The sequence below is a fragment of the Cynocephalus volans genome, chromosome X (genome assembly GCF_027409185.1).
Source record: "Cynocephalus volans isolate mCynVol1 chromosome X, mCynVol1.pri, whole genome shotgun sequence".
NCBI classification, from domain to species: domain Eukaryota; kingdom Metazoa; phylum Chordata; class Mammalia; order Dermoptera; family Cynocephalidae; genus Cynocephalus; species Cynocephalus volans.
In genome coordinates this window covers 32,079,195-32,151,283 of record NC_084478.1, presented here as the reverse complement: position 1 = coordinate 32,151,283, position 72,089 = coordinate 32,079,195, and positions in this window count along the sequence as shown.

Sequence of the window (72,089 nt, the reverse complement as noted above, 5' to 3'; positions counted from 1 at the left end):
ATAAAAGATTTAATTGGTACTTTTTCACATGTCTCTTAACTTCTAAAAAGGTTGTTTTAACCTAACTGCTTGCCATGTTGTGCTTGGAAAGGTAACTCCAAGGGTAGATTTGTGTTCACTTCATGGATTCCATTGTTATCATTTTCCAGTATGGGTCATTATTATGATACATTATTTTTTGAAGACACTCATTTAAAAATATCCTAGGAAAACATTTCATACTACTCTTGAAAACAATTCTTCATCTGTTTTCTCTCTCTCTTTCTCTCTCCCTCTCTCTTCTTCCCTTTCTTTCTCCCTCTCTCTCCAGCCTTAACAAATGAGCAAATCACCAGTTAAGAATGGATGATTATAGCAATGACAAAATGGCAAAGAGTGGTGGCAAACACTCTGAATCAGTGGTTTTTCACACTTTCTGCACATTAGAATCTTTTGGGTCACATTTTAGACCACTCACATCAGTAGCTCTGTGGGTGGGATGCACACATCAGTACTTTTTCAAATACCCACGTGATTCTAATAAGCAGGCAAAGTTGAGAACTGCCTCCCTAAGTACTCCATAATACAAAGGTACTTCAAATGTTCATGGAAAAATAGAATTGAAAGATAATACAAATCTTTCCATGAACTTTTTAAGTATCCTCGTATGTGCTAACCATTAGAAAAAGTATAGCTGTTTTAAGGACATGGTTGTGAAAGGGGTGTCTGTGTGTGTGTGTGTGTGTGTGTGTGTGTGTGTCTTATGTCTTTGGAATATTTGACAGTAATAAAATTAGGAGTTTTGAGGAAAAAAAATGCATGATGGATAAAAGAGGTTCAGTTGACACTTTCCACATCAAAATGAGTTAAACCAAGAAAATAAATTTATTATTTGTCAAATGTATTTTACCTAGAAAGAAAGCTTGGAAAACCCCAATAAAATATTGAAAGAATTAAAGCCAGCCCCTAAAAACCACAAGAACATTCTGCTGTGCTTACCTTGCTTCCTTTCAGTATTATTTCTAGACATGGGTGGGTATTCATTAGCATAGCTATATTCAAGTTTACTTGCTTTCAGTTTCTTGGTGATGAACTGTAGAGGAGACTGAGGAATACCTTCTATTTCCATAGTGCAGTAGGATGACGGTGGCCCCATTTCACATATTTCTATAGTCATACCTTTTGGTAGTACCTACCCACACTGACTTTGGGCTTGGCATATGACTAAGTTTGTTTAATGGGACAGTGACGAACTTGCCAGCTGACCAAAGACACATGAACAAGCCCAACCAAGATCAGCTGAACCTGGATCTGATCAGCACAACTACGCAGCCAAACCATAGACTCCTCACAAACAATAAACGGTTTTTGTTTAAAGTGATTGCATTGTTTTTATCTATTTATTTAGTTTTTGTTATATATATTTAAGGTGTACAACATGATGTTTCGATATACAAATGAGTTTCGAGATGGTTTGTTATCAGCATTAGTGTGGCAATAGATAACTGATACAAAAGGTTATGCCTATAAGTGTGTGTAGGTTTAAGATGCAATTATGATTGAGTGATCCAATGCCTTTAATATCCTAAAAGATTACTTAGATTTGGGTGGCAAAGGGAAAGAATTTTCTCATACCTCTTACAATAAGCTTATAGTTGTAACTTCCATGACAGTGTCCGTCCTATGTACCTACCTGTCCCCAAACCAACTATTTGTGGGCTTGCTGGAGTAACACAGTGATCAATATGTTCTCATGATGCTACCTTTATTTGTCACTTGTGAACATCAGTGAAGGGGCTGCACAATTTCTTACAAGCCGTGTAAAGACATAAAAGTCCCTCAGTCCCTTCTATTTTAAGCATTCCTAATAGTTTTTTTGTAATTTTCCTCCAATCCACCCTTAATACGTATTGGAAGAGCTTGCTCAATATCCATTACCTCGAAGAGACAGGGAAAAGTTGCCTAAGATATCAGCAGTGTGGGGTGTATACACATATTTTAGGGGTTCCCTTCTTTCTAAAAATTTCAAATAATTTATAGTTGTCTTCTTAGTACAGGAGTTCGATATCAGTTTGGAAATAATCATGTTCCCCAATCCTTCCTAAAGTTCCCTCTTCTCTAGTAGCCATAAATTTAAACTGAAAGCATTTAAAGTAAATATTTTTTCTCTGCTGCAGTTCCTCTATCTCCTTTACACTTTTTATTAACTTTTTATAACCTCATAGTCCTACGGTGAGGTCTACCAGGGTTCCTATACCAAAACATCCCTATATCTGATGGGTTTGTTTTGATAATCACTTAGGCAGCTGTGCTTAAGTCTTCAGTTTTTTTTTTTTTTTTTTTTAATGGAGAACATGGATGTTTTAGTCTTTGAGTCCTGTTTTCTATTGCCATCACACATTCATTCATTATTTTACTCATTCATTCAGTAAATATTTATTGAGTTTTGGCTGAGTACCAGACATTGTCTTTAGGTACAGCAGAAAAGTATGAGCCCAGCCTAAGTTTTACTTTATTGTAGTTAATCTGTGCTATCTAAGATGGATACTAATAAACTTCCCCCCACACACACACTATTTTTTGTCAGTATGTATCTAAAATTAAGGCTCTTTTAATCATTTTTGCCTGGTGAGTCCTTTCAATCAGCTTTGTGATTTTTTTTCTCTTAATGATTTTTTCTTTTTTAAAAAATAAATTAAAATTTTATTTATTTATTATTATTATTTTCACATTGTAAGATATTGTTGCAGAGCTGTTGGGGGGAGGGGGAGAAACAGAGAGGGATAGGGTGGAGGAAGACGAAAGAGGGGGCAGGGCATGATTGAGGCTTGTGGCACTCCCCTCATTCTGTCAGGGGAGCCAATGGGGCTTCCAGCTGTGACTCAGTTGTGGCTGGGATGAATGTGGACTTTGGGGAGGCATGGCTGAGGCCCTTGACCCCCCACCACCCCAGCTTAGGAGCCTGGGATGCTTCCAGCAGTGACTCAGTGCTCAGTGAGCATTGCTAGACTGGATGCAGACATTGGGGGTGTGTGGCTGAGGTCCTTGGCCCCCCACTACCCTGGCTCAGGAGCCCAGGGCACTACTGGTGGTGCTTCGGTGGTTGTCACTGGGCTGGATGTGGATGTTAGGGGGGTGTGGCTCAGACCCTCAGCCCCCAACTGCCCCAACTCAGGAGCCTGGGGCACTTCTGGTGGCAGCCTGGTGGTTGTTGCTGGGCTGGATTCTGAGGCCCTTACCCCACCTCCACCCTGGTTTGGGATCCTGGGAGGCTTCCAGCTGTGGCTTAGTCATTGATCAGCTGGATGCAGGCATTGGGGAAGTGAGGCTTTGGCCCTAAGCCCTTCCCTGACCCCAGCTTAGGAGCCCAGGGGGCTTCTGGTCCTTCTAGGTTTTGCAGGTGTTCTCTGGTGTTGTTAGACCTTTACTGGTTAATATCAGAACTTCGTCTCTGATCTGTGGGTTTTTTGTTTTTTCTTTCAGTTCTGTGTTGGATTATTCACTGTTCCCACCATGTGAACTCTGCACGGGAACTAATTTTTTGTCCTTTGCTTACTTCTAAAATGGGGAAACTTCCTGTAGGAACCAGCACTCGAGCCCCGTGGTTGAGCTAAATTGCTGCTTTCCTGCTGATTCCCTGGGAAGGCTTTTTGTGCAGCTCAGATTTTAATTGTTGAACTTGTAAGCACTTCCAGGTCTTGTGTGATCCTGTGCACCTGGGTTGTGTGGAAACTCTGGTCTGGGCCTGAGTTTTTTCAGCAAACTGCACCCACTCCAGTTCTGTATTCCTGAGCAGTCTACACTGAGTGGGCCTATGCTGACTGGAGGGCAGATCGGCTGTCCTTGCTGTGCCCCAGTGTTCAGTATAATTTAATACAGCAGAGTGAATGATTGAATGTAGCAGAATGATCCTGAAAATAGGAAGATCAGGAACTTTCAACTCTTTTTATTTATTATTTTGATACCCTCTCCAGTTTGTCTTTTTAAGTCCTGGCCATAATTATAAATAGAGGACCATATCTTTTGAGACTCCACAAAGGTTGCATAAATAGTTTATATAAATAAAATTAATTTTTAGAGCAGTTTTAGGTTCGCAAAAAATTTCAGTGTACAAAGTTCCCACATTTTCACTCTCTTCTTCCTCAGCTATCTCTCTTGTTATTAACATCTTGCATTAGTGTGATACTTTTGTTAAGTTGATGAGCCAACACTGACACATTATTATTAACTAAAGTCCGTAGTTTACATTGGAGTTCGCTCTTTGTGTTGTACATTGTTTTTGAGATATATATAATGACATGTGTCTGCTATTACAGTTTCATACAGAATAGTTTCACTGCTGTAAAATTCCCCCCTGCTCTACTTATTTATCCCTCCCTTCCTCCCTCCGCCACCAAATCTCTGGCAACCACTGATCTTTTTATTGTCTCCATCATTTTGCCTTTCCCAGAATGTCATATGATTGGGGTAATATAGTATGTAGCCTTTTCAGATTGATTTCTTTCACTTACCAATATTGATTTAAGTTTCCTCCATGTCTTTTTGTGGCTTGGTAGCTCATTTCTTTTTATTGTAGAATAATATTATATTGAATGGATTTACCACAGTTTGTTTATCCGTTCTTCTACTGAAGGACATCTTGCTTGCTTCTAAGTTTTGGCAATTATGAATAAAGCTGTTATAAACATTTGTGTGCAGGCTTTTGTGTGAACATTAGTTTTAAACTCATTTTGGTAAATTCCAAAGAGTGCAATTACTGAATCATATGGTAAGAGTATGTTCAGTTTTGTAAGAAACTGCCAAATTGTCTTCCACAGTGACTGTACCTTTTTTCATTCCCACCAGCAATGAACAAGGGAGTTCCTATTGCTTCACGTCGTTGCCAGCATCTATTGTTAGTGTTCTGGATTTTATCCTTTCTAAGGTGTATGTAGTAGTATCTTATTTTTGTTTTGATTTGCAATTCCCTAATGACTAATGATGTTGAATATATTTTCATGTGCTTATTTGCCATCTGTATACTTTTTTTGTGAAATGTCTATTCAAATATTTTGTCCATTTTTAAGTGGGCTGTTTGTATTTTTATTGAATTGGAAGTATTCTTCATTATTCTGGATAAAGATTCTTTATCATACATATGATTTTAAAATATTTTCTCCCAATCTGTGTTTAGTGACTCCATTCTCTAAATAGTGTCTTTTGAAGTACAAAGGTTTTAAATTTGATGAAGTCCAATTTATCAATTTGTTCTTTTATGGATAGCCCTTTAGTGTCATATAAAAAACTCTGCCTAAACCAAGGTCATGAAGATTTTTTTCCCATGTTTTCTTCTTGACATTTTATTGTTTTAGTTTTTACATTTAGGTTTATGATCTATTTTGATTTGACTTTTATGCTTGGAGTGGATTAAGAGTCTAAGTTCCTCCTCTTCATTCTCCCCCTTCTCCTCCTCTCATTTTTCATCTTTTTCTTATTATCATCAGAGTTTGTTGAAAAGATTATCATTTCCCATTGATTTATCTTGGCACCTTTGTCAAAAATCAATTAACCACAAATGTAAGGGTTTATTTCTGGGCTTTCAATTCTTTTCTACTGATCCTGTTCTGTCTTGGGCCAATGATTACTGTGGCTTTCTGAGTGTTTGAAATTGGGCTGTGTATATTCTCTAACTTTATTCTTTTTAATTTTTTTATGCATATTCTAAATTATTTGCATTTCCACATAAATTTTAAGATTAGAATTTCAATTACTGCAGGAAAGCCTGTTCGAATTTTGATGTGGATTGCATTAAATCTGTACATCAGTTTTGGATTAACATCTTAATAATAGTAAGTCTTTCTTTTTTATTTTATTAATGGCTTAAAGTTTTATTTATTTTTTTGTTTTTTTGTTTTTTAAAGTTTTTAGGTGAAACATCATGATTATACACATTTGTGGGGTACACAGTTGAATTTAATACCTATAAGCAATATGTGTGATCAAATGAGGGTAGTTAGTATATTCATCATTACAAAATGTAATCATTCTTTCTGACCCTTTAGTAAGGGTCTTTCAAGCCACAAAAATAGGAAGTCTTTCCATTTAATTAGATATCGTTAAGTTTATTTCAACATTGTTTATAATTTTCAGTGTACAGGTCTTGCACTTCTTTTGTTAAATTTATTCCTAAGAACTTTATTCTTCTCCATACTATTAAAATAAAATCATTTTCTTAATTTCATTTTCGAGTTGTTTTTTGCTAGTGTATAGTATATACAATTGATTTTTGTGTATTGATCTTGCATCCTGAAACATCATCAAATTTGTTCATTAGCACTAATAGTTTTTTATTTTTTAATTTCTTATACAAAATCATGTCATTTGCAAATAGAGGTAGTTTTACTTCTTTCTTTCTGATCTCAGTACCTTCTATTTCTTTTGCTTTTCTAATTGCTCTGGCTAAAACGTCCAGTACAATGTTGAATAGAAGTGGCAGGCATGGACATCCTTGTCTTGTTCCTGATAAAGGGGGAGGAGGAGGTTCCCTTCTACTGCTTGTTTGTTGAGTGTTCTTACCATGAATGAGTGTTGGATTTTTCAAATTCCTTTTCTGTATCTTTTCAGATGATCATGTGGGTTTTATCCTCTATTAATGTGGTGTGTTATATTGATAAATTTTTGTATGTTAAATCAACCTTGTATTCCTTTCACAAATCTCAATTTGTCCTGGTGTATAATCCTATTTATATGTTGTTGCATTTGATTTGTTGATTTTTTGTTAAGGAGTTTTTTTGTGTGTCTACATTAATGAGGGATATTGATCTACATTATGTAGATATTGTATCTACATTAATGAGGGATATTGTTTTTTGTGTTGTCTTTGGTTTCAGTATCACAGTAATACTAGTCTCATAGAATGAGACCACCTCTATTTTATAAAAGAGTTTGTAAAAATTTTGTATTATTTTCTTCTTTAAATAATTAGAATCCACCAATGAAGCCATCTAAACTTGGCATTTTCTTTGTGGGATTTTAAAACCTTTTATTTATTTTGCTATAATCGCCATACAATAAACTGCACAAATTTAAATCCAACAATTTACCAAGTTTTGACATATGCATATACCATGAAACTATTACCACAATCAAAGTAATAAACATGCACATTACTTCCAAAATTTTCCTCATGCTTCCCTTTTGCCCTCCCTGACTTCAAGTCCCCTGGAAATCACTTATCTGCTCTTTGTCACTATAAATTACTTCCCAACTTATTTAAATTTATATAAATTGAATAACACATTATGTACTCTTTTTGAACTGATTTATTTCACTCAGCATATTTACTATTATATTCATCCATATTGTAGCATGTATCAATAGTTCATTCCTGTCTTAGTCTGTATGGGCTGCTATAACAAAATACCATAAACTGGGTAGGTTATAAACAACATAAATTTATATCTTACAGTTCTAGATGTGGGAAAGTCCAAGATCAAGGTGCTGGCAGATTTGGTGTCTGGTGAGGGCCCACCTTCTGGTTCATAAATCACACCTTCTGGCTGTGTCCTCACATGATGAAAGGGGCTAGCCAGCTCTCTGGTGTTTCTTTTAGAAGGGTACTAAACCCATTCTTGACAGATCCACCCTAATGACCTAATCACCTACCAAAGGCTCCACCTCCTAATAACTTCACCTTGGGGTTTAGGATTTCAGCATACTAATTTAGGAGAACACAAACATTCAGACCATGAAAATATCTTTTTAATGCTGAAAAGTATCCCATCATATGAATATAGCACAGTTTTATTTTGGTTTGCTTTTAATCCATTCAACTGTTGATAGACATTTGAGTCTCTCTCCATTTTTTGGCTACTACAAATAAACGTGTTTAAATACTCATAAACAAGTTTTTGTATGGAGATATGCTTTTATTTTTCTTGGGTATTACCTATGCTTTAACTTTATTTAAGAGAATTGCTGAATTATATGATAGGTACATGCTTAACTATTGAATAAACTGCCTAACATTTTTCCAAAGTGGCTACATTTCATTCCAACTATCAGTGGATGAGAGCTGTAGTTGTTCCACTTCCTTGCCAATGGTTGCTATTATCAGTGTTTTTAATTTTAGGCTTTCTAATTCAATTAGTCTGTAATGGTATCTCATTGTAGTTTCAATTCTTGTTTTCTTCATAAGTAATAATGTTCAGTATCTTTTCATGTGCTTATTTACCATCCCTATGTCTTGTTTGATAAAGTATTCGTTGAGAGCCTATTCATTTATTGTTAGTACTGTTAATATTTTAGACTAGATTTGCTAACATTTAGTTTAGAAATGCTGCGTTTATATTTATGAGGGAAGTTGACTGTCATAGTCCGTTTTATACTGCTATAACAGAATATCACAGACCAGGTAATATATAATGAACTGAAATTTATTTGGCAAGAGAAAGAAGGAAGGGGGCCAAAGTCATTTTTTATAAGAAACCCATTCATGTGATAATGAGCCAATTTTCACAATAATGGCATTAATCAATTCACAAGGGTTCTTCCCTCATGACCTAGTTACCTCTTAAAGGTCCATTCCCTCTACATTGTTGCATTAGGGATTAAGTTACCAACACATGAACTTTCGGGTACACATTCAAACCATACCATTGGTCATTAATTTTCTGTTCTTGAAACATTTTTGACTAGTTTTAGTAATAGTATAATGTTGGTCTTAGTGGGCGAGCTTAAAAGAATTCCCTCCACTTCAACTTCTGGAACAGTTTGTGTAGAATTATTGTTGTTCCTTTCTTAACTATTTGGTGGAATTCACTAGTGAAGCCATATGAACCTGGAGTTCTATTTGTGGAAAGGTTTTTAACTACAATTTCAATTTCTTTAATATATGTAGGGTAATTCAGGTTATCTGCTTCTTCTTTAGTAAGCTCTGGTTTTTTGTGCTTTCAAACAATTAGTTCATTTTATCAAAGTTGTTTAATTTATTGGTATGAATTGCTCATAATAGTTCATTATCATTTAAAATTTTCTACTATATGCAGTGATGCCATTACTTTCATTCCTGATATTCATAATTTGAATTTTTTTTCTCAGCCAATCTGGCTAAAGGTTTATCAATTATATAGACCTTTTCAAAGAACCAGTTTTTATTTCATTGATTTTTCTCTATTTTTTAAATTGTTATTTTATTTATTTCTACTTTGATCTTTATTATTTGCTTTTTCTATTTACTTTGGGTTTAATTTGTTTTTCTTTTTCTATTTTCTAAGATATAAATTGAGGTCATTGATTTTTAGAGCTTTCTTCTTTTCTGATATAGGCATTTTGTCTTTTAGTGCCTCTTTGGAGGCATCCCACACATTTGAATATATTATGTTTTAATTTTCATTAAGTTCAAAAGACTTCTAATTTTGCTTTTGCTTTACCTCTTAGATCTATGGGTTATTTAGAAATATGATATTTAGTTTCCAACTATTTGGGAGTTTTGCAGAGATCTTTATGTTATTGTTTTCTAATTTAATTTCATTGTGGTCAGAGAACATATTTTGTGTGACTTGAATACTTTTAATGTTATTGAGGCTTACTTTATGTCCCCCAGTATGGTCTATCTTTGTAAATGTTCCCTATACACTTGGAATGAATGCATATTCTGCTGTTGTGCAGTCAAAGAAAGGGTCACTCTATTTTGACCACATTGGTGAAATCCTCAGTCCTTATGACCTGCCCTGCTCCGGCAGAACCTCTGTGGCAATGGAGCTGGAGGGGTGTTGAAAACATCCCCAGGCAGAAATGCCGCAGACTCCTACTTTTTTGTTCTCAGAATTCAGCAGTTTTTCAAGTGTAAATGCTTCTTACATTGTTGTATGCATTTGGTCTATTGCCATAGTGCTCAAAAAAATTGTTGTTTTTATCAGTTTTGCTCAATTTTATAGTTTCTTTTGGGGAGATGAATATGCCAACCTTCTCACTTAACCATAGCCACAATTCAGTTTTGGGCTGTGGTATTTTAGGTGATGTTTGGGCAATTTTTGAGGCAGTGCTTCATTAAGAAATTATTTTCTTCCTCTAAAAGCTGGAGTAGGCTGATCAAGTTTTGCCCCAATGGCTAAGAGAACAAGGTATCTATCTATGCATAAAATGTAACTGCAGTACCCTGTTTTGCAGATTGTGCTTTGAAAGAGATGTATCCCTTGTACCAGAATTTTTACTTATTTGCTAAGTAGTAATTAGCAGTTGAACTACAAAACTAATAAAATACAAGGGGCATAGTTTCTGTTTTTTAGTCTCTACTTTGAGCAGTTGCTTGCAGTACAACTGAGATGGCAATGGGATTTTCTCTAAGGCAACTAAAGAGATCTGTTCCCTTTACAATGTCATGGATGGTAAACTAGGCTAAGGATCAGTGGATAACAACAACAACAACAAAAACCAGAACTAGAATAGAAGCAAATCAGGACATAACATTTCCTCTAGATACTTGTAGCCAAGGCATTTTCTTGCCCCCAACAAGTCTGGATTGAAGTTAATACCATCTACACCACAGCAGCACTTGGTTCTAACTATATTTCATATACAAATATACCATCAAGACTATTGATTAAAGATCCCGGCCATAGTGTACTTACATATTAAATTGCAATTTTTATCCAATAGAGATGCAAATAATTTTTGTCTCGCAGATAACTCCACAGTTTGTAGTTTATTGCTCTGTAGACAATTATCAATTTTCTATTTAACCTAGCAATTTTATGCTAACATTGTCTATTGAATTGCCTATAAATAGCTAGCTTCTCAAAAGTTTTTTGAATCAATCTTAACATTTTACTGATCCCTTCATTAATTAAGTTTTTGAATAAAATATTTGACATGAGGATTATAATTTTAAATTTTTAAAAATTATACTCTAGTAATACATGTGTGTGTATGTAGATAAAGCGACTGAGGTAGAGGGATTGCTCATTTTTCAGAACACCATGTATAATTATTTCCATTTGGTAGGTTCCATTATATTTTTTCATTATAAAGTCCTGGGTTAGAAGAATCCTTTCAGATACAGTAAGGAGAGCCATCTGAACTGAATGGACACTGTAGAATTGTAATTAAGATTTTTGTTCACTTTGGTGTCTAGCTCCTTGCTACTCAGTTTTTATTTTTTATTTTATTTTATTTTTATTTTATTTTATTTTTTTTTTTACAGGGAGTAGTACCATCAGTTTCATCTGGAAGCTTGCTAAAATTGCAGAATCCTAGGTCCTACTCCAGACCAATTGAATCTGAGTCTGTATTGTAACAGGAACCTCGGCTCATTTGTCTGCACTTCAAAGTTTGCAAAGCCCTAGTCTAGATGACATGGAATAGGAGAATGGACCTTCTTTATAGAACAAAGGAGGTTCAGGTTAGAATCCCCCAGGGAGTGATTTCAAAATATAAATATTCATGTTCTTCCTTCCCCTTCTTCCTCCACTTCTATCACACTGCTAGGATTAGATACAGTGGCATGTAAAGAAACCAAATTACATGACTTGCCTAAATAGGAGTTTATATTTTTTCTCACTGACCAAAAACTTCAGAGATAGACAGCCCAGGGGAAGTGCAGTCACTCAAGAAAATCATTGTGACTCAGGCTCCTTTTTGCTTCCTGATCCTCCAATGTTACAGTGAAGCTTTGTTCCTCATGGTGAAAAGACACTGACATTGCCTTTAGCTATTATTCCCTATTTCAGGCAGGAACAATGGGAGAATTAGCAAAAAGCATGCCAGCTAGATTTGTCTCTCTTTTCCGGAAAATTGTAGGTTTTCCATATGCCCACCCAGTAGATTTCCACTTTAATCTCATTAGCTAGATTGGGGCACAGAGTCAACTTTAGCTGTAGAAGTCTAGGGAGGTAAGCATTAATGGACACAGCATGCTCTCAATACTCGTAAAATCTGTGTTCTCATAAGGAAAGAATCCTCACAGCTGTTGCAACCACCAAAAGGATATTTGAATCTGGAGGGTGAGGTATTTCTGTGTATTTTCAAAATTTTTCCCAGTTGATTCTGGTAAGTCCCCCTCTTAGCAAATTGATTGCTGCTTAATTTTTTTATTGAAATGTAATTGAACATACATATTTGTGGGGTACAGATTTGAGTATCAGTATGTGTGTACAATGTGCTGTGATCAAGTCAGGATAAGTAGCACATTCATCATTACAAAACATAGTCATTTATTTGTGTTAAGGACATTTGATCTCTCTTCTAGTCATTTGGTAACATGCAGTAAATTGTTGTTAATTATAGGTGCCTAGCTCACCTATACATCAATAGAGCTTATTTTTCTTAACTAGCTGTTTTGTGTCCATTAACCCATTAGTTGGTATCCCCCCACCCTCTTCTTCCTTTTCTGGCTCTAGAAACTACAGTTTTGTTCTCTCCTTCTGAAAGTTCAATGTACTATTATGATTGTTTCTCTCTTTCCCTCCCTTCCTTCCTTCCTTCCTTCCTTCCTTCCTTCCTTCCTTCCTTCCTTCCTTCCTTCCATCCATCCATCCATCCATCCATCCATTTTTTAGCTCCCACTTATGATTGAGAATGTGCGGTATTTCTCACTCTGTGCCTGGCTTATTTCACTTAGCATAATTTTCTCCAAGCTTATTCATGCTGCTGTGAATGGCAGAGTTTCATTCATTTTTACAGCTGTGTAGTATTCCATTGGGTAAATATACCACATTTTACTTATCCAGCCATCCACTGATGGACATTTAGGTTGGTTCCATATTTTGGCTACTGTAAATACAGATGCAGTAAACATGGGAGTACAGGTATTCCTTCAACATGACGATTTCCAATCTTTTGGATATACTCCCAGCAATGGGATTGCTGGATCATATGGCAGTTCTATCTGTAGTTGTTTGAGGAACCTCCATACTGTTTTTCATAATGACTGTGCTAATTTACAGTCCCACCAACAGTGTAGGAGGGTTCCCCTTTCTCCGCATCCTCACCAGCATTTGTTATTTTTTGTCTTTTTGATTATTGCTTGAATAATGGTGTCTAAACAAAGCCTATAGTTACCTCCTGAGCTGCCTATTTTATAAGACATTTCAGTACTAATCATTTTACTTTTATAATTATAAATACAAATGTTAGTGCCTTTCTAATATCTTACAATTGTACTTTTTTTAAATTCAGATTTTCTTCCTTTGCCTCTCCAAAATGGCATTTTGTCTGATGTTGTTTTGACATTGCTTCCTGATCTGCAAAAGTTTAAACCAACAAACAAAAATCATAATTCTGTTGTCAAGCTAAGATCAGTCTTTCATTAATCTGTCAGTATTTCAAAAGATGAATTTAAACTTTAAAGTCTAAAATCTTTTTGTAGAAAGAGTTTGATTACTAAGCTTCAGTTTAGCGATTTTTTCCATTTGTTCTCTTCCTCTTAGTACACATACCCACCAGACACAAGCTCACAAAGGTAAGGATCCAACTTTGTTGCTTTTATTTGTATTCTGAATCTAACATAGTGAAAGACTCCCGCAGTGGGTAGTCAGTCAGTTCAGGGAGACCCTCCCAAGGAACAGCGAGACCACGGCTTCGGATGCAAAAACAAGAGGTTTATTGAACACACAGGTACCCGGGCGACTCAGTCTTTCGAAAGACTGGCGCGCCGAGTAGAGCTCCTGGGTCCTTTTTATAGCAAAAAGCGCGGGTACAGAAGCGAGAAGCAAGGTAATTGGTTAGTTTAAATCAAGCCAGGGGTGAACTTCGGTCAAGTGGGAGTCCTTGAAACAGCTGAGGGGCACTCTTGAAACTTTAACTGACTTGTCTATTTCTGGGAACTATCCGCCCTTTGCCTCGGGCCGGGGCCCAGGTGCATAACCACAGATATCCTGTTTGACTCTGTTCCCCTTGTTTCTTAACTTGACTTTTTGGCTGTATTTTCCCTATACCCTTGTAAAAAGCACTTCCTTCATTCCCCCATTTCTCTTGTGGATCGCTCTAATCTTAGAGCGGAATTAAAAGTTATCTTCGCCATTTAAGGTTTGGTATTTTTGCCTAAGGACCAGAATCTTAACTGCACTTACCCTATCATTGATGAATTGGACTAGTCTATTGATGACGTAGGGCCCAAGGGTGAACAACAGAAGGAGGAGTAATAGGGGCCCGGCGATGGTTGACAGTAGGGTGGTCAACCAAGGGGAGTTATTTGATCTGGTTATAAGCATTTTCATAGTTTGAGTCAGGAGGCCTGACTCTTTTAGAGGCCGGTGCATCAATTTCTGGAATATCCCAAGCCTCGAGACCCGCCGCCAGGGCACATATATCAGGGGTAAGGGAGGGCCACCAAGTCCAAAGGGGGTGGACTTCTGTCTTGAACCAGACAACCTTTCCAGTTTGGGACAGTACCTGCCAGGTGAGGGTGTTGGGCTGGTTAGGGTTATTACTTGGTAGGCTTGCTCCGCCGCCGCCGAATGCGCAACTTAAGAGGATTATCAGTCCTCTCCAGCTCCCAGGATTCATCTGGTACGGAGGGTGGCGCAGGCTTGAGGTGAGAAGCATGTACCCAGGCTGCAATGCCATCAACTTTTACTGCGGTCGGGGTGGTCAGCAATACCAGATACGGGCCTTTCCACCGAGGCTCAAGGTTGCTGGGTCGATGGCGTCTGACCAGCACTTGGTCTCCGACCTGGAACGGATGAGGGATGGCCACGGCACCTGGCTCGTATACCTCCTTGATCTGGTCCCAGATCTGGGTTTTTACAACTTCTAAAGCCTTTAAGTGAGTAAATAAGACAGGAAGAAAGTTATCATCGGGACCCAGTGTTCCTCCCAACTCAAGTATGGGGGGGGGTCCCCCGTGGAGGATTTCATAAGGGGTCAGACCAAGCTGGCCAGGGGTATTCCTGGCTCTGAACAGCGCTAAGGGAAGGAGGGCCACCCAGTCTTTTCCACCGGTCTCTAAGGCCAATTTAGTTAAGGTCTCTTTGATGGTTCTATTCATTCTCTCTACTTGACCTGAGCTCTGGGGCCTATACGCACAATGTAATTTCCAATTTATTCCCAGTTGTGTGGCCAGTCCCTGGCTTACCTGAGCAACAAAGGCTGGGCCATTATCTGACCCGATCACCTTAGGGATCCCGAAACGGGGCAGGATTTCTTCTAGTATCTTTTTACATACAGTCAGGGCCGTTTCAGTTTTGGTAGGGAAAGCTTCTACCCATCCAGAGAAAGTATCTACAAATACTAGCAGATACCTGTTCCCATACCGGCCAGGCTTTACCTCTGTAAAGTCTACTTCCCAGTATACGCCGGGTCGATCTCCCCGTTGTCTTTTTCCGGTCTCTCGGTAGGTGGTAGTCGCATTAGTCATGGCACAAGCCGGACACCGATTGGCGACTTCTTGAACGGTGGACCGGAGATTCGGGATGGAGAGGCTGGTGCGGCTCGTTAGTTGAAGGAGCTTTTCTGGTCCTAAGTGTGTTAGCTGATGTAACCGCTAAATGAATTCTTTTCCCTGGTCAGGAGTGAGCTCTCTTGGCTTGGTCCTAGCTTGAGCAGGCTCGATTGGCTCTTGAAGCTTTATAGTTTCTGCTAGCACCCTGACCGACAGGGCGGCTTGTTTTGCAGCCTCGTCGGCCCTCCGGTTCCCGGCCGCCACAGGGTTATTTCCTCTCTGGTGGCCCGGGCAGTGGATAATGGCGACCTGCTGTCCGTGTAGATGTTGATGTTTTTTCCTTCGGCTAGGCGTAATGCCTGCGTCAAGGCGATTAGCTCGGCCTTCTGGGCTGATGTCCCTTCTGGCAGGCTGCTTGCCCATACCGTCCGTTTGCCATCTACGATGGCGGCCCCTGCTCTCCGCTTACCTTCCACAATGAAGCTGCTACCGTCTGTATACCAGGCAGGCACTCCGGGCAATGGCTGGTCCTTCAGGTCCCGTCGAGTCCCAGCTTCTTCAGCAAGGATTTCTGAGCATTGGTGTACTGGGGTGGATTCTGACTCGACTGGTAGTAGGGTAGCTGGGTTCAGGACAGCAGGGGGCGCGAAAGATATCCTTTCGTTTAGCAGCAAACTCTGGTAATGAGTCATTCTGGCATTGGTCATCCACCGATTGGGGGGCTGCCGCACAATACTTTCGAGGCTGTGGGAAGCAATCACAGTCACATTTTGCCCCAAGGTTAACTTATCAGCGTCTTTGAGGAGGAGTGCCACTGCAGCAACCGCTTTTAGGCAGGTTGGCCACCCACTGGCCACTGGATCCAGTTTTTTTGATAGATAAGCTACTGGCCGTCGCCATGGTCCTAGGGTCTGAGTAAGCACTCCTCGGGCTACACCGGCTCTTTCATCTACGTATAGAGTAAATGGTTTGGTGAGGTCTGGGAGAGCCAAGGCGGGGGCAGACAGCAAGGCTTTTTTTATGTGGTCAAAAGCCTTTTGATGCTCCTCAGTCCAGGTAAAAGGAATGTTTTCCCTTGTCAGGGGGTACAAGGGTGCAGCCAGGGAAGCAAACCCAGGAATCCAGAGCCTGCAGAATCCGGCAGTACCCAGAAATTCGCGGACCTGCCTGGGGGTTGTGGGAGTAGGGATCTTCATAACTGTAGCTTTCCGGGCCGGGGTCAGCCATCTTTTTCCCTCCTTGAGCAGGTACCCCAAATAGGTGACCTCTTTCTGGCATAACTGGGCCTTTTTAGCTGATACCCGGTACCCCAACTTACTCAGTTCCTGCAAGAGCTTTTGTGTCCCTCTTTTGCAGCCTTCATATGTGGGAGCTGCCACTAGGAGGTCATCCACATATTGGAGTAATATGACCTGGGGGTTGAGAGCCCTAAAAGGAGTTAAATCCCGGTGGAGGGCCTCGTCGAAGAGAGTGGGTGAGTTCTTGAACCCCTGTGGCAGCCGTGTCCAGGTCAGCTGACCAGCGTTACCTTTTTCTGGGTCTCTCCACTCGAACGCGAACAGTGGCTGGCTGTTGGGGTGTAGTTTGAGGCAAAAAAGGCATCCTTGAGATCCAAGACTGAGTACCAAGTGTGACTAGGCGGAAGGGAACTCAGGAGGCTGTATGGGTTTGGGACTGAGGGATGAATGTCTTGCACCCTTTTGTTAATTTCTCTCAAGTCTTGGACTGGCCGATAGTCATTGGTCCCTGGCTTTTTTACTGGTAGCAGAGGGGTGTTCCAGGGCGACTGGCAGGGCACTAAGACCCCTAGGTCTAAGAACCTTTGGATGTGGGGTCTGATGCCTTCCCGGGCTTCTTTAGTCATTGGATACTGTCGGACGGCCACCGGTGAGGCACCCGATTTCAGCTCTACTACTACTGGTGGGACGTTATTGGCCAGTCCCATACCTGTCTTTTCTGCCCATACGGTGGGAAAAAGTTGGAGCCAGGATGGGTCGATGGAGGGAGAGGCCGGCTTTTCATACAGCCGGTATTCTTCTTCTAGGTTTAGGACCAAGCACATGGTAGAGTGATCTCCCCATGTTACTTGTGGGCCCTCTGTAGAAAACTGGATTTGGGCCTTTAGTTTGGTCAGAATGTCCCGGCCCAACAGAGGAGCAGGGCACTCAGGTATGACCAAAAAGGAATGGGTCACTTGTTTATGTCCAACCTTTAAAAGTCTTTGTGTGGTCCAGGGGTAGACTTTGCTGCCGGTTGCTCCTACTACGACTGTCCGCCTGGACCCTACCTTCCCCATGGGTTGGGTCAACACCGAATGTTCAGCCCCGGTATCGACCAGAAACTCGATGGGGGTCCCCTCCACTGTCAATGTTACCCTAGGTTCGGGGAGGGGGTCCGAACCTTGACTCCCCTAGTCGTCTAGGGATAGAACCTTGGCTTCTCTGATGTTCTTTTTCCGGGGACATTCTCTTGCCCAGTGACCCTTCTCTTTACAGTACGCGCATTGGTCTTTGTCTAGAGGGGGTCTTCCATCCCTAGGTGTTTTCTTTGCCCGGTTGCTCAGGTTCCCTGTCTGCCTATCTCTAGACCCTCTTTCACCTACCACTGCGGCCAAAATCCTAGTCAAGTTTTTTTCTTGGCGCCTATCGCGCCGTCTCTCTCTCTCTTCTGTCTCTCTTTTTTCTCTTTCTTGTTTTTCCTCTTCTGTCTCTCTCTTGTGGTACACCTTTTCTGCCTCTCTCACTAAATCTTGTAAGGAATAATCTTGGAGCCCCTCTAGCCTCTGCAACTTTTTCTTGATATCTGGGGCTGCCTGTCCGATGAAGGCCATTGCAACTGCCGCCTGCTGTCCCTCAGAAGAGGGGTCAAACGGAGTGTATCTCCTATATGCCTCCATCAGGCGTTCCAAGAAAACCGAGGGGGGTTCTACCGGTCCCTGCAAGACCTCTCTTACCTTAGCCAAATTGGTGGGGCGCCGGGCTGCCCCTTTGAGACCTGCCACTAGAGTCCGGCGGTAGACCAGAAGACGCTCCCTACCTTCGGCCGTGTTGTAATCCCATTGAGGTCGATTGAGGGGGAAGGCCTCATTAATGAGGTTCTCGAGTTGTGTAGGGGCCCCGTTGTCCCCGAGAACGTTCTTGCGGGCCTCCAGAAGAATCCTTTCTCGCTCTTCAGTGGTGAAGAGGATCTGGAGTAGCTGTTGGCAATCGTCCCAAGTGGGCTGGTGAGAGAACATAAGGGACTCAAGAAGTCCCGTGAGTCCTGCTGGTTTTTCAGAAAAAGACGGGTGGTTAGACTTCCAATTGTAAAGATCTGCTGAGGAAAAAGGCCAATACTGTAGAGGGACCAAGCCATTAGGCTCAGCTGGGGGCCCTATGGCTCGGAGGGGCAAAGCTACGGTGGAGTCAGGACCGGAGCCGTCTCTCGGACTGCGAGGTTGGCGGCTCCTAGTCCCCGCAGCCGGTCCCTCAGGGCTAGGATCACCGGGCGCTCGGCCTGGTGCCGATCTGTTTCCCTGAGGGGCCAGAGGGGGCAGCGGAGCCGCCGGGTAAGGTGGGGTTTCAGAGAGAGAAAATAGGTCATCTGGTGTCGGGAGGACGGGGGGTTGGGGAGGGGCGGAAGGCTTCCTTGTAGGTGGCCTTTGAGTATTTTCTGATCCCGAAACAACAGCGACTTTGCTGGAGGGTGGCACCCAGGGAGGGGGATTCTGGGCGAGGTCTTGCCATACCACGACACAGGCAACCTGGTCCGGGTGTCCTCCGGTCTCCTGAAAAACAATCTTTTTAACTGCAAAAATGACAGTAAGATCAAAGGTTCCCTCTGGCGGCCAACCTACGCCGAATGTGGGCCACTCAGACGAACAGAAAGTCTGCCATTTTCCTTTTTTGATCTCCATGGACAGATTGTGAGCCCTGGCTTTGACATCTTTCCAATGATCTAGAGTAAGGGAGAGGGGCGTAAGGGCACTTTGCCCCATCTCGAAAATTTCCAATAGGGGAACGACGACGCAAAGACCTATCACAACTAAGACAAAAAGAAACCAGAAACGGCGACGAGACCGAGTGCCGTAGAAATAGAAGAAAGAGTCCGATGGCAGAGCGCGCCTCCCGAGACGCGGTGAGACCAAAACACAATAATCCTCTGCCAAGGGGTCCACCAGGCGTCCCTGGTCCTCCCCTGATCCTGGGACGTCTCCCAGGATTGCCGGGTGGCGAGCCCCCGAACACGTCTGTTCGCTACCCGCACTTCGCTCCCAGAGCGACTAACCCGGAACAAACTGAAACCAAAATGCGCGCGCTCAGAAAAGACAGTCGAAATCACTGAGTCAGACACAGAGACGAGACACAGAAACGAGACACAGAACGACTGCTGGCCAGCTTACCTCCCGTTGGTGGGTCGGTGGTCCCTGGGTGGGGGTCTCCGATCCCGGACGAGCCCCCAAATGAAAGACTCCCGCAGTGGGTAGTCAGTCAGTTCAGGGAGACCCTCCCAAGGAACAGCGAGACCACGGCTTCGGATGCAAAAACAAGAGGTTTATTGAACACACAGGTACCCGGGCGACTCAGTCTTTCGAAAGACTGGCGCGCCGAGTAGAGCTCCTGGGTCCTTTTTATAGCAAAAAGCGCGGGTACAGAAGCGAGAAGCAAGGTAATTGGTTAGTTTAAATCAAGCCAGGGGTGAACTTCGGTCAAGTGGGAGTCCTTGAAACAGCTGAGGGGCACTCTTGAAACTTTAACTGACTTGTCTATTTCTGGGAACTATCCGCCCTTTGCCTCGGGCCGGGGCCCAGGTGCATAACCACAGATATCCTGTTTGACTCTGTTCCCCTTGTTTCTTAACTTGACTTTTTGGCTGTATTTTCCCTATACCCTTGTAAAAAGCACTTCCTTCAATAGCAGTAGTCAGATTGCATTAGAGAAATCACTTTATATAGTTATCTTATGAATATTATTGTTGTCTAGCTATTAGGTAGATTTCTTCTCTGCTGAAGTTTTGCAACTAAGTTCCTTTACTCATTAGCTTTTTGTTTAAAATCGATTGTATATAGTTCTTATATAGTTTCTTCCTGGCTAGGATGATTCCTTGAGGGTTAGACTGATATTTTAGAAGTGCGGATTGACAAAGTTTTGTCTGCTTTAGAGAGGGATGAACACAGCAGGGGGATACAGCTACTGACCTTGTTCAAGTGATACTGTGAACAACTTTTTCCTTGTTATCTGATTGTGAGGTTTGTTATATTTTCTTTTCTGGGAGAAAATATTGTTCTGTAATTTAAAAAGCCACAAGGCTAAAAATAACCTTTCCAACCTGGATTTATGATTGTGAAATACAATCTTAAATATTAAATACTTCCTGAATGCAAATAGTACTCAGGAAAAAAATGACTAATGCTTTCTCAAACTGAATGTAAGGAGACTTAAGGAAATAATCTTTATGGTTGTTGTTCATATCTTAATTTCCAGTGTTATTTGGTAATAAATAATATTTTCTGTTCTAAGTTATTCACCTGTGCTTCATTGGAAAAATTATCCAAAACTTGAAAATAAGTAAAAGAGATTACTAGCTGTTCTTTCAGTGTAGTTCTGGGCTTGACTTACTATTGTGTGCGCTATCTAATATTTTTGGAGGGGCAGAGATTAATTTGTAAATTTTGTCCAGAAGAAATACAAATAATTTTTGTCTAATGGAATAGATAATCCCATTGTAAAGTTTCCAGATTTAACATATAAAAATGCATGCAATATTTGGGACATACTTACACTAAGAAAAGTATGCATTATTCATCTGAAATTTACATATAACTAGGTGTCCTATATTTTATCTGGCAACCCTAACCCTACCCCAGAAGTTCCAGTTTATGGCAATGTAGGTCATTAATCAGTTTTGTATCTAAATCAGAAATCTCATTGTAACATTGCCTATTAATACCTAGCTTCTCAAATGATATTTGAACTGCTTTTATCATCTTATTGATTCCCTAATTAATTGAGTTACATGAAATATTTAGCACATATTTATTTTATGTATGCATAAGCATCCTGATTTGGTCTCTTGGAAATTTTAATTGTACAGTTTTGTAGGTCCTAGATGTGTCTGCATGGCCTTACCTGATGGAGCCAAGTAAATTGCAGTGCTGGACAAGTGCACCTCAGGATGAGTTTCAACCCACTTAGATCTTTACTTGGCTCTCGGAATAAATCCCAAGCAACAATAGAACTTTAACTTAGTTTACTCTATATTTTTGTTATTTTTTTTTGGTTTTTCCTACCAATTTTGTGTTTTTGTTTCTGGTTAATGCGTGACCAATAAGTTATTCTCCATTGCTGGCAGTAATAATTGGTTTTATCATCTGACAATTTGGCAATCTCTACGGGATGAATGTTGGATATCTATTTTGTGTTGGATGAAATACAACAGAAAATATGAAGTGTTGGTCTTTATTGTTTGCTTGTCTGCTTACTAGTCAGCTCAAATCGGTTAAGAATTCCTTGCTATCTTGGAAGGAGAAAAGCCCTTGAGATTTGCACCAGTGAGTTTTTGTGATTCTATGTTTACTTTTGACCCACAATTAAAGTTGTAGAAATATAACTTTAAGCTCTTCGTGTCTCTGTGTCTCTGTCTGTTCTTGATAAGGGCCTTTACCTTTTGTAGTGTGAGTATAAATATGAAGGGTCTTCAAAAAGTTCATGGAAATATTTGGATTAATGTTCAATTCTATTTTTCCACACACTTTGAGGTACCCTCATATTTTTCTAACTTCAGAGGGTATTAATACATTACATTATTATATCTCTTAAAGGAACTTAGTTCTGATTGGTTTTAGAGGTAAATGAGTGGTTATGTAATCGAATATTCCCCACATTAAGAGAAAATAAAGAAATAAATTGAAATTCTAATATTTTATAAGCTAGTAGCTTAGAAATGTTTTAAAAATCCAAGTTCTCATAGTAAAGATTAATACTTTGACGCATTAGACTAAATTAATAATTTTGGTTGTTAAATAAATAATAGTTGTGTATTATTTTGTTGAGTTTATCAGAATGAGGTATAATGCAAATGTACATTTTATATTTTTAATAATATTTTGATTTGTTTTTCCTCATAAAGAGAATAGTTATTCTGAACTTTCTAAACTTCTAATATTGGTTTAATAATCAAATAAGGTCATATTACTCCCATGTAATATGTGAAATTATGAAAAGTATAAATTTGTGTTCAACTAAATTGATTTGTCATTCTGACAAACTTTTTTATATTAACAGTAAGTATGTTTCATAGTTTAGCAGCTTAAACATAATTTTAAACATCCTTAGTTAATTTGAAATCTTGGACTAATCTTAAATTGAGGTACTTTATGAATAATTATTAAATAAGAAGATAATTTTTAAGAATGAATGAACACTGAAACATTGATTAATAAACTTATATACTTTTATTTAAATCTGTTTCCTTTTAATATGCTACAGAGTAGCTTTATCTTTGAGTCATGTTAATAAACATGTTCCTTTCTGCCTTTTTAAGTAGGTGCAAAGGGGATGTGAGTGGCTATAGAAAGTTGTGTTATTTGTATTTTTGAGCTTTGCTAGTCTGATAAAGTGCTTGTATATGACAGACAGTTCTCAAATATCTGCTCCTTTTTAAAGTTTCTGTAAAAATACAAGTTAATTGCTTTGGTTATGTGTGGTTCAGACTATATACAATAAGCATTACTGACAGGGAAATGCAACTGCTTATTTGAGTTGTGAATAAATTGAGGTTTTGTTCTGTAAGGAAAACAGGCAGTAGTTTTATTGTATTCTCAATGGATGTAAAATATATATAAAGTTTAAAACGTTTGTGAAAAGGGAATTTTTATTTGACTCAGGTGAAACTTGGAGTTGGTAGTGCTGTCAGGCTGCACTATGGACTGTCAGGAATCTCAGGAATATTTTCATTCTGAAAGCAGATGTATTTCATGAAAGAAGATTGCTGATCAGCAGAAGAATTAATGACATGACTAAATAAACTGATGAGGTTCATATTACTGTGGTTATTTGTTTGGAATGAAGTTATCATTTTGAATATTTTATGGGTATATGAAGAAATCCTCCTTTTTTTTCTTAAGCTTGTTTTAATTCTAAATTTAGTAGATTATGATTTCGTAAACCAAATACATTTTTTATGATATCTGAGTCTTATTGAAGCCCCCTCCCAATTCAAACAAATATTGAATACTATTAAAAAGTTGGGGCTATGATTTTTCATCTAACTGTATGGTTAAATTTTAGACAGGGTTGGTTGAATTTATAGCATGCAAAAAGAGATAATTTGCTCTCACATTTCTTCCCACACCCCCATCCCTACTTTCTGATTTGCTTTTAGCTAAATTTTTATTTTTTTATATTGTTACTGACTTTAACAATTGCATTCTGTTCTGTACCATTAATGTTGGCATCTGCTTAGTATTATTTTATACTTAAATGAATTTTATGCTCATCACCTGGACTTTTCACATGATCATTACTAAATACTTTGTTCTGATTAATCTCTTTATTGTCTGGATCTTGTCAACTAGTTATTTCAAGAAGAGTTTATAATACTGTCTTCCCTACATCTTTCCTATTTGAGAATTAATGCTCGTTGCCTTTATATTTGTAAATCTTATTGACATAATGCTCCTGGGACATAATTTCTTTCACTAAAGATGTGTGGCTGTTGCCCCATTGTCTTCTGGCATTAAAGATTTTTGTAGAGAAATCTGAGAATAGCCTGATTTCCTCCCTGTAGATGACATGTCTTTGCTGGATACTTGAAGAATTCTTTATTTATAGTTGAAGCTCAGTAATTTTACCAGAGTAAGATCATTTTGTGTTTTCCTAGAACATTTCTTACACCTTCACTCTACAGTTTCAATTGTTTCTGCAATTCAGAGAAATATAATATTAATAAATAATGATATTGTCTCCATTTGTTGAATTTTATCTAATTTTTAAAATAGATGTCATTTTTTAGGCCACTTTAAGGTTCACAGCAAAATTGAGCAGAAGATATAGGGATTTTCCATATACCCCCTGTCCCCACCCTACATACAGCCTCCTCCAGTATCAACATCCTGTGCCAGAGTCTTCAAAAAGATCATGGAAGGATTTGTGTTATTTTTTAATTCCATTTTTTCGATTAACTTTTTGAAGTACCCTCGTATGTGTTACAATTGATGTACCTACATTGATATGTCCTTATCACCCAAGTCCATGGTTTGCATTAGGAATCACTCTTGGTGTTGTACCTTTTATAGGTTTTCACAAATGTATGGTGATATGTATGCATAATTATAGTATCATACGGAATAGTTTCACTGCCTTAAAATTACTGTGCTCTGCCTATTCATCCCTAATTATACCTTAAGACCTGGAAACTACTGATTGTTTTACTGTTTCTATCATTTTGCCTTTTCTGTAATTTCATGTAGTTGGAATCAAATAGTATGTAGCCTTTTTAGATTTGCTTCTTTTACTTAGTAATATGCATTTAAAATTCCTCCATGTTTCTTTTATTTTTTTAAATTTTTTTTTATTTTTTATTTTGTCGATATATATTGTGGCTGATTATAGCTCCCCATCACCAAAACCTCCCTCCCTTCTCCCTCCCCTCCCCAACAATGGCCTTTCTGTTTGCTTGTCGTATCAACTTCAAGTAATTGTGGTTGTTATATCTTCTCCCCCCCCCAGTTTTGTGTGTGTGTGTGTGTGTGTGTGTGTGTGAATTTATATATTAATTTTTAGCTCCCACCAATAAGTGAGAACATGTGGTATTTCTCTTTCTGTGCCTGACTTGTTTCACTTAATATAATTCTCTCAAGGTCCATCCATGTTGTTGCAAATGGCAGTATTTCATTCGTTTTTATAGCTGAGTAGTATTCCATTGTGTAGATGTACCACATTTTCCGTATCCACTCATCTGATGATGGACATTTGGGCTGGTTCCAACTCTTGGCTATTGTAAAGAGTGCTGCGATGAACATTGGGGAACAGGTATACCTTCGACTTGATGATTTCCATTACTCTGGGTATATTCCCAGCAGTGGGATAGCTGGGTCATATGGTAGATCTATCTGCAGTTGTTTGAGGAACCTCCATACCATTTTCCATAGAGGCTGCACCATTTTGCAGTCCCACCAACAATGTATGAGAGTTCCTTTTTCTCCGCAACCTCGCCAGCATTTATCATTCAGAGTCTTTTGGATTTTAGCCATCCTAACTGGGGTTAGGTGGTATCTCAGTGTGGTTTTGATTTGCATTTCCCGGATGCTGAGTGATGTTGAGCATTTTTTCATATGTCTGTTGGCCATTTGTACATCTTCCTTAGAGAAATGCCTGCTTAGCTCTTTTGCCCATTTTTTAATTGGGTTGCTTGTTTTCTTCTTGTAAAGTTGTTTGAGTTCCTTGTATATTCTGGATATTAATCCTTTGTCAGATGTATATTTTGCAAATATTTTCTCCCACTCTGTTGGTTGTCTTTTAACTCTGTTACTTAACAGAGTTAAAAGACATCCTCCATGTTTCTTTACGGCTTGATAGCTCATTTCTTTTTAGTGCTGAATAATATTCCATTATCTGGATTGCCACATTTTGTTCATTAACCTACTGCAGGTCATCTTGGTTGCTTCTAAGTTTTCCCATTCATTTTTAAAAGAGCTTTATAATTTCTGTATTTTAATTTTTTCTCCATAATTATGTTATTTTAAAAATCTTTTACCCGTAACTTTTACCCTGATCATCTCAATGTGTCCCTTCATGTTGGTAATTCAATTTTATCCATCTCTGTGTAATGGTTTTACTATTTCTAATTTCTATGTTAGTTATGAAATGATGTTCTTTTGGTTTTTAATTCAGTTCCTTGGACCTGCCATCTCCATTTTTATATAATTCTACTTTTTTATTATAGTCTTAATTTTATGTTTTTGCTTTCTTAAATCCAAGGTTTTATTAAGTTGTTCCACAATATTAAATACTTTCTGTTTACTGTATTATGTTTTCCTTCTGACTGGATATTTCCACTATCTTTATATTTTCTTTTGTCTTCTTTTTTCTTATTGTTGTTATAATTTGTTTACATATATGGAGTTTTTTTTGTCTTTTTAATTTATCTTGCCCATGTTTAGGCATGCAGTGCAGACTTCTATTTTCTCTTTGTCTGACTATTCCTGAATCTTTTCACAACATGTGAATATCAGTTTGAGGATTAGATATTGAAGGTATGTGGTGTCTAGGAGGGCAGTAAAATTCCAGTGAGGTTCTATGCAGTCTCTGTTAGACCGTGTTGTCTGTTTTTCTTTCTTGAGAATTTCTTAAACTTCTTAAGTCACGGTTAATTTTCTCTAGTCATTGTTGTGTCCTGTGTCTATGGAGGGATGCAGTCTAGCTTCAAATCATTTCCCAAATTGTGTAGATCCTGGAACCTTTACTTCTCTTAAAAAGAGTTTTTCAGTCTTTAATTTTTTAAATATCTTTTATTATATATATTTAAGGTGTACAACATTACATTTTGATATACTTATTCATACAGAAATTGATACTACAGCCCAGCAAATTAACATATCCATCATCTCACATATTTATGCCTGTGTGTGTGTGCGTGCATGCGTGCGCACAAGATGAGAACCTAAAATCTACTCTCTTAGCAAAAAGAGAGTTTTTTATTCTATTTTACACTTTATTTCATCATTCATTCCCAGTAAGAGAAGGAAGAACATAACAACATTGACTAAGTTTGCTTCTCTCCCAACTTGTAGGTGTTTTTGAGAGTCTCTATGACTTTGCCAGTTCATCAGTCTAGTTCAGTAGTAGTAGATATATGGTCAGGAAACTTTCAGTACTGCTCTAATAGATTCTGCCTTTTCCCCTTGGTTCACAGTATTTTTTTTTTTAACTTTCATGAGCAGCTTTATTATCTTCTCTGATTATTATTATTATTATTATTATTTTTAATTAAATTTTATTTTGTCAATATTGAGTGTAGTTGATTATTGTGGCCCATTACCAAAACCTCCCTCCCTCCCTCCTTCATCTCCCCCCTCCCTCCCGACAACCTCATATCTGTTCACTTGTCATATCAACTTCAAGGAATTGTAATTGTTGTGTCTTCTTCCCTCCCCCCCCACCAGTTTATTTGTGTATTTATTTATTTATTTTTAGCTCCCACAAATAAGTGAGAACATGTGATGTTTCTCTTTCTGTGCCTGACTCATTTCACTTAATATAATTCTCTCTAGGTCCATCCATGTTGTTGAAAATGGCAGTATTTCATTCTTTTTTATAGCAGAGTAGTATTCCATTGTGTAGATATACCACCTTTTCCATATCCACTCATCTGAGGATGGACATTTGGGCTGGTTCCAACTCTTAGCTATTGTAAAGAGTGCTGCAATGAACATTGGGGAACAGTTATATCTTCGACTTGATGATTTCCATTCCTCTGGGTATATTCCCAGCAGTGGAATAGCTGGGTCGTATGGTAGATCTATCTGCAATTGTTTGAGGAACCTCCATACCATTTTCCATAGAGGCTGCACCATTGTGCAGTCCCACCAACAATGTATGAGAGTTCCTTTTCCTCCACAACCACACCAGCATTTATCATTCAGAGTCTTTTGGATATTAGCCATCCTAACTGGGGTGACATTTTGATCATTGTGGTTTTGATTTGCATTTCCCAAATGCTGAGTGATGTTGAGCATTTTTTTATGTGTCTGGTTGTCAGTTTTTGAAGTTTAATGCTTTAAGTCATGTTCCTTTCCTCATTTGGCTAGAACTAATAACTTCTTTTTCTTTTGCTGGTGTTTACTATTATTTTCATCAGTTTTATTAAATGTTGGAAGAGGGCAGAGTCTGTGATTTAGTTTCATTCCACTTTACTTATACAGTTGACCCTCTCCAAAGTGAGTTTAAGTCACTGAGTCATTTAGCAAATTTGATACTTCTATTTACTAGCTTTGATACTTTGGGCATCTTACTTAACTACTCTGGTCTAAATTTCTTCACCTTTGGATGATATGATACTCTTCTAATGGACCTGTAGACTGGATTCATTGATATACTGTATATAAACACTTAACACATCTTCAATTAGGAGATACTTGAATAGTCTAGGTAAGAGATGATTCTGGTTTTGATGAGATTACTAGCATTGTAGAAGGGCAGAAGTAGGTAGAGATAAGATATTCTTGGAGATTGACATGACAAGACTTGGTTCAGCTTATGAAATCTGATACACTTAGGTTTAAATCCTGGCTTTACCATTTATTACTATGTGCAACTGTATTAATAGCTCTAACCCTCAAATTTGTCAATCAAATTTATCAATCATAAAGAATTGTTATAAAGATTAAGCAAGAGAATGTAAAGCTTCTAGCACAATCTGATAGAGCATAAATGCTTGATGAATTTTAGCTACTACTAGCAATAATTGCATAAGCAGTAACACTAAAATTGATATCAGTATTGATTTTTAATCCAGAGATGAAGGAAGGAGAGAGATACTGATAGACTCTTAGTCTTTGGGCATTTGGGTGAATAGAGGTGTCATTGACTAAAATTTGAAAAACTGATAAGGAAATATTTTTGAGATGGGGGGGTTAAATCATGAATTCTTCTAAGTTTTCCCTATTTGACAAGATTTAAAGTCTCCACATCCTAGTCACATTTTCTCCACAAATTGTCATTTTCCCATTTGAAGTGTGTTTTCCAGAAGTGGAGAGAATATTGATATGGAGCAGAATATAATTATTCCTCCCTAATTTTTAACACACTATGTTGATTGATACAATTTAAAGTGCTGTTATTCCCTTTGGAAGCCATTTCACACTCTTGCAATATACTGCCATGAGAAGATCCTACATCCCCAATGAAGAATTCATGCTGAAGGAGATTTCAATGGTCTTGACCCTTGTGATACTTCACAATAAACAGAAGAAAGTACACTTTCTCGGTTAAAGAGCATTATGGCACAAATTCAGGTTCGTATGAGTTCTAGGACTTGAACACCTATATTTCCCTTATTTTAAGAAAATATAAAATAATTAATTTTACTTAAATGAAGAATAAAATATACTCTGAGACTCTTCTCAGGGGCTCATTGTAGTACACCATGCATAAATAGCTTAACATGGCATGATTGGCCAAAAATAAGCTTTATTAAAGTACCATTAATTAACAGATTCATCCATCCATTCAAAATTTTTCTTGAGAACCTACCATGTAACAGTCACTCGAGAAACATCAATGAACTAAATGTTTGCTGCTCAACTTGCATGTTTTCTCTGGCCAATAGAATCTTGAAGGCAACAGTCAATGAAGACATTTAGTTTGTACTAAATGTCTACTTTTAATGTACTAATGTCTACTTTTAACAGCCCCTAGCTGTATTATTTTAATGTAGAACCAGGTAAAGACAACAGAGAGGATTAGTTAAAAATAACAGTGTCCACACTATGGAATGAGAGTGAGACAGTCCATGAAACAGTGACTTAAAGTAGTGTGTGGGTGAATGTGTGTGTATGTGTAATGAATATAACCATAGGATTATATTCAAATATACTATAAAGTATAGATAGCATATGTTTCGGTTTTGATATTCCCTTTAAATCATTCCCACTAAGCTCTTGGTGAAATCCTTAATGAAGTAGTTGAAGGGAAATGTCTCTGATCTGGTACTAAACAGATTCTCTTCTCTTTGCCATTCTGGTGTCCACAGTGGTCTGCATCAGATTGCCACTTCCTTTTATCAGGTTTTTGAACAAACTGCAAAAGTTCTCAATATCCAGATCCAGTTTTCCTAAAAGCTTACTCTTTAATACACATCTTCAACTGATTTCCTATTGCTCTGGCTACAGCTGCTCTGAATTTTCTAATCCTCAGAGTCTTCACCCACTACTGGATCTTCCATTTTATCCATTGTTTGTTACCCCAGGAAGGACTCTTCCCTCTCTATAGTTCCTGTCTGCTGCTTGTTCTCTGTTTCAGTGCTTTACATGTTCTCATCTGGGCTGTAGTAGGTGGGAAGGGTTATGGCCTGCCCTCAATTTGACAAAAAATAAAGCAGCCTGCAAGTTAAATAATATATTTTTTAGAAGTCTTCCCCTCCTATTTATTGCTCACTTTTTGAACCAAATCTCCTCCTCCAGACCACCTCCTGTGACTAGCCAAGGTTCTTTTTCCCTTGTCCTACTTTCTCACTGACGTATATTAAGATATATAACTTCTCTTAATATTACGATATTTCTTTTACAGTTTTTTTGAAATCCACTTTGATCAGCCATATGCTGTTCCTACAACATTTTTACTATTCTCTTCATCTAATACAGAGTTTATCTTCTGTTAACTCCGGTAAATCACCTTCTTAATTCCTGTTCATGGCAGCTGGCAGCTTTGCACAGAAATTCCTTATGTAACCCTAAATGAAGAGGCTGAAAGTAAACGGCAGGTCCTTTCATTACTAGGCTCTCCCAGTGTCTATTTGGGCAGCATTTTTGCTTTCACAGTAGAAGCACCAAACACAGTTAATCTAGATTAAAATGTTTCTTATATTGGAGACTTCTCAGTTTTTTCCAAAGGAATCTTATACCTAATTTATCAATTATATTAGATCAAAATTCTGTATATTATACTGACTTAGAAAAGAATTGATTCATGTATGCAAAAACTAGTTTGATAGTAAATTATTTAGAAATTAAGCTCAAGTAGGTCATCTGGACCCAAACATATTCATTTAAGACAGTGGCTTTTAATTTTAGTAGTTTAATAGCAGAACACTCTATTTAAACAAATATCATTTGCAAAACTTCCTTAATTCATTTCCCTGAATCATGTCTGCAAGCTCTCAAAATTTACTCTCTACAATTCTGCTGGAATTATATTCTAAACTGCAAATCTGAATAAATCAAATCCTGTTTAAACCCTTTGATGTGTTTCCTCCATCTTCAGGATAAAGATCAAAACCTTTTAAAATGGACCTCAAAGACTTCCATGATATGGCCTCAGCTTCCGTATCCAGTATTAACTCTAGCCCCTCCAACTCACACTCTAAAGTCCACACATATTATTATGCTATTTTATCTCCTCTCCTTGTCCCATCTACTTGTCAAGCATCTTTTATCTTAAAAAAAAGTGGAACTTGTTTAGCCATAATTATTTTTTTAATAATTGAATTGGGATGGCTTGGTAAGTATTCTTAAACATTGAGACTCTGGAGAAAATTTAGTGTCTCATTGGTCCTACAATATTTCTTTCCATGACTATAAAATGCTCAATCTTGAAAGCAAGTCTAATATTATATTCCAAACACTAGGTGCCATTATTATTCTTGGAAAGATTGGTCTGAAAATCAAAGTCTAGGCATGGGATCCACCTTCTCTTGCTAGTGTCAAGCTCAGTGACTGTTTGAAAATCTATCATACATATCAAACATACCTATGTATGTTTTAAATTTTTCAAAAAATGTGAACAGTTCTAATAAAATTAATACTATGAAGTGGAACCATTCTGTGTCTCATCACTGAATACCCCTACCTCCAAAGTGAAAATGCAGCTAGTCAGAAGGATTGCCTGAGTATCTATATCCAAGAAGTCTGTTACACTATGTGAAAGGATTTTCTCCCTCTTGACCTGATTTAGCCAAATATTGCCAAGGTTCAAATGCTGAAATCCTTAATTTCCCCAACAGTGAGATGTCCAGATTTTACAAATGTATTTCAATTCTGCTCAGCTAGTATTCCACCTTCAACATTATATTTTCTTTTAAATTGGAATATCTATTTCTTACCAACCTCACTGTCCTCTCATCCCCACCAAGAAATTTAACATTTTCCTCTTTGTGAATCTCTTTGTGGATTTCCATTGCTAATTCTGCAGTCGTTCAATGAAAGTTCAAACAAAAAGTGTGTGATAGAGGAACAGAGCAAAGATCAGAGAGAGAACTTCATGTCTAAGTTATCTTTTTTTTCCAGCCAGAGTAATAAAAATAGATATCATTCATCCAGAAACACATCACTTAGTACCAGAAAGAAAGACTTCTTTCACATTTGATGCTGGAGAATATTTTTAGGTAGAACTAGTCTATTTAGAATACCAGGGTACCCAGTGTTTCCCAGATTTTTTTTTTTTTTTTCACCAGAAAGACTCACTAAGACTTCCTTTTCTTATGACAAGACATACAACTTAACATTGCTTTTTCAGTGTATGTTGGATGATTGGAAATAGTCCTCTCTAATAACTCTGAAATCCAAAGAGCCAGTGTGGCCTAAGATTATGGTTTAATTCTCAACTCTGCAATTTCCTAGCTGTGTGAGCAAATCATTTAACCTCTTCTTGCCTCAGAAACTGAAAAATGGAAATAATAATGGCATATATTTCATAAGGTTGTGATATGGTTTAAAACAGTTAAAACACATCAACTGTAAAATGGAAATAATAATGACATATACTTCATAAGGTTGTGATATGGTTTAAAATAGTTAAAACACATCAACTGCTTAGAAGAGTGGCTGATACATAGCACCATGTAAATACTTGATATTATTATCGATGTCTTTCTTTTAATTGATTTCCCATTTTAGCCCATTTTTTCTCCCTCACACAATATAAGAATTTAAAGTAGTCCTTTGCACACCAGGACCAAGACTGTTTTTTTTTTTTTTTTTTCATTTCAGTAGTTGAGTGTAATTAAGTTCACAACCCAAATTTAACCTTTGGAGAGTAACTGTAATGTAATGCCATCAGTGTAGAGCCTGGATTTGTGTTGTCCAATAGAGTAACTGCCAGCCAAATTTGGCTATTTAAATTTAAATTCATTAAAATTAAAATGTTAGTTTCTTAGCTGCACTAGTCACACTAGCCACATTTCAAGTGCTCAGTAGCCATATCTGGCAAGTGGTTACTGCATAGGGCAGTGTAGATATAGGACATTTCCATCATCACAGAAATGTGTATGTTCTTTCTTCCCAAACAATGATCAGTGCCTCTTCTGTACGGTTTACCATATAAATCTATCTGGTCAAGGAGTATCTTCAATTCTTCCCACTTTCTTCTCCTGCAATCTTTGTCCCTTTCAATTCACAACATATTCGTCATTTAGGAATTACTCACATGACAAAGAAGTAGGATTGCTAACCATGAGTAAGGTACCTCATCTTTCAATTATACTCTCTTAAAGCCTCTCCTAAGCAAGGAAAGGTCCCTGAGACCTTTGATAATATTGCCTAGATATTCAAGTTGTTAGATTTTTCATTTTCTAAAAAAAACTCGAGAATTATGACATAAGTATCTGAATTCAATTTTTGCATTGAAAGCAAAGAGCAATTTTTGGTTCAGGCTAATTAAAATTCTTTTTTAACTATCCTATTTATTGTCTTAAACCCTTTTTCCTCACTACCATATAGTTCTCTAGAATTTTGTCTTCATATATATTCTACAGGTGTTATCAATCCTAACTTAATCTTTCTCCAGTCTCAAAATAAACCTGAAACTAGAAGTATGAGAAAATGGAAGGTTATCCTAGTTTGGGTTTCCTCAAAAGCAGACTCTGAGACAGGGATTTGAACACAAGTGGTTTATAAGGGAAGTGATCCTAGGAAGCACTATGAGAGAATGAGAAAGTGAGACAGGGAAGGGAATAAAGCCAATATAAGGAACAAAAATGAGCATTTTTCTGTGGGCAACTGGGGCTTGGTCCTGCTAGGAACCATCAAAAGATTGTGTGGAATACAACTCAGTTACCACAGAGAGGTAAGAAACCTAGGGTATTTATATACAAACTCCTGCCACTTAGTTGTTGAGAGTAATTCTTGGGCATTACACTCTACACAATTTCTGCCTGCCCCACCAGTGGGCGAAGCTGGATTCTGAGGCAGGAGAAATCCCTAGGCAGAGAGATGCAAGAAGTTGGGCATGGAAACTACCCCTGAGGTAGGCCAGTGATTATGGGTAGGGTACCAACACCATCTGCTACAGCTGACTTCTACACATAGTTTGAGTGGCCACCTAAATATATATTTAAATGGCAATATAGAAATATGTATGAAAATCCTTCAAACAAGTAATATTATTTTAACCTTATAATTTCTGGAAATTTATTTTAAGGAAACGGATATGCAAAATGCTAAGTACAGTACTATTTATAATTGTTGAAAATAGAGAACAACCTAATTCCAAAAATATAGCATTAGTTAAATAATTTATATATGTTCTTAAAATGTAATATTTTCCAGCCAACGGAAAACATAATTATGAGTAATCAAGGGCACATGTATGTAACATGGGTAATATATGTAGAATGTTTATGAAGCATTAATAAGCATAAAGCAGATGTAAAAGAGTACATATGGTATAACCCTAATAAAACACACACACGCACACACATTCTCACACAAGCAAGGAAAAATGGCTGAAATATTACACAAAATAATTAACAGTTATTTTCACTAGTTTATAGGATTAGAGGTAATTTAATTTTTTTATTGATGCTTTTCTAAATTTTTTTGCAATAAATGTTATTTTTATAATCAGAAAAATCATTAAATGTGATTTTAAAGAAAAATTAACCTTTTTTAATATTGATATTTTTAAGCCTAAAAACCCATTACTTCTTTATGCATAATTGCAGGTTAGATTCTAAATCTAGCAATTATGCACAAGAGCATCTCACATTTCTTTTCCTCAGACAGAGTAGAAATATGTATAATCTTTGGGAGAACTTGATTGCAAACATGTATGTGCTTTGAATGCAATAAGGCAGATTGTAGCTAAAGATATTTTTTCTGCCTAACTAGAATGATGTGATTTAGCCTGTAGGATTCCCCTGAAAATGGATTTTTGAAGGCAGATAAACTGTGTCCCTGGATAAAATAGGCTTCTGACATACATCAAAACGAGCTGGTTATTGACCTGTTTGTATGCAGCATACGCTATTTCTTATAGTAGCATCATCCTCTCAGTACTGCAAACACTGTAGACAGTGATAAATTATTAAGAATGCCTCTGAAGAAGGCTAGAGTGGTAAGGTTTGTTGAATCTGGCATGAAGCGTATGGAGAGACTGTTTCATAGCTGCACCTTGGCTCTCTAACCTCATAGTCCTATAATATATGTATGGGAAGAGTGAGTCACCAACCCCACCACATTACACACATCCTTATCAATGCTAATAACAAAATAACTCAAAGAAAGTGGAGTAACCACTTGTTATTATCATCACTGCATGATAATTAAAAAGAAAATGAGCTGAAAAATGTTACCCTATGTTGCAGGTGCCAAATGAATTATCAGGTTTGCCACATCAGTTGGAGAAAATCGATTTAATTGTGTTTTGTCCATGCACTCATCTGTGTATGAAGTTTTTAACATACAAACTCGGTTTCTATATATTTACACAAATGGAGCAAATAGAATTGGGCTTCAATGGCCTAATAATTCAAATACTCAGAATCTGGTGTAAAGAAATGCCCAGAAATTTTAACGACAGACTTATGCACAAAACTTTTATTCACAAAAGTGTTTTTACCCATGTAACTCATAACAACCTAAATAACTGACAATAGCAAAGTAGTTTAAATGACATTATATATACTATGAGATATGATTTATACTTTTAAATGAATGTTTTTGATGGATATTTAGTAACATAGAAAAACACTATGCAATATTAAATGAAACAATATACACAAAATTCACGTGTATTTTACATGCCTGCTATGTAAAAATACATGTGTGTTTATGGGTATACAAAAGAGAAAAAGAAAAGAAAATACCAGCTTCAATTATCCACGGATAGTGGATTTACTGGTGACTTTTGTTTTCTTCTTTTTTTCGGTTTTCATTGCTCACATTATATATAATGAACATGTTATTTTATCAGTGGAAAATGATAAAGAAATAGATAGTACATGTAGAATTTTACCTGAATTCCTCTTTACTCTTCTCTCACTACATTCAAAATTGGCCATTTGAATCATAAAGTAAGAAGCAGGTGCCCAAATGTAAAAGTAATTGGATTTCACACAACATTTTCCATGGGGCAATTGAATCCTGGCTGTTTAAAAAACATGCCTTTGGAAAATTTGTTCCAAAGAGTTCTTACATCTGTGTATTAATATTAGTCTTTTAAAAAGTGTATACTCATTGTCCAACATATTCTCTACACTGTGCTATCTCTTGCAAAAGCAGTACAAACACATACAATGGTCTCTACCTTCAAGAAAGTTCAAGTCCTAGAATAGAGATAAAAAAAGTTGTTAAGTAAGACAATTGGTGAATAATACAAAAATTATGGTAGTTCTGTGATGAATAACAGTGGATTCTTCGACTACTTAGGTTTATAAAGAAAGAATTGTATAATTCTGAAAGTTACTAAAGTATTTACTATTCATTCTCAAAAGCATATGTTTTAATCATTTCCCCCTGCTACTTCTCTTTGAAGGAAATCTTCCAGATTCCACCTGGACCACAGCTATCTGGGGATATAGATTGAAGACTTTAAGGCAAAGTCCATGTCAACCAAGTGTGAACTAGAGCTAACTTAATAGCTTTTTTATCTCTATTCTAGAACTTGAACTTTCTTGAAGGTAGAGACCATTTTATGTGTTTGTACTGGCTTTTGCAAGAGATAGCACAGTGTAGAGAATATGTTGGACAATGAGTACACACTTTTTAAAAGACTAATATCCATTCTTAGCAAGAAGAAGAATGGATAAAGTATTATGCTATAGTCAATACCTTCCAAAAGATCATTAAATCAGGAATTCAGAGACTTGGATTTGTTAACCTGGTTCTACAGGGGAACCCGGTTGACTGGGCCTACCATTTAACTTCTCTATAACTGTTTCCTTATCTATCACCTAAAGAGGTCATATTATTGGCAAGAACCTCCCAGCTATAACACTTTCATTCAGTCATGAAATTACAAAAGGATTGGAATACCCAGTATAGAAAGTAAAGTGAGAGGTGGCATCTTCAGATCAGATCTCTCCTGCATTTCTCATCTCCTCTTTCCCCTTGTCATCACTGCTTAACTTCTCCAGAGAATGGTCTTCAACACATTTCTCACTTTTTCATCCCTTGCTCAACCCTATCTACTTGAAATCTTAGTCCCATCCCCATTGCTGTATAAAAATGTTCAAATTGCCAAATCCTGTGACATTTCTTCTTGATAAAATGGTAGCACTTCCTCACTAATGACTATTTCCTCCTCAAAATGGAAAGAATGTGGGATTTGGAATTTCAGAAACTAACTTGGAATCCTGATTTTGTCTTTTTCTTTTTGTATGTTGTTGAACATTTCCTCTTTGATTTTAGTTTTTACATCTAGAAAAATGTAAATAACCCACTACATGAATTTAATGAATCTACATGAGTTTTTTTAGAATTGAATCTTGAAACATAGGTAAAGTGTCTGCCACTTGGTGGATGTTCAAAAAAAAAAATAACAATCCTCTTATTATTCTCTTGGTTTCTATGCTGAACATGTTTTCTTATATTTCTGCCTGTTTATATCACTGTCTCTCTAGGGTTTCATTTACTCCCTATCTTTGCCTAAATATGGGTGTTCCATAGGTACCATTGGTGGTCTGCTACTGGAAAGTGTCCCTCTCAAAGTTTATATCCATTCTTACAACCTCCTGTGTCACTGTACATTTCTACAGAGCCAGGCCTGACACTCCACCAAACCCACATTTCCAAATACCTAGTGGAAGCTCCATCTGGATGCCCAACCCCACTTTAAAATCAGTATGTTTTTTAAAAATATTTTTAATTTGTTATTTTAATTTATCAATATACAATGTAGTTGATGTTCATGTCTCTTTACCGATTCCTCCTTTTATTTCATCAATCTCCTTGTCACATTCCCCATACCATATCAATTCCTTCTCTGACCCTAATTTTTCCTTAATGTTATCACTATAAAATGTTGAATATGATTTGATTCCTCCCTTAACCCCAAATCCATAGCCAATAATCAGCCTCAGACTTTTTGATGATCTCATGAGGTGGAGTGTTTTATAGAAATGAGCATAGGTAACTTTTATCTTCAACATTAATTAGTTATATAGTTATATTGTCCCTGGGAAAAATACATGACCTCTTTGAGCATCACTTTTCTCATCTATAAAAAGGGAATAATATTACCTATTTCACAGGCTTCTTGTTGGTAATGTACATGTTCTTTCTAAATAAACAAATGGTTACAGATAAATAAATAGATAAATAGGTAGGTAGTTAGGTAGATCATTTGTAATGCTTCTCCCTACACCAATCATAGTTCAACTCCTTCAAGCAATCAGTGAGGATGTATTAATCATGTCTAGTCTATTGCAACAGCTTCATAATTTGATCTCCTTGCCTCTACTCTTTATCAATTATTTAAAATATCACTTTAATTTTCCAAAATTAAAAGCACATTTTTAGTAGCTCCTTGTTGCCCATGGAATGAAGTCCAAACTCATTCACCTAGTTGACTTTAGGGAAAACCAATAAGGTAAGGATAGTAGTACTAAGCATCTACTCTATGTGAGGCATCATGTAGGGTAGACTTGCAGCTAAAATTCAAACCCAGCTGCTTACCTCAAAAACCCATAGATATAATACTGCTCTTATGATATTTCCAGTATCACTTCACATTATCAGGAGATTCATTTGAACCAGACTTAAGAGTTTGTGAGTATTGGAAATAAAGTAGGTACTTTTCAAGTGTTCGTCTCTAATACAGTTATTTGTTTGTGGAATGGAACAATCCCTTTGAAATTTTATGGTTCAGAGAATAATATTATTTCAGCTTGTCACACAAAAGTATCAATAACCTGAGTAAATGGGAAGGTTTAGCTGTCAATCAGGAAACTAATTTTAGTGGACAATATTAGGTGGCATTTGAATGTCTTTTTAAAACTAGTGACACTTAGCCAAAAATCTGCATAATAAGTCTCTAAACTAATTACATTTCAATTTGAAATAGTAAACAAACATTAATAAAAATAACAGTTAAATTACAGGGTTGTTTGAATTGCCTTTGTACAATCTTTGGCAGTGTTGTGCTGGTGCTGCTGATTGCTGGTTCTGGGCAGAGGCTTCTGTGAAGTCTGCATATTGAAACAAGCTACCAAATTGTATATGTCATTGTACTTGGTATTGAGCAGCTGCAAGAACAAAATAATATGAATTAAATGTGCATCCCAGCTTTTGTACCCTAGGAAGATGGCAAACAAAGCCACTCCTTGAGCAAGTATCTATCAACATGGGTTAGCAACATTTTAGGTGCAAAACTTGTCAGATGTAAGGAAGAAATTGAGAATAACGTAAGTGCAAGGCATAACCTGGTGACAAGTTGTCTCTGGAAAGGTGACACTTGAAATGAAAGTGCATGGCCACTGTAAATGGTGTTGGGAAACTGAAAGCAAACTATTGGAAAAATTTTTCCTACCATACCTATATTTTAATTTTCTTAAGATTAATTATGAGGTTACTTGACCACTGGTGTTTCAAAAGTAAATTATTGTAAAGTTTTATATTTATACATCATTTAAGAACTATCCTTTTCTACAGCTCCAACATACACAGACTCATCAAGTCTTAAACTTAGGAGGGATATTGATGGATTGAAGTGGGGAATTGGAGTTCATTTTGTTTCTTGAGAATCCATTTCTTTTGAAATTATCTAGTTGTCTTGCAGTGGACAGATCTGGAAATATCTAGAATGGTCTTATGAATCAAGCTATTCTCATTCCATTTCACTCTACGTAAAATAAAATGAAAACATTTTGTTTCATCATTTTTTCTCTATAAAAGTGTAATCATAGTTTGTATAACCAGAGCAAATCCTATCATCCAGTGATATAATATTACATGTAAGTAAACTGAGAGGATAATTGGTTGCTAGGGTCATGTTGCTGTTTATAAACAGAACCAGATCCAGGATACAGACTTCAGATTCATAGTCCACGGTACTTTTATTTATAGTGTTACTTTGCCTCTTCAAGCAAATTCGTCGCTTAGAGTTGAGGCATTTTAGGGTTACCAAACAGACGCTCATCACACTAATATCAATGAGGACTTAACGACTAAATCATTAGTTGTCATAATGTAACTGAGTTTAAAAGTAGGTCTGCACGATGCTTGCCTCCATCATTTTAGTGTACATGTAGTGTACATTTCCTAGCTGAGGAAACCCGGATATAAGATCTGGCTTGTCTTTCAGAGAGTTCTTAGGCAAAAACAGTTCATTGAACTCTACACTTGTAAGGTGCTGGTACGGAATACCTCTGCTACTGCCCCCATGCTTCTGCTGAATTTGGCTCCTTCATTTATCTCAGGAGTCATTAATTTGAAGTCTGCTCTCTCTGAAGTAGTGGAGCTTCGAATAAAGGTGGAAATGGATGAATTCATGTTCAGGGTTTTCAAACCAGGATCATTGCAGTAAGTGGTGTCCTGTGCCACTGACTGGTGCTTTTGGAGGCACAACTTGAAATGGAGGATCTTACTGCTTCAAGAGGAGAGGAGGCCCCAAATTCAAATCTTGGCTGGAGACAAGAGCCTCTCTTCTCCCTCTCTGTCTCTCCTCTCTCTCTTTCTCAACCCATCTGCCATTTCTCATGCGCATGCCTCTTTCTCTCTCTCTCTCTCTCTTCCCCTCTCTCCCTCCCTCCCTCTCTCCCTCCCTTTCTCCCTCTTACTCTCTCAGTGTTTCATTGTGTCTCTCTTTATGTCCCTGTCTTTCTGTATTGCCTGTTTTCAGGATACAAATAGTAATCTTCTCATTGACTGGATTAGGCCGAGGCCACATTGCCTTATCCCTGCAGAGCCATAAAAACCAAAGGAACAGAAGTTCCTGAGAAAGGCAAAATTTCCTAGGATGTCCACAGAATCAGCTTCTTTTTTTGTTTCTGATTTCTTGTTTAATCTACTCAGAGTTTAGCTAAACATTTAAAAAGCTGTCTGTAGTAATTTATGCAGCATCTAGGACTGCACTGTCTAATATGTTAGCTACTTGTTGCATGTGTCTACTAAGCATGTGAAATGTGGCTGGTGTCATGTGTTAAAATAATATTTTGGATATATTGGGTCAAATATATTATTCAATTGTAGTAAAGGATATTATTAAAATTAATTTTACCTATTTATCTTTACTTTTTTTAAAGTGGCTGCCAGAAAAAAACAAAATTATATATGTGTCTCATTATATTTAGATTTGACAGTGCTGATTGAGGTGTTTTGGTTTTTTTTTAAATAGGCTTATAAATTTAAAAAGTTTTTCTAGTCATTTATGTAGAATATAGTTATTTTGTAGCTGGAAAGCTTTTCAAAACATGCATTATGCTACATTTTCTGAATCGAGTCCCAATCCTTTCTTCTGCTATGTCTAATCCTCTGTTTAATCCATTCATTGAGCTCTTTAAAAACATCTCATTAGTTCTATTTTTTTCCCCAGATATTCCGCAGTATTTGGTTCTTGGTTTATAAGTTCTTGATCAGATAATACCATATTTGTGGGGCTTTCACTGATCGCATATTATGAAATAATATCCCCACAACTCCTTATGCCACACAAACATGCACACGCACACAGAGGCACATACATGCACACACACTAGTCCTCTTTATTAGTGTTGCCCTGCTTTATTGCTTTACTTTTCGCTATAGCATGTATGAGCATCTAGCATAATATTTATTTTCTAGTTAATTACCTGTTTCTCTATGTCCCCTCCTGTTCATCCTACACACACATTGGTACTTAAACCCCATGAAGGCAGAGGCTTTGGCTATTTTATGTGCTGCAGTTTTCCCAATGTCTGGCACATAATAGGTGCTCAATGAATCATGGTTGAATGAATAAGTCATATTACTCATTTCATATATACTGTCCAATATGATAACTACTAGCCATATATGGCTATTGACTACTTGAGATGTGGCTAGTCCAAATTAAGATGTGCTGTAAGTGTAAAATATACACTGGATTTCAAAGACTTAGAACATATGTGTGTGTGTGTGTGTGTGTGTGTGTGTGTGTGTGTATATAATGTTAAATGAAGTTAAGATAAAAAATAAAATAAAGTTAAACTATATTAAAATTAGTTGACCTATTTTACTTTTTTAATGTGAAAATTTAATTACATTTGAAATCACATTGGTGATTCATATTTGTGGCTTGCATTATGTTTATGTTGAATACTTTCGTTATAGACACATAAAAGAAAAGTCTGTAGGCTGCCCCCCAAATTACTGGAATGCTAGCTAATTCTCTTGTTTGTAGTGTCTGCCGGCTTTACCATGGTTGATGATTCCATCTATATTTTTTAACTTTTGTTGTTAGCTTGTCTTAAGAAGATACTGGTTTTTTGTTTTGTTTTGTTTTCAGGGAGAATCCCTTGTGGCCTGGGTTATTTCTCTAGAGAGTTTGCATTTGTTCCTGTTAGGAACAGTTGTCCAGCCTCTTTAGGATGCCAAAGGCCCAGTACAAATGTTTATGTCCATTTATTGACTTGGTGGATCCAAGGCTCTTAGTTTAGGGTAAGTAGACTCTACCTATGAGGGCCCCTGTCATAGGGATTTAATTTCTTTCTAATGATTTATTGTCATCTCACTTAGTAGGTGCATGGAATATTTTTATTTCCCATTCGTGGGATCACAGTCTTTCAGAGGCCTCAGCTTTATTCTCAGGTCTAAGTTCCTATGTCCAACCTTGAGTAAGTAAAGCTGTTGTCACCCATACCTTTGTGTGCATTAAAATCAAGACCCCACTATTATTGGGCTAGTAACATAACAGGGCTACAACAAAATCAGCATGTCCTTCGGGGATTCAGACTCTCAGGAACCTCTTCAATTTTGGTTCCTGGACAGTTAGCAGTTTTTGAGGTGAACTATGTATTAAAATGTACTGTTTATCCAACATGACTAGGTTTTACAGGGAGAGAGCTTCTGCACTAGCTAAGTGAAGAGTTTTGTTGGAATCTGAAATCTTTAACCCATTTTCTGTAGTTAGACATTAGATCACTTCCAGTTCTTCAATATTTAAAAAATGCTGCAGTGAACATCTTTATATGTGCATTTTTTCATGTATGTCTTATGGAGAATTCCAATCTTTTTCTCTTATGGATAAATTCCTGGAAATAAAATTGTTGAATGAAAAGATATGAACACAAGGCAGTGTCTTACAGAAAAATAAATAGACACATAGATCAATAGAATAAAAGAGAGTCTAGAAATTAACCTACATGGGTACACCCAACTTATTTTTGTCATAGGTAAAAAAGCAATTCAATGGAGGAAGGATGATCTTTTCAATAAATCATGTTGGACAATTGGATATCCGTGGACAAACAAAACAAAACAAATAAACAAAAAAAACCCCTCTAACTAAATCTTACATTTTATTTTTTTTATGTTTTAATTAATTAATTATTGTTGTTTTACATTCTAAGACGTTGTGGAGCAGTTGCAGGGGTAGAAGGAAAGGGGAAGGGGGAAATAGGGTGGGAGCAGGAGGAAGGAGGGGGGTCATGGTCAAGGCCAATGGCACCCACCTTATTCCAGCAGGGGAGACCAGGGGGCTTCCTGTAGTGTCTCAGTGGTTGGATGCAGGTGTTGCAGGGGAGTGGCTGAAGCTCTCGGCCCCCCGCTGCCCTGGCTCAGGTACCCAGGTGTTTCTGGCGGTGGCTTGGTTCTAACCTCACACTTTATGTAAAGATGAATTCAACATGGATCAGAGATCTAAATGCAAACAGTAAAGCTATGAAACTTTATACGATAACACAGGAGAAAACCTTTATGATTTGGGTTACGCAGAGTTCTTAGACATGATACCAAAAGCACAATCCATAAAAAAAAAACAACAATAAATTGGTCTTTACCAAAAATTTTAAACATCTCTTCTATGAGAGAATCTATTAAGGGAATGAGAAGTCAAGCCACTGAGTGCAAGAAATATTCACAAATTATATCTGACATATATATATATATATCCAGAATATATAACTAACTCTCTAAACTCAAAGGTGAGATAACTATCCCTTTAGAAAGTAGGCAAAAGACTTGACCAGACACTTAACCACAGAGGATATACAGAGGGCAAATAAGCATATAAAAATATGCTCAACATTATTAGCCATTAGGTAAATGCATTTTAAAGCTGTGATACAAGTACACATCTATCAGAAAGGCTAAAATAGAAGATAGTGGCAAAACCAAATACTGGTGAGATGTGGAACAACTGGATCTGTCATACATTGCTGGTGGAAATTTAAAATAGTACAACCCTCTGAGAACAGTTTGGCAGTTTCTTATTAAGTTATACTATATTCTTGCCAAAGTACCCAGCAATTGCAATCCTGAATGTTTATCCCAATAAATTGAAAACATATATTCACACAAAAACCTGTATACAAATGTTCATAGCAGCTTTATTTGTAATAGCCCCAAATTGGAAACAACCCAAATGCCCTTCAATTGGTAAGTAGATAAATAAACTTGTTCATCCATGTAATGGGAATACTATTTAGCCATTAAGAGAAACGAATTATTGATACCCACACAAACTTGGATGTATATCTAAGGTATTATGCTGAGTGGGGAAAAAAAGTAAATCTCATGAGGTTACATATTCTATGATTCCTTTTTTATAACATTTTCGAAGTGACGGAATTATAGTAAAGGAGAATAGCCAGTGGTTGCTAGGGGTTAGAGTTGGGGAAGACAGACTGTAAAGGAGAATGATGACCGAGGATTTTTTGGTGATGGAGCACTTCTGTATCCTGATTGTGGTAGCTGTTACATAAATCTATATATGCGATAAAATTTCATAGTATTGATGTTGGAGGTAGGGTCTGGGGGGCCCGGTAATCAGCCTCAAACCACCCCGTCCTCTTACCAACTCCTTGACTCCACCACAGGAAAGAATTCAAAGGCAGAGTCACAGTAGAAAGTGAGAACAAGTCTAATACAATAGATAAGAAATACAGGTTTTACAGAGAGTGCAGCAGAGCTCTAGAAACTGAGCAGGGCCCACACCAAGGTTAACACAAAAGTAAGTTCAGTACAGACATCAAGTCTAACACAAACGCAAGCAAGTTCAGTATAAAGTGAAGGCTGGCTCAAGAGAATGAGCAGCTAGCTGCTTGCCAAAAGTAAGTTAGATACAAAGTAAAATATATACACCTCAGCCAACAAGGTGCAGGTTGCCTCCAGGAAAGTGTGCAACAGCCCCGCCTTCAGCTGAGATTTGGCTTTTATCGTTAATCTATCTAATGAATATTCAATGAAGGGGGTGGCTCCCAGTTATGGAACATTTAGTCTTGCACATGCTCAGTCAGTTCCTTCCTGGCACATGTTCATTGGTCAGACCCTATTACATGCACCAGTCATATTCAAGAATGTTCTGTGCTCTTTATTGAGCATGCCCAGCCACTGGATTTGCATAAGTCAGCACCTCCGGTCTCATTTTCTCCATGTTGGTGCTAAAAATATGTCTAACTGGCAACAGTAACTTTCCTCCAGGGGGGAGCCTAGGAGAGGGGGCCTGAGACCTCAGGGAGTGGCTAGAAACCCAGAGGCGTGTCCAGAAACCCAAGCCCAGGGAAATTGAACACATCCTGTATCAGTATGACACACCCAAAACACAGATGAGTCCATGTAAAACCTGAGAAAATTGAGATTAGGTCTCTAGTTTAGTTAATAGTATTATACCACTGCCAATTTCCTGGTTTTGATATTTTACTGTGACTATGTAAGATGTTATCATTGGGGAAAGGCAGGTGAAGCAATCATAGACATAGCAAACTATATGTGCAACTCTTCTTTGTTTTAATTTTAAAATTTTTTTATTTATTTGTTTAGTTTTTTGGTAAGAACACAACATGAGATCTACTTAAAACATTTTTAAGAATACAATACAGTATCATTATCTATAGGCACAATGTTGTACAGCAGATCTCTAGAACTTATTCATCTTGCATAATTGAACTTTTATACACACTGACTAGCGACTCCCTATTTCCTCCTACCCCCTGTCCCTGGTAACCACCATTCTATTCTTTGCTTCTATGAGTTTGACTATTTTAGATACTTCATGTAAGTAGAATGGTACCATATTTGCCTTTCTGTGACTGGCTTATCTCGCTTAGCATAATGTCCTCAAGGTTCATCCATGTTTTCATATATTGCGGGATTTCCTTATTAAAAACTGAATAATATTGCATTGTATGTATATACCACATTTTCTGTATCAATTCAGCTGTCTATAAAAATTCAGATTGTTTCCACATCTTGGCTACTGTGAATAGCACTGCCATGAACATGGGAGTGTTAAAATTATCTCCAGATCCTGATTTATCTTTTGAATAAATTTCTAGAATAGAATTGGGATTGCTGGGTCATATAGTTCTTTTCAAAATGTTTTTAGAGCCCTCTTTAACTGTTTCTTATAGCAGATGTACCATTTTACATTCCCACCAATAGTGTATGATGGTTCCAATTTCTCCACATCCTTGCCAACACTTGTCTTTTTTTTTTTTTTTTTTTTAATAATAGCCATCCTGACAGGTGTGAGGTTTTGATTTTAATTGTGGTTTCTCATTGTGGCTTTGATTTTAATTTCCGTGATAAGGATGTTGAGCATCTTCTCATATCCCTGTTCATCATTTGTATGTCTTCTTTGGAGAAATGTCTGTACAAGTGGTCAGCCCATTTTAAAATCAGGTTATTAGTTTTCCTGCTATTGAGTTGTAAGAGTTCCTTATACATTTTGGAAATTAACCCCGTATCAGGTACATGGTTTGCAAATATTTTCTCCCATTCAGTAGGTTGCATTTTCACTCTGTTGATTGTTTCTTTTGCTGTGCAGCTGTTTAGTTTGATGCAGTCCCCATATGTCTAATTTTGCAACTTCTGTGAGTCTTAAATTATTTCAAGGCAAAAAGGTTGAAAAAGGTACGAGCATATCTAAAACTATCGATACACATTGCCAAATTAGCCTTCAAAACGATCATGTTCATTTTCTCCCACTTTAATAGTTCTCCCAATCTCTCTCTATCCATTTATCCTACTTTATATTCTTCATATGCTTTTCATACTCAGAGATTGTGCTGTTATTTATTTTGCTTGTATGTTCCTTTTTATTTTTTCCTCGGCTTCATTGAGGTATAATTGGTATACAAAAATCTTCACTTAATTTATATATATAATTTGGTGAGCTTGGACATATGTATACACTCATGTTACCATCACTACAATCTAATTAACAAACATATCCATCACTAGAAATTTTCTCGTGTCCCTTTTTTGCTTATTTTTTTCTTTTTTGGGTGTTGAGAACACTTAACATGAAATCCACCTTCCTAACAGAATTTTAAGTACACAGTGCCTTATTGTTAACCATAAGCACTATGCTAGCGATCTCTAGAAAATACTCATCTTGTATAACCGTTACTTTATATGGGCTGTTATTATTATTATTATTATTATTTTCATTTGATTGTAGTCTGTTTCTTTTCCATGAGGGTAGGTGCATTGTCTCATTTGTTTCTGTGTTGTTAGTGACCCACAACAGTACCTGGCATAAAGTTGGTCATAAATACATTTAGAATGAACAAATGAATAAAAGAATGCAGGAAAATATCTTTTTCTTTCAGTATTAGTGAGATTGAGGCATCTTTATATGTTTATTGACCATCTGTAGTTTTTCTTTTGTTAATTTCCCTCCAATGTTATTTGCTCATTTTTTTCTACTGGAGGGTATTTATTTTATTTTTGTATTTTAAGAAATATTTGTATATAAAGCTATTCATTTTTTGTCATTTTTCAGATATTTTGGCTTCAATTTTGCTTTGTAGTTCTGCTTATTTTTTCTTGTAACTTTAAAAATTAATATTGTGAAGTTCAATTTATCTTTTTTTTTTTTTGACCAGTAAGGGGATCACAACCCTCGGCATGGTGTGGTCTGCACCATGCTAAGCCAGTGAGCACACTGGCCATCCCTATATAGGATCTGAACCTGCGGCCTCAGCGCTACCAGCACCGCACTCTCCCAAGTGAGCCACGGGGCCGGCCCTCAATGCATCTTCTTAAAACTCGTTTCTCTCTGCTTTTATCCTTAGAAGGATCCCCTATATCTAAGATAATATACTTTTTTCCTAGAAATTATAAGGTTCTATTTAAAAATGCAATTTATATGTTCACTTATAATTTATTTTGGGATTAAATGGAGAGTAACTTATTTTTCTGCAATGGTGCTTCTTTGGCACCATTTATTACAGTATCTTTTCTTTGTTTATTGTTCAGCTAATATTAGTATAACCAATTCTTCAATATTTATTTCCCCTGTAATTTTTACCCCGTTTTTCTGGTTTGTCCATTCCCATAATAATGCTACAGTGATTTAACTACTCTAATTTTGTAGCATGTTATGATATCTGATTAGGTGAGTTCTTTTAAAATGTTTCTTGCTTATTCTTACATTTTTATTAGTCTAAATGAACATTTTACAAAGTTTGAAGTAAAAATTTCCTGGCTTCTTGATGTTACATTTGTTCAGAGAATACTTTGGAGACAGTTGGCATCTTCAAAATATTTAATCTTTCTAACCAACAACATAACTTGTCTCTCTTCAATTTATTTAGTCAAGTTTTATAATTGTCTACCTATGGGCCCTGCACACTTTTTATCTACTTTACTCTTAGGTATCTTATGTTTTATTGTTAATTCTGAAGACAATATAATTTCCATTATACCTTCGAATTAGATTTCCTGTTATGTTTGCATTTTATTTGTATATTCATTATGTAACTCGCTGCCTTACCAATATTTTAATAATTCAAGTATTTTTCAATTTTTATCATTATTGTTATAGAGACACATAATGCTATCATTTTACATCAATCATAATGTTGCCTATTCATATTTTGTATTTATAACCTGTTCATTTCTCTGGTCTCATGTCTTGAGTAATGTTAAATAAAAGTAATGAGAATCATCATATTTCTCTTATTCCTGACTGTAGTGGGAAAGCATATGTTGCTTTACTAGTTAGCATAATGCTACTTAGTATGAGAAATATATAAACCATCATGTTTAAAACCTGCCCTTATATTTCTAATTTAATGTTTTTTTTTTAAATTTTCAAAACATGAATGTACCTTGCAACTTATCAATTGCCTTTTAAATCTTGTATTGTATAATCATATTTTCTGTGGCATAATGATGGAATCCATAGCCTTTCTATGCTATTGAACTACATTACACTATAGGAAAAAAGCACACGCCATGTAATGGTGTTTTTTAACGTTGCTGGATGCTGGATTCAGTTGGAAAGTACTTTTTTCAGAATTTCTTTGACTATGTTAATTAGGAGTATTAATGAACTTATTTTGTTCATATTTTTTAGGCTTTTCTCTTTTTTTAATTTTTATTGGATCAAAATTGATTATCTATATTTTGGAGGTGCAACATTGAGATATGTTGATCAAATCAATATTACTCGCTTATACCTTGTACAATCTCTCCCTCCCCCCTCCCCCTTCTAATTACCCTAGATTTCTTCTGTCCTTCTGAAAGAGTAATGGTTACTCTGTTGATTTGTTGCCTAGATGATCTGTCCAATGCTGAGAGGTGTGGTCAGGTCCCCTGATATTATCATAGAATAGATGCTTCTGTCACTCTGAAATGGGCTATGTGGAGAGAAACATCCTCTTCTTTTCTTTATCTCTGCTGGTGACTCTCCTTATGTCAATGCACTCCAGTGGCTGGCAGACTATCTAGGTGATGGTTGTGGCATCTAGCTGATTTTGCAGCAGCCATGTTTATGGTGATAGCTGTGGTGGGCCACCCACATGGGGGTGATGTTTTTGGCATGCTCCTTCGTGCTGGCAGTGTGCCTGGTTGTGGGAGGTGGGTCCAGTCCCCTTCTCCATGCCTCAGGTCTGTGAGCATGCCCCAAGTTGCTGGCATGGTGTGCCTTGTTGTGCGAGGGGGGTCTGGTCCCTTTCTCCAGGCCTCAAGTCCCTTGGTGCTCCCCAAGGCACTGGCATGATGTGCCTGGTTGTGGGAGGGGGTTCTGCTCCCCTTTTCCATGCTTTGGGTCTCCAGAAAGGCCCCAAGGCACTGGCACGGTGTGCCTCATTGCAGAAGGGGGGTCCGGTCCCCTTCTCCATGCCTCAGTTCTCCAGGCGGGCCCTGAGGTAGTGGCATGGTGTGCCTGGTTGTGGGAGGGGTTTCTGGTCCACTTCTCCATGCCTTGGGTCCCTGGGGGCCCTGAGGTGCTGGTCGTATGCCTGGATGTGGGAGTGGGGTCCAGTCTCCAGCTCCATGCCTCATGTCCCCTACTGGGCCCCAAGGCACTGGTGGTGTGCCTGGGCTGGAACTAATTTTTTGTCCTTTGCTTACTTCTTAAATGGGGGAACTTCCTGTGGGAACCAGTGCTTGAGCTGTGTGGTTGAGCTAAATTGCTCTTTTGCTGCTGTTTCCATAGGGAAGGCTTTTTATACAGCTCAGGGTTTAATGGTTGACCTTATGGGTACTTCTGGCTCTCCAGAGACCCGATGCACCTGGGTTGTGTAGAAACTCTGATCTGGACCTGAGTTTTTTCATCAAAATTCACCCCATGCAATTCTGCATTCCTAACCAGTCTCCTCTGAGTGGTTCTGTGTTGATTGGTGTGTGGATTGGTTGTCCTTGCTATGACCCAGTGTTCTCCCAGTGGGCCTGTCTCCCTTATCAACCATGCTCCAAACACTTCCCATGGGACAGGTCCCTTGCAATGACTCACCATCCTCTGAATGGCTCCTGTTTTACAGCTGTTCTGGCTTCTCACTCCTATGTGGGTCCTCGGGAACCCTATTAGTGGTCTTGCAGTCCTGGTGGCCACCAAGGCCATCTTCTCCCCTGCTGCCTCCAAGTAACTCCTGAAGGACACAGCTGCAGCTTCTGAGGGCTCCTGATCCATGTGCTCAGCAGCTCCAGCATTAAAGCGGCCATGGCCCAAAGCACTCAGAGCAGTTTTTTCTTTCTCTCATTGTGGTTTCTCCCACCTTCATGAACTCCATAGGTCTCTCCTCCTCTTCCCCTGAGCTCTAGCGGCCTCAGCTCAGCTGATGTTACATTTTTATAATTGTAAATTGATTGATTTGTGGGAGAGAGTGACGCTGAGGACCGTCTATTCTGCCTTCTTGACCAGAACTCCTGTTAGGCTTTTCTATTAGCTAATTTTGGTGCGTAAAAGGTTTGGCAAAACTTCCCCCAACCTCCCCTTAGCCATTAGTCATCTTGCAAATTTAAGAGTCCTTCCAGCACCCTGCTTGCTTTCCTTCAAATGCATTCTAAATTATCTGGTCCTATACTCCAACAGAAGTGCTTGGGATCAAAATCTTGGGTGATATGATAATCTGACTCAGAACAGGGACTTCCTGTCTGCTAGATTATATATTTCCACTGATAAGGGCTAAATTATACTGGCTTTTCTTGGTAGCCACATAATCCTGTTGATTTTTGTTGGTGGTCTTGAACTCATCAAAAATCCCAAGTCTTTCTCATAAACTTCTACTTAGCCAGCTGAAAACCTGTCTAGGTGATTTACTGAATCCACTGACAGTCCCTCACACTGGTTCTTTATGAATTTCATCTCATTAGATTCAGACTATTATTTTAGTTTATTTTCATTCTTTTTGAATCCTGACTCTGTCATCCAGGGAAGCTGCTGTCTTTACTTTCATGCCATTCACAAATGGAACGTTTACTTGTTACACCTTGCTCTTTACCACTAATAAAACCTCAGTTTTAAATAGGCATGAAGACAGAGCTTCTAGCTATGTGATAAATTCTTTATCCAGACAGATATATGTAATCATTAATCATTTGGTAAGATCATTCAAACAGTTATACATTTCAGTTTATTCTTTCATCAAATAATAATTGAATACATTCTCAGCTAGGCACTATGGTAGCTATTGGGGATACAATAACTAATAAAACTTGTTTTCCCTGCTCAGACACTCAGAGAAAACAAACAAGTAAAGAAATAAGATTAATCCAATATAGACAGAGAAGTGTAAAAGGCTTTAAAGTCTCAAAAAAGATTTAAGGCAAAAGAGAGTACATTATTTTCCTAAATCTCATTGATCCATGTATCGGGTCTGCAGTGGGTGCTATGATGTGCTGCTGAGATTCTGGTTTAGAAATCAAATACTAATACCTTAATTTTCTGGGAGCGCTGCCTGAAGGACATCCACAGCTGTCATCTCCCCACAAACATTCCTCTGCAGAAGAGAACCACCTTGTCCAAGGTAGTGTGGACTGGTGGCCTATATCCAATGACTCATTAACTGATAAGGAAGTATGAGGGCCTGGCCCCTTTGCCCAACTTGTAAAAATTTTGAGGGGCCATTCTAGTTTCAGAATTCCTGGTAAGGTCAGCTGAGGCGTCCCTTAAGGCTACATTGCAGTCCAAATCCTCTCTGTTCATTGATGCTTTCTTCCCTTCTATTTTCTTCCACAGATTTTGATTTCAAGGGAACTCTCTAATAAACTGCTTGTATGCTAATCTCTGTCTCAGAATCTGCTTCATAGGGAACCCAACTTATGACATGATCATACCGAAGATCAATTCTGAACACAATGTTTTTTGCTAGAAACTTTCTCAAAGCCAGTTTGCTAGTGCTTTGTTGAGAATTTTTGCATCTAGGTTCATGAAGGATATTAGCCTGTAGTTTTCTTTTTTTGTGGGTGTATTTTTCTGGCTCTGGTGTCAGAGTGATACTGGCCTCATGGGATGAGTTTGGGAAAATACCCTCTGCTATCATTTTTTTTTTTTTTTGGAGCAGTTTGACAACCCAAGAAAAGGAAAGACCCAAATATCAAAACTCAGAAATGCAAAAGGAGACATTATAACTGATTCTGCAGAAATATAAAGAATCATTAGATACTATCATGAACAACTAATTTGAAAATCTAGAAGAAATGGATAAATTTCAGGACACATACACCCTACTAAGACTGAACCAAGAAGAAATAGAAAAATTGAAGAGACCAACAAAAAGTAACAAGATTGAATCTGTAACCAACAGTCTCCCAAGAAAGAAAACCCCAGGACTAGATGGTAACACTAATGTATGGTGAGTAAAGTCAAATAGTAGTTTCATTCTGGGAGTAGAGCCTGAGAAAAGACATGTGGTGGTGGGTGGAGGGGAGCTTCTGTGCTTCTATATTTCGATCTGGATAGTTGTTTTATGGATTTGCTTTACTTTGGGAAAAAAATTATCTATCTTTGCACCTGCAAGAAAGATAACTTTTTGAAAATGAAGTTTTACCTCCTCTTTAAGCTGCTTAAAGTTAGAACTGGTCATATGTCTATTACATGTTAGATGACTTATCCCTTAGGATTTTGATCAGAAGTTATTAAGTGGGACTGTTATATCTCCTCTGCTCTGATTTTCATTACAAGGATATTCATGGAACTTTCTGACATCCTCTCCTTCACTTACACCTGCACAAAGAGGTGCAGGGAGTTATCTGACTGAAGAACTTGGGATAGGAATTGTGCAGGAGCAACTCAGTCTCTTCTCTTTTAAGCTAACTTACCTGATGCACATATTGTGTTCTTATCCATGCCAAATGTTTTAAACAGATTGGAACCCACATCATAAGCATTGCAATGATGAATCAGCACTACCTTCTTGGGTGGGTAAATAATTATAATATTGGCATTCTATCTAACTGCTGTATATCTGAGCAAGTATCTTAGTTCAGTTTCCTTCAAAAAGCAGAGTGTGGACAAAGAACTTGGGTGCATATAATTTATTTTGGAGGTGACATCAGGAAACAGGAGTAGGGAATGAGTGAACGGGAGGACAGCAGAGGAAGAAAAATTGATAAAGAATGTGTTAGTGCACTGATAACTGATGTGGGCTACTGAGGCTCCATTTCTCTGAGGAACCACGTAGAGTAAGTACATTTAGAATTGTCCCTCCAAAATGCAACATTTATCCACTAACTCCCATCCATCATTGGTTGAGGGTTTATCCCTAGGAACTCCCACCCCTCCTGGCTCCTCTCCTGGGCTGCTGAGGGAGTTCTCAGGGCTTTACAGAAAATGTGCCTAATTGAGGTAGGATGTTGTTAAGACACAGAAAATACTTAGAACAGGTGCAGCTGAAATTGAAGGTGGGCTGAAAGGATTTGGTCTGGGGCACCGAAAGCCTCTGCTAAACCACCTTCTTTGGTATCAGATTTATCAGTAATAAAGTTGATTATATTGGTATGCACATCCCTTACTACTTGTCTATATTTTGATTAATTTAGGATCACAAGTGGGTGAGAACTGGTGGTGTTATTTGGTTTGGTGGACAAATGCTGTGTCTCAGAGAAGAATTCTAAGTGTACTCTGCATGGTTTCTCAGAGGGATTGAGCCCCAATGGCTAAATTTATGTGAAAGATATCTGGGAATTTATTATCTTACTATGGCAACATTTATGTAACTTCAAAGTTTTTTCAAAATAAAAAATAATTAAAAGAAAGTGCTTCAGTAATACATATTTATCTGTAATTTAATATTTTAAAATCTTTTCATAAATTTTCCAGTGCTTTTTGAAACACAACAGAACAATATGCCTGTGACTTAATATATTCTATAATAATTGGCATATACTCAGTATCTCTGAAAAACTAGAAAAATAATTTGTGCCCAATATACTCTAACTGGCTAAATTTTGTGACTCATTCATTAATTCATGGAATGTGAGCCCAACTAAGAGTTATTTCTTAAACCTATATGTGTAACTTGTGCCAAACTAAAAAATATATATTATAATACATTCCTCTATAAATTGGGGCACTTAGATCAGTAATTTTACTTTTATTACATTTTTTTTCAATTGATGATGAATGACTATAGGAGCCCTTAGTTGGCATTGGTCATAATTATTTTTAAAATTAATTTATAGAATAAATTCCAGATAAACTTGAAAGATAACATGAATTCTAAAAAAAAATAATGTAGTTTCCATTAACCATGATGCTTTAAAGGCCTGGGTTAATTAGATAGGATTTTTAAAACCATCTAAAGTAGCCTTTTCAAAATACTCTGAAGTGTGCTTACAGCAAGATAAAGTGTCTTTTTATCCTATGATCAAAATTTTAAGATATGCTTAGATACTGATGACTAATGGAACAAACTAGAACTCCTTGTTGGGAAAAATATTACTACATAGAATTGGACAGCAATGGGCCGAGCCCATGGAGCACTCAGGAGAGTGCGGCGCTGGGAGCGCAGCGACGCTCCCGCTGCAGGTTCGGATCCTATATAGGAATGGCCAGTGCACTCACTGGCTGGGTGCCGGTCACAAAAAAGACAAAAAAAAAAAAAAAAAAGAATTGGACAGCAAAATTACAAGAATAGATATCCATATGCAAAATATCTAAGATAGTTACAAACATGGTTTCTTGTACTTACAATTCTTGGAATATGGAGTATATCTACTTTTCCTTATTCCTCCCACTAAATTTAACTAAAACCCCTAGACACCATATATAAAACAAACATAATAAAACTCTAAAAGAATGAAGGAAGAAGTATGCTCTTCTAGGAAACTTAGGACCTTAGGAATGACATGATCGTGAGTTTCTTGGGTTTCCTTTTTGCCTCATATATCCCAGAGTTGTAGCTGAAGAAGCTAATAACCCAGCAACACCCAGCAGGTACAGACCAAAAACATATCAGGAAGGATTATTCCCACAGCCTCACTCATAACTCTTTTTTTTTTTTTTAACATTTGAGGATATTTTAATGTACAATTGCCTTTTTTTAGATAATTTTTTATACATTCATGTGGGGTGCAACATTGATTTTTCAATAATTGTGTAAAATGTGTGATGGTTAGATCAGTATAATTAGCTAATCCATCATTATGATACACAATCATTTTTGTGTCCATTGACCAATTCCTCATTAGCCTCCCTCCCTCTCTGTCTCCCCTCCCTTTTCCCACCTCTGTTTTTCTAAAAGTTCTACATATAATTGGGATTGTTGTTGCTTTCTTGCTCTCTGTCTCTCTTTATTGTTCATTTGTTTATTTATGGATTCTGTTCCCAGTTATGAGTGAGAATACATGGTATTTCTCTTTCTGTACCTGGGTTGTTTCACTTAGAATAATTTTCTCCAGGCTCATCCATGTTGCTACAAATGGTAGAATTTCATTCTTTTTTATGGCTGAGTAGTATTCCACTGTGTATATATACCACAATTGCCTAATCCAGGCATCCATCGATGGACATTTAGGTTGGTTCCATTGCCTGACTATTGTAAATAGAGCTGCAGTAAACATGGAAGTGCATGTATCCCTTCAACCTGATATTTTCCAATTCTCTGGATATATCCCCAGTAGTAGGATTGCTGGACCATATGGAAGTTCTATTTGTAGATCTTTAGATTAGCTATACTAATTTACAGTCCACCAACAGTGCAGAAGGGTTCCTCTTTCTTCACATGCTTGCCAGCATTTGTTATTCTCTATCTTTTTTATAATAGCTAGTCTGATTGGGGTGATGTGATATCACAAAGTCGTTTTGATTTGCATTTCCCAGATGATTAGTGATGTTGAACAGTTTTTCACATACCCATTGGCCATTTGTATGTCTGACTTTCAGAAATGTCTATTTAGGTTCTTCACCTATTTTTAATTGGATTATTTGTTTTGATTTGTTGTAAAGTTGTCTGAGCTCTATGTATATTCTGGATATTAATCCCTTGTCAGATGTGTAGTTTGCGAATATTTTCTCCTGTTCTGTAGCATGTCTTTTCACACTGTTGATTGTTTCCTTTGCTGTGCAGAAGCTTTTTAGTTTGATTTAATCCCACTTGTTTATTTTTTCTTTTGTTGCATGTGCTTTTGGGGTGTTTTTAATAAAGTCTTTGACCAGTCCTAAATCCTGGAGTATTTCTGCTATGTTTTCTTCTTGGAGTTTTAACGTGTCCAGGCTTATATTTAAGTTTCCAATCCATTTTGAGTTGATTTGGGTATAAGGTGAGAGGTATGGATCAAGTTTCACTCTTCTACAAATGGATATCCAGTTTTCCCAGCACCATTTATTGGAGAGACAGTCTTTCCCCCAATGTATGTTCTTGGTGCCCTTGTTGAAGATCAGTTGCCTGTAAATACGAGGGTTGATTTCTGGGTTTTCTATTCTGTTTCATTGGTCTGTGTGTCTGTTTTTATGCTCATGCCATACTGTTTTTGTTACTATAGGTTTGTAATACAGTTTGAAGTCAGGCAGTGTAATGCCTCCAGCTTTACTTTTTATGCTCAGGATTGCTTTGGCTATTTGGGGTCTTTTGTTGTTCCATATGAATGTTAGGATTGCTTTTTCTACTTCTATGAAGGATGTCATTGGTTTTTTCATGGGGATTGCATTGAATCTGTAGATGGCTTTGGGTAATATGGACATTTTTATGACATTGATTCTTCTAATCCATGAATAAGGAATGTCTTTCCACCTTTTAGTGTCTTCTTTAATTTCTTTCAGTAGTGATTTGTAGTTCTCACTGTAGGGATCTTTCACCTCTTTGGTTAGATTTATTCCTAGGTATTTTTTTTTTTTTTGGTGACTATTGTAAATAGGCTTGTTTTCTTGATCTCTTTTTCTTCTAGGTTGTTTTTGGAGTATTAAAACACTATCTGATTTTGGTATATTGATTTTGCATCCTGCAACCTTATGAATTCATTTATCAGCTCTATGAGTTTTTTGGTAGAGACTCTTAGGTTTTCTATATATAGAATCATGTCATCTGTGAACATGGACAATTTGATTTCCTCTTTACCTATTTGGATGTGCTTTATTTCTTTCTCTTGTCTAATTGCTCTGGCAAGTACTTCTAATACTATGTAAAATAAGAGTGGAGATAGCTGGCATCTTTGTCTGATGGTACTTAGATTGTTTAGATAATGAGATTTTGGACTTTTAAGATGGAAAGACTTAGATGAGATTTTGAACTTGAGTTGGCTGTGTAATGGGTTGAAACGTTTGGGGACTGGGAGAATGCATGATGCTTGTGGATGGACATGCATCTTTGGCAGCCAGAAAGTGTATGGTGGGAAACAGAATAATGATCCCACAAAAATGTCTATGCTCTAATGCCCACAAACTGTTAATATGTCATCTTACATGTGAAAAGGGACTTGGCAGAAGTAGTTAAATAAAGACATTTGAAAGAAGAGAATATTCTGTATTTTCTGGCTTGGCCTAAAGTAATCACAGTGGGTTCTTATAAGAGACAGAGGGAAAAAAAACAGTGAAAATGAAAACAGAAGAACAATAGAAAATAATTAATAAAACAAAAAGCTTGTTTAAAAAAAAGATAAATAAGATTGACAAACTTCTAGAAAGACTAACAGAGAAAAAATAGAGAAGACACAAATCACCAATATCAGGAATGATAGGGGAATCACACTAAAGTCCCTGCAAATATCAAGAGAATAATGAAGGAAATTACAAATAACTGTACAAACAAATTTGGAAGATTAGATTAAATAGATCTCTTCCTCAAAACCCATAAACTACCACACAATTCACACAATATGAAATAGATAATTTGAATAGCACTATATAACTAATAAGGAAACTGAATTAACAGTCAAACAACTTACTACAAAGAAAATTCCAGGGCCAGATGGCTCCAATGGAGAATTTTACACCACATTTAAAGAACAATTAACATCAATTCTATAAATCTCTTTCAGAAAACAGAAAATGAGGAAACACTTTCCAATTTATGTTATGAAAGTAGTATGTCCTGACACCAAGAAAAGACAAAGAAAGTACCCAAAAAATCTACTGACCAATATCGTTCATTAATATAGATACAAAATTCATTAACAAAATATTAGCAAATAGAATTCAAAATGTATAAAAAGAATTATACCCCATAACCAAGAGGCATTTATTTTAAGGATGCAAGGCTAGTTCGTTATTCAAAAATCAATCAGTGTAATTCAGGCTAAAGAAGAAAAATCACATGATTATATCATCCACTGCAGAAAGAGTATTTGACAAAAGTCAGCACCTGTTTATGATAAATACTCTCAGCAATCTAAGAATACAGGGGAATTTCCTCAACTTGAGAAAGAGAATCAAATAAAAACCCACAGCTGACATTATGGCAAAAGACTAAGTACTTGTACCTTAAGACTGAAAAAAAGGCAAAGTTGTTTGCTGTCACCACTCTTGTTCGACAGAGTGATGAAAGTTTTAGCCAGTGTAACACGGCAAGAAATGGAAATAAAAGTCATAGAGATATGAAATGAAAAAATAAAACTATATTTGCAGGTGACATTATTGTTTACATAGAAAATCACTAAAAATACTTACTAGAACTAATAAATAAGTTTATCAAGGGCACAAGATATGTGATAAACATTCAAAAATCAATTTCATTTCTATACTAGCAATGAACATGAGCTTTGAACTTAAAAATACAGTACTATTTATAAGTACTTAAAAAAGAAATACTTAGGTGGAAATTTGATGAAATATGTACAGGACTGTATGCTTACAAGTACACAATGCTGATGAAAGAAATCAGAGATCTAAAAAGATAGGGAGGCATACCATATCCACAGATTAGAAGACTGAGCATAGCAAAGATATCAGTTCTCCCTAAATTAATATATAGGTTTAATTCAGGGCCTATCAAAAATCCCAGGAATTTTTTTTTTTTGTAGATATAGTCAACATTATTCTATAATATATATGGAAAGGGAAAGGTACTAAGATAGCTAAAACCATTTTTAAAAGAAAAGGAATGTTGGAGGAATCAATCTATTCTATTTCAAGAATCACTATATTGCTACAGTAATAAAGACTGTGTGGTATAGATGTCATAGATCACTGGAACTAATTGAGAATCCAGAAATAGACCAACACAAATATGACCAACTGATTTTTTAATTTTTTAGTTTTAATTTTATTATATGTTGACAAATTATAGTTGTATATTCAGTGAAGGAAAGGTAGCCCTTCCAACAAATGGTACTGAAGCAATTGGGCATCTATAAACAAAACAAAACCAAGCCAAAAAAAAGAATGTACATCTAAGTCTCACATCATATACAAAAATTAACTTGAAATGGAGCACAGACTTAAATACAAAACAATAAAACAATAAAACCTCTAGAAAAAATCATGAAAGATAATCATCAGAATCTAAGGCTAGGCAAGGCATTCTTAGACTTAATAACAAATGCATAGTCCATAAAAAAAAGAATTGACAAGTTGTGCTTCACTTAAATTAAAGACTTTTGCTTTGTGGAAAATCTTGTCAATACAATAAAAATATAAGCCACAGGGTAGGAGAAAACATTTGTAAATCACATATCTGACAGAGGACTAGTATCAAGAATATATAAAGAGCTAACAAAGTCAACAGTAAAAAAATAAACAGTACAATTAGAACATGACCAAAAGACATGATGACAAATTTCACCAAAAAGTTATACAGATGGTAAATAAGCATGTGAAAAGATTTTGAATACCTGCACCATAAGGGAAATGTAAATTAAAACCAAACTATGTCACTACACACCTATCAAAATGGATAAAATTAGAAAAACAAAATAGTCACAGCATTGAATGCTGGAAAAGATGTGGAGAAACTAGATTACTCATGCATTGATGGCGGGAATACAAAATGCTATAGCCACTCTAGAAAACAGTTTAGAATTTTCTTTAAAAACTACACTTGAGAGCACAGCTGAGTGAACACTGACCAGAGAGGAGCCCCCCTGGAGATCCTTGAGACCTGCGGTGACCAAGCCCCATGGTGCCTGCTTGCGACCGAGCAGGTAGGGCTCACCACTGCAGGACACCATCCCCAGCCTGGCCGAGTGCATGCCAACCAGGGAGGCACCCCCCAGAGGGGTATGAGACAAATGGTGACCATGCACCCAAGGTGCCAGCACCTGACCAAGCACGCACTGAAGCAGCTGTGCCAAATTTGCAGCCCTGGCAGGATCCTAGCCAGACAATAGTGTCAAACCAGTAAACCGTGAATTCCCTTGCCATGATGACTAAACACCAAAGGAAAGAGACCAGAAATATGAAAAATTAAAGAAAGTACACCACCAAAGGGTAATAACTCTCAAGCTCTAGATCCTATAAAACAAGAAGCCTTTGAAATGTCTGACAAGGAATTTTGAGTGCTAATTCTAAGGAAACTAAATGAGATAAAAAAAAAATAACTCGGCTAGACACCACGATGAAATGAGGAAAAGTATACAGGACCTGGAAGAAGAAATGTACAAGGAAATCAATGCCCTGAAAAAGAATGTAGCAGAGCTTGCTGAGCTGAATAATTCATTCGATGAAATAAAAAACACAACAGAGAGATTAACCAGCAGGCTTGCAGAAGCAGAAGAAAGAACTTCTGAACTTGAAGGTGGGCTTTTTGAAATAACACAGCATGACCAAAAAAAAAAAAAAAAAAAAAAAGAATTAAAAAGTATTGAGGAAAATCTAAGAGATATATCAGACAACCTTAAGCGCTTAAATAGCTGAGTCATGGGTATTCCAGAAGGGGAGAAAAAAGGAGATTGCATTGAAAACATATTCAACAAAATAGTGGCAGAAAACTTCCAAGGTATAGGAAAAGACACAGATCTTCAGATTCAGGAAGCTCAAAGATCCCCAACTGTATCAGCCCAAAAAGGTCTTCTTCAAGACATGTTATAGTCAAACTGGCAAAACTCAAAGATAAAGAGAGAATCTTAAAAGCTGCAAGACAGAAGCATCAAGTCACCTATGTGGGAGGCCCCATTAGTCTAACATTGGACTTTTCATTACAAACCCTAAAAGCCAGAAAGGAATGGGATGATATTTCAAAATACTAAAAGACAGAGATTGCCAGCCAAGAATACTCTACCCCGCAAGGCTATCCTTCTGAAATGAAGGGCAAATAGTATATTTCTCAGAAAAACAAAAACTGCAGGAGTTCACTACCACACGACCACTCTTACAAGAAATTCTCAAGGGAGTACAGGGTTTGGTACCTGAAAAATAACTACCACTGCTGTAAAAACTCAAGAAGAATCAAAACCTACAAGTAAAATAAAAATGCCAACAATGAAGAGAAAATAAAATTTTATCTATAACCCAAGAAACCAACAAATAAAGAATACAAACAGTAAATCAGAAAGAAAGGAACAAAAGACACTTAAGCCATGCTAGGAGTAAATAAACACTTTTCAATAACAACTCAATGTAAAAGGATTAAATTCCCCAATCAAAACACAAAGACTGGCTGACTGGATTAAAAAGGAGGACCCAACTATATGCTGCCTTCAAGAGAACCACCTCACCTATAAAGACTCACATAGACTAAGAGTGAAAGAATAGAAAAAGATTTACCATGCAAACAGAAATGAAAAAGGAGCTGGAGTAGCTATTCTTATATCTGATAAAATAGACTTTAAACTAAAAACCATAAAAAGAGATAAAGAGCGCCACTACATAATGACAAAAGTATTCATCAATCAAGAAGACATAACAATCAAAAATATATATGGCCCCGATGTCAGAGCAGCCAGATTTATAAAGCAAACTCTATTAGACCTAAACAAGGAAATAGACACTAATACCATAATAGCAGGGGACCTGAACACCCCACTAACAATATTGGACAGATCATCTAGGCAAAGAATCAGAAGGGAAACACAAGATCTAAACAATACCCTAGACCAATTGGTCTTGACAGATATCTACAGAACATTCCATCCAACAACCTCAGAATATTCATTCTTCTCATCAGCACATGGATCATTCTCCAGGATAGATCACACATAAGGTCACTAATCAAATCTCAACAAATTCAAAAAAATTGGAATTATCCCATGTATTTTTTCAGACCACAATGGATTAAAATTAGAATTCAATAAAAAATGAAGTTCTGGAAGCTATACAAACACGTGGAAATTAAACAGCATTCTACTTAATGACATGTGGATCTAAGAAGTAATCAAATAGGAAATTAGAAAAGTTATTGAAACTAATGAAAACAGTGATACATCATACCAAAACCTGTGAGATACTGCAAAAGCAGTACTAAGGGGGAAATTTATCACATTAAATGCTCACTTCAGAAGAATGGAAAGATGGCAAGTGAGCAATCTAATACTTCACCTTAAAGAACTAGAAAAACAAGAACAATCCAAACCCAAAATTAGCAGATGGAAAGAAATTATTAAGATCAGGGCAGAACTTAATGAAATTGAAACCAAAAAAAATGATACAAAAGATCAATGAATCAAAAAGTTGGTTTTTGGAAAAGATAAATAAAATTGAGAAACCATTAGCACAGCTAACTAAAAGAAGAGAATAGCAGAGCCAAATAACAAAAATTAGAAATGAAAAAGGTGTTATTACAACTGATACCTGTGAAATGCAGGGAATCATTACAGACTACTATAAACAAATATATGCCAACAAATTTGAAAATCTGGAGGAAATAGATAAATTTCTGGACACACACAAACTATCAAAACTGAGCCAAGATGATGAAGGAAATCAGAACAGACCAATAAAAGTAAAAGAGATTGAAGCTGTTATCAGAATTCTCCCAATGAAGAAAAGCCCAGTACCGGATGGGTTGACAGCAGAATTCTAAAATACATTCAAAGGGGAATTGACACCAATTCTCTACAAAGTATTCCTAAAGATTGAAACAGAGGCAATTCTTCCAAACTCATGCTATGAAGCAAACATCACCCTGATACCAAAACCAGGTAAAGATACAACTAAAAAAGAAAACTACAGGCCAATATCCTTGATGAATGTAGATGCAAAAATCCTCAATAAAATACTAGCTAACAGAATTCAGCAACACATATGCAACATTATAAACCACGATCAAGTGGGATTCATCCCAGGGAAGCAAGGTTGGTTCAACATATGTCAATCCATAAATGTGATACACCATATCAATAAAATCAAACACAAGAACCATATGATCATCTCTATAGATGCTAAAAAAGCATTTGATAAAATTCAACACTCGTTCATGATAAAGACTCTCTACAAGTTAGGTATAGAGGAAAATTATCTCAACATACTTAAAGCCATATATGATAAACTCACTGTCAATATCATCCAGAATAGTTGAAAGCTGAAAGCTTTTCCTGTAAGAACAGGAACTAGACAAAGATGCCCACTCTCACCACTCCTCTTCAACATAGTCTTAGAAGTACTAGCCAGAGCAATCAGAGAAGAGAAAGATATAAAGGGCATCCAGATTGAAAAAGATGAGGTCAAACTTTCCCTGTTTGCAGGTGACATGATCCTATATATTGAACATCCCAAAGCCTATAGAAAAAAACTTTTGGAGTTGATAAATGATTTCAGCAATGTTGCAGGATACAAAATCAACACACAAAAATCAGTAGCATTTCTATTCTCCAATAGTGAACATGCAGAAAAAAAAAAATCAAGAAAGCTTACCCATTTAAAATAACCATTAAAAAAATAAAATATTTAGGAATAGAGTTAGCCAAGGATGTGAAAAATCTCTACAATGGGAATTACATACCACTGTTGAGAGAAATTAAAGAGGACACAAGAAGATGAAAAGACATCCCATTCTTTTGGATTGGAAGAATCAACATTGTGAAAATGTCCATACTGCCCAAAGTGATATACAAATTCCATGCAATCCCCATCAAAATTCCAATGACATTTTCCTCAGAAATGGAAAAAAGTATCCAGACATTTATATGGAATAACAAAAGACAATGCATAGCCAAAGTAACCCTGAGAAAAAAAATAAAGCTGTTGGCATAACACTACCTGACTTTAAACTATATTACAAAGCAAAATAACCAAAACAGCATGGTGCTGGCATAAAAGAAGATACAATGATCAATGGAATAGAATAGAGAGCCCAGAAATCAACCCACACACCTATAGCCCTATAGCCATCTGATCTTTGACAAAGGCGCCATAACTATACACTGGGGAAGAGACTGCCTCTTCATCAAATGTTGCTGTGATAACTGGATATTCATATGCAGAAGAATGAAACTAGACCCATACCTCTCACCATATACGAAACTCAACTCAAAATGGATTAAAGAATTAAATATACACCCTGACACAATAAAACTTCTTAAAGAAAACCTAGGAGAAACACTTCAAGAAGTAGAAATGGGTATAGACTTCATGAATTTGACCCCAAAAGTACGGGTAACCAAAGGAAAAATAAACCAGTGGGATTATATCAAACTAAAAAGCTTCTGCACAGCAAAAGAAACAATTAACAGAGTTAGAAGACAACCAACAGAGTGGGAGAAAATATTTGCAAAATATACATCTGACAAAGGACTAATGTCCAGAATACACAAGGAACACATACAACTTTACAACAAAAATACAAGTATCCCAATTCAAAAGTGGACAAAAGAGCTAAATAGGCATTTCTCAAAGGAAGATATATGAATGGCCAACAAACCCAAGAAAATATGCTCAATATCACTCAGCATTTGGGAAATGCAAATCAAAACCACACTGAGATACCATCTCACCCCAGACAGGATGGCTAATATCCAAAAGACTGTGAATGATAAATGCTGGCGAGGTTGCAGAGAAAAAGGAACTCTCAGACATTGTTGGTGGGACTACAAAATGGTGCAGCCTCTGTGGAAAATGGTATGGAGGTTCCTCAAACAATTGCAGATAGTTCTACCATATGACCCAACTATCCCACTCCTGGGAATATACCCAGAGGAATGTAAATCATCAAGTCGAAGGTATACCTGTTCTCCAATGTTCATCACAGCACTCTTTAAGAGTTGGAACCAGCCCAAATGTCCATCATCAGATGAGTGGATATGGAAAATGTGATATATTTACAAAGTGGAATACTCCACGGCTATAAAAAAGAATGAAATACTACCATTTGCAATAGCATGGATGGACCTAGAGAGAATTATCTTAAGTGAAACGAGTCAGGCCCAGAAAGAGAAATATCACATGTTCTCACTTATTTGTTGGAGCTAAAAATAAATAAATAAATACACAATTAAACTGGGGGGGAGGGAGGGAAGAAGACACAAGAATCACAATTCCTTGAAGTTGATACAACAAGCGAACAGATATGAGGTTGTTGGGAGGGAGGCAGGAGATGGAGGAGTGAGGGAGGTTTCGGTAATGGGCCACAATAATCAACCAAATTGTATATTGATAAAATAAAATTAAATTAAAAAAAAATTAGACATGAACCTGTCATGACCTAGAAATGCACTCCTGGGCATTTATCTCAAAGAAGTGAAGACTTATGCTCCCACAAAAACCTGTACTGGAATATTTATAGTAGCTTTATTTGTAATAGATAAGAACTAGAACAACCCAGATGTTTCTGAATGGGTGAATGGTTAGATAAACTGGTGCATCCATACCATGGAATGCTGTTCAGTAATAAAAAGGAACAAATTATTGTTTCATGGAGGAATGTACCTGATTTTACATAATTCTCTAAGAATTTTGCTGAATGAGAAAAGCCAATCCTGAAGAGTTATATACAATTCCATTTATATAACATTCTTCAAATGACAAACTACAAAAATGGAAAACAGATGAGTGATTGCCAAAGCTTAAAGAGTTATTGGGAGTGAGAGTAAAGTGGGCATGACTATAGAAGGTCAACGGGAGGGATCCTTGTGGTGATGGAAATGTTCTATATCTTGACTATATCAATGTCAATATGCTGGTTTTGATATTGTGTTATAGTTTTGAAAGATGGTACCATTGTGAGAAACTGTGTAAATGATACACAGAATATTTCTGTGTTATTTCTTGCATTTGTATGTGAATCTACAATATTTTCAAGATAAAACATTTAATTAAAAAATAATATTCTTTCTCTTTTTTTTTTTCTGTTTACTGTAGCTGGTATAAAAGATTCTGAAAAGTCCCCCCAAAATTAAAAGACTAGGTTTAAAAAATGTAAGAAGACCATCCAAGAAGTTGTTATAAGACCCACTACCCTGTCATGAAAAATTGTAAACAACTTTGATATGGATGAAAAATAATTTAGTAAATGTTCTGTCTCAAGCACCCTTCCTGGTGATATCAGGCTTTTATTTACTTTGAGCTATTTTAATGCTGTAAGATATAGAAAGCTGATATATAAGGGCATTTCGGAAAGTTCGTGGAAAAATAGAATTAAAAAATAGAAGTACTCTCATAATGCATGTCCATAGAAATGTAAATTGTATATCGAAGAATGTAATTATTATTGCTCTGTGATTATTGATCAATTTTGTGTCCATTAAGCAAATTTGTTTTATCATTCTAGGTTGGCATATGCTATGGTCTGAATGTTTGTGTTCCCCCCAAATTTGTAAATTAAAATCCTAACCCCCAAGGTGATGGTATTAGGAGGTGAGGGCCTTTAAAAGGTGATTAGGTCATGAAGGCAGAGCCCTCATGAATGGGATTAGTTCCCTTATAAAATAGGCCCAAGGGAACTTGTTCTACTTTCCACCATGTGAGGGCATAGCAAGAAGTTTCCACCAATGAACCAGGAAGAGAGCCCTCACCAGACTCCAAATTTCCCAGCATCCAGAACTGTGAAAAATAAATTTCTGTTGTTTATAACCCACCCAGTCTATGATATTTTGTTATAGCAAGCCAAATGGACTAAGACGGCATACGTATTTGGCTTCTCTTTGGATTCTTCTTTGAACTGGTTCCCTCAACTACAGAATTAAATGCAGTCTTTTATACATATTCAACTCATGTTTGTATAAGTATCATGATTATGTCTTCCTTTAAAAAGTATTCTTTGTCAACACTAGGAGTGTTTATAAATGTATCCATAAGGATATTGAGAAATACTCAAGTCCAGAATAAATATCTATAACTGTAACCTAACCAATTATACTGAAATTGTACCAGCTTAAAGGTGGATATGAGTCAATGTGGCAGGATACATGCTCTGAATTCCAAGATATTGGATTGAATCAGCTTATATCTTGATCTTATCCTTAAGAAGAAATATATTTTCCACCTTTTTGTTATTAGCAGCAAGGAATGAAGGAGGACTTCTGTACTTATGCTGTGAAATATGCACAGACATGGGATTGTCTGGTGGAAAGCCTTAGCATGGGGCTTGGCCATCAAGAGAAGCATTAGAGGACCTGCAGTGGCAAGTGAGCCTCGGACAGGGAGCTATGTAGGATGGAATAGGAACAGCTAAAATGATAAGGGTAGCTGCACTAGTTTCAACTGATATGGGCAAGTTGGGGGTGGGGGTCTTGATACAGAATAAAGTTGCTATGCTGGAATCAAGGGGAAGGGACCAGGAATGGGGACTTATGTGTTTTATAGCAAAAAAGTAGAAGCATTTAGATGAGAATGGTAAAGATCAACTTTAGGGTGCTGTAGTTAGGTGTCCAGCTTCTGTATATGGTTTTGCCAAGGGGAATAATACTATGAGGGCACATAATGCATGAAATCTTATGACTGATTTAGGTGTCAGGATAGGCAGGCAGCCCTCAGAAGAAAAAATGATTTTTTTTTTAAAGCACCATGTGTGTCTAGCACTCCTTGGGGGGAAAAGTTGATAATAGAATCATATTAGTTTTCTAGATGAATGTGTACCTAGAGTCGAAAAAGGCAGTCTGCACTCAACTTAAATTGTATAGCTTCCCCTACTTCCATTTGTCCCAATTCCAGTCAGACCAAGCAACCAGAAAGTTGTTCTTTTGAATGGTACTTAAAGAGAGCACTAAGCAGATGCCTAACTTTGATTATCTTCTTAAGTATAATTTATTCACTTTAAATTTAAAAATGGGGTGTATGGCTGTAGTCAGTTTTCTATAACTTGTTGATCAACATTTTACATTATCAGAATTCCGGACTTAAAAATCTGAAGAAAACCTTCTGAATTTGTGTGCTTTCTCCAAAGCCCTGTAACCCTGCCTAATACCTATGGTGGACTTAAAAAAAAAAAAAAAAAAAAAATATATATATATATATATATGTGTGTGTGTGTGTGTATATGTGTGTGTGTGTGTGTGTGTGTATATATGTGTGTGTGTGTGTGTGTGTGTGTATACACACATACCTTTATAACATCACCCCTGTTAACAACCTTTTCATTTATATGATCTACACAAGATGAAGCCTTTGCTTTAAAAGTCAGTTCCCATTTCCATATAGTTTCTCCCCTAAAAGTTTTCTTTGTGGAAGTGCCCAAATGTTTAATTGCAAGTGACTTTTTTTCACATAGAAACACAAATTTGCTGTGAAAATATACTCTGAGAATCTAAAAGAAATTTGAGAGAAGTCCTCAAAAAAGTTTCTATTATAGTTTTCTACTCTTCTTAGGAAAAATTGTAAAATGCATAGGGAAATGTCAATGTTGCAGGCTTCTTTTCATAGTACTGGGAGAGGGAACAAGAAATGAATCCATAAGTACCTTTTTCAAGGCCCTAATGAGAAGAGAGGGGAGGGAATATCTTTTAGGTCGTCGCAGAGACAGTAAAAGCAATCTGTCTAAGTTCCTTTACAGGCATGGTGGCTGAGACAAGTAGAGAGACTAAGGGTTTTTCAGAGAATTGACAAGTCAAGGTAGAAACTAGTTGGGGACCATCAGTATCTAAGAGAGTCTTTTAGTTTCCTACATGTGAAACCAAAGAACAAGCTTTGCTTTCACACCTGGTAGTAAAACTCCACCTAATGAAGTAAATTAGGTACAAGTAGTGCTAAGGCATTTTTATTGTAGTTCATCACATTTTTAGAAGAACCAACATCTTAGTTTAGGAAGTCAAATAATGTTTACTAGAAGCAAGTGTTTTGGCCCATTTACTTCTCTCCTGTTACAATCAAGTGTTTTTTCCTTCTTCTACCAATAGCAATCCTTGTATGTGTACTTTTAACTTCATCCTTTTTTCCTCAAGTACATGTTTCCATCAGCTCTTCTTTTTCTTTCCTGAAACTTCAATCTCATCTTTTCTAATAGATCATTCCATTACCATTCAAACATGCTCTAGGTTCTCTCATTATTTAAGAAAATGTTAAATTTCCTTCTTTGTGTACATCCACTTTGCAGTGGATTCAATGTCCCCCCCCAAACTCATTGAAGCTTAATCCCCACTGAAACTGTTGAGAGTGGGAAATCCTATTATGATAATTGAAAGGTGGGGCCTGGAAGGGGTGATTAGATTGTAAGGGCCACAGCATAGTAAATGGATTAATAAATTAATGGCTTAATGGTGGTCATAGGCATGGTTCTGAGGACTTTAAAAGAAGAAGGAATGAGGAGCTAACTCTCTCTGCTTCTGTCATTTTGCAATGTGATAGTCTGTGTCACTGAAGTCACCACCAAAGAAGGCGCTCACTGTAAGTGTTCCCTGGCCTTTGGATGTTCCAGTCTCTGAACTGTAAGCAATAAATATTGTTTCTTTACAAATGACCCAGTTGCAGGCATTTGTTTTATAAGCAACAGAAATGGACTAACACAATGGATTAAGCCATTAATGATTTAATGATGGTCATGGGCATGGTTCTGAGGGTTTTAAAAGAAGGAGTGAGGAGTTAGCTTTCTCTCTGCTCTGCCATATTTGCCATGTGATACCCTGACTCACTGTAGTCACTACCAGGAAAAGATCCTCACCAGATGTGTTCTCTGGACTTTAGACTTTCAAGCCTCTGAAACTGTGAGCAATAAATATTGTTTCTTCACGAATTACCAAGTTTCAGCCTTATCTGTTATAAGCAACAGAAATGGACTAATACAGAAAATTGGTACCAGAGAAGTTGGGGGTTTCCTATAAAAAGTCCTTGAAAATGTGGAAGCGACTTTGGAACTGGGTGTTGAGCAAAGATTAGAGGAGTTTGGAGCACTCAGAAGAATACAAGAAGATGAGGGAAAGTTTGGGATTTCTTAGATATTGGTTAAATAAATGCTGGTGACCAGAGTGCTAGTAGAAATATGGACAGCAAAAGCCATTCTGAGTAGATCTAAGATGTAAATGAGAAAGGGTTTATTGGAAACCTGAGCAAAGATCAACCTTGCTATGAACTGGCAAGGAACTTGGCTGCATTCTGTTCATGCCCAAGAGCTCTATGGGATGTAGAATTTGAGAGTTAAGAGCCAGAATATTTGGCAGAAGAAATTTTAAGCAGTAAAACATTCAGGAAGCTCCATGGCTACTTGCAACAACCTACACTGAGTTATGGCAGAAAAGGCATGACATAAAGCCAGAATTTATAAGTCAAAAGAAAGAAGAGGGCAAAAAAATGGATAATTTTCAGCCTGTCCCTGTAGCAGAGAATGAGAGAGCACTTTCAGGAGAAAAATTCAAGGGTCTAGCAGAAGAACTGGTTGCTAGAGACATTAGCATGGCTATGATGCAGCCAAATGCTAATAGCCAAGACAATGGAAGAAAGGCCTTGAAGGCATTTCACAAGTCTTCTTGGTTTCCCCTCCTATCACAGACCCAGAGGCCTAGAAGGACTAAATTGTTCCTGGGGACAAACCCAGCTTGCCACTGCACTGAGCTACTTCAGAATGCTGTTCATTGCACCCGGGTTAGTTGCTCCAGTCTGGCTAAATTGGCCCCTGGTGTGGCTGGACCTGCAGCTTCAGAAGATACCAGCCAGAAGCCTTGGCAGCATCCATGTGGTATTAAATTTACAGGCTCATGGAATGCCAGAGCTGTGAAGGCTTGGGAGCCTTTTCCCTAATTTCAAAGGATGTATGGAAAAGCCTG